Below are 72,089 nucleotides of genomic sequence, written 5' to 3' on the forward strand. Positions count from 1 at the left end.
TCATTTTAGGGGGAGATTTTAATGTATCCCTAGATCCTAGCTTAGACTCCTCCTCCGGGAAATCGGCTATTACACACGTACGTCTAAGGCGTTTGAAACTAGCCTTGAAAAAATTAGGTGTGTTTGACACATGGCGCACTCTAAACCCCTCTGGTAGGGATTATACCTTCTTCTCCCATGCCAAGTCCTCATACCATAGACTAGACCACTTCTTCTTATCCTCAAATCATGCCCAACTGCTCCTGCGTGCTAAAATAGGTAATATTACTCTGTCGGATCACTCCCCAATTTTTATACATTTCACCTTGACTACTCTTCCAAAAAGGGAATGGAATTGGCGCCTCAATGACACCCTCATTTTAGACCAAGCCAACTCCCAGAAACTAGCTTCCTCACTGACCGAGTTCTTCCAGCGGAATAATGCAGGCCTCACACCTCCCTCACCACCGATTGTATGGGAAACCCATAAAGCGGTGATCCGTGGTGAACTTATCGCCCTCGGCTCTCATGTTAAAAAACAGCGCTCTCAAGCCATTGCCACCCTTATGTCCCAAATTCAGTCGCTCGAACTTACGCACAAACAATCACAGGCACTTAGTTGTGCCACTGAACTTAGTGATGCAAGAACTAAGCTTAAGAACTTACTAAATGTAACATCGGCCAAACTGCTCCTACGCTCCAGATTTAAATCGTACGCTCATGGCGATAAAGGGAACAAACTTATGGCAGCGCTAGTTAAAAAACAACACTCTGACTCTTTTATCTCTGCTATCAAAGATGCTAAAGAAACCCACCTGAAGTCCACTCTTGACATTGCGAAGGCCTTTAGTACCTTTTATACGGAGCTCTATAATCTTCCACCCCCCTCGAATCAGTCGTCTAATACCCTCACGGACGCCACGGAAAAATTCCTCTCTTCCCTACATCTCCCTAATATCACCCAGTCCCAGGCAACCCAGCTAGTAGCCCCAATAACAGATTCTGAAGCGCGGAAAGTACTGGCCTCTATTCCCTCAGGGAAGAGCCCTGGACCTGACGGCTTCTCCATTACGTACTATAAAAATTTTCAAGATATCCTAGTCCCCCACTTCCGCTCCATGTGTAATCACCTTCTGAACGGAGGTCAACTTCCCCCCCAATCGCTTTCGGCCCACATTACGATTATTCATAAAGAGAACAAAGATCCCCTAAATTGTGGTAGTTATCGCCCAATCTCCCTCCTTAATACGGACGTAAAATGGTGGGCTAAGATCTTGGCTCAGCGGATCCAGCAGATTCTCCCCGATATCATCCATAGGGAGCAGGTTGGGTTTGTCTCTGGCAGACAGGGGAACGAAAATACCGTCCGCCTCCTCCACCTCATGAATTGGGCGCGGAGCACTTCAACTCCACTAGCCTTGCTCAGCACAGACGCGGAAAAGGCCTTCGACAGGGTCAGTTGGCAGTATATGTCTGCGGCACTGTCGAAATTCGGCTTCCCAGATCAGTTTATCGCGGCTATTTTCTCTTTATACTCGTCCCCTTCTGCCAGAGTCAAGGTCAACGGCACTCTTTCACCAGCCTTTGCCATATCCAATGGCACTAGGCAGGGATGCCCCCTCTCCCCGTCTCTTTTTGTCATAGTAATGGAAACCCTGCTATGCAAGATCAGACAAGACCCTGACATCGAGGGTATCAAGATGGGTTCTTGTATACATACCACCGCAGCATTTGCCGATGATCTGCTAATTATGACCACCAACCCCACGATTTCTTTCCCACGGCTCCATTCTCTGTTCGAAGAGTTCGGATGGATCTCTAATTTCAAAATTAATTATAGCAAATCCATGGCCCTGAATGTTTCATGCAAATCCTATATAGTCAAGAACCTCAAACGCACCACCTCCTTTGCTTGGGCCCCCCGTGATATTACATTCTTAGGGATACGAATCTCAGCTAACCAAGATGACCTATTTAATCTTAACTACGGCCCCCTACTCAAAGATATTAGAACACATCTACAGTCCCTTAAACTCCCCTTCATCTCTTGGATAGGCAGGAAGAACTTCCTTAAAGCCTTCATTGTACCCAAACTTCTATATTTAATACAAACACTACCAATTTGGCTCCCTCGCTCCTTTTTTGTGGAGATACGCCGTATGTTCTCTTTGTTCATGTGGGCGGGCAAATCCTCTAGGATAGCTTACTCAATATTGACAAGAGAAAAGAGATTTGGGGGCTTTGGTATGCCCGACATCCAAACTTATTATACAGCGTCGCTCCTGAACAGGTGCTTTTCTCTCCTCTCCCGCCAACCCCCGAATCTTTGCGTACAACTTGAGCGTGCTCTTATCACCTACAAAGAAGGACTTATCCTATGGGGAATCCGCACATGCACCCCGAATAACGCATATGCCTCTCCCATTTGGAAAGGCATGTTGGTGGAATGGGCCAAACTATATAAATCCCAAGACCTTAGGTTCCCTAATATCCACCTTCCCCTGCATCTACTACAGAACTATATTCACCCCGATATACTCAGACCCTCCGGAGTCTGGAGCATACTTTCTGACCTCACCTTACAAGATATTGCTTCTACATCTGGGGACTTGGCATGGGACAAGATCCACGATCTGCCGAAGGTTAAAGCCCTCTCCTTCCTTTCTATTGGGGCATTTGGTCGTGATATTAAAGCCCTTAAGCTACCTCCCCTTACTAATGATACACCTACTTGGCTTGAGAAGAAGCTTTGTGTTCCCGAGTTACCGAAAAAGCCCTTCTCGACACTCTACAGGGAGCTGCTCTCTTCTGCTCCTCCAGCACTGCACTTTGTGTCTGCCTGGGAAAAGGAACTCAAAATCCAATTGACTGAGCCAGAGAAGGCCTTTATCTTAGCTCATTCACATGGCTTCAACCGATGCATCAAAATACAAGAGAATTCTTACAAACTATTGACCCGCTGGTACAAAACACCAGAATTCCTACATAGGCTCAACCCGGATGTTCCGGAGCAGTGCTGGAGGTGTGGAACAGAAGTCGGCTCCTTGTCACACATATGGTGGTCCTGCAGTAAAATACGCCCCTTCTGGTCTCAAATAGAGAACAAAATTAACCAGATATGCGCCTCTGAGGTGCGTTTGGATGCAAAACTAGTTCTCCTCTGGTGTCCCAATGATTCCCTTACTCCTGCTAAGGCTGACCTCCCGACCATGCTTCTTACTGCAGCACGTATGTTGATACCCTTCCTCTGGAAGAATGATTCGCCACCCTCAATGTTGATGTGGACCGAGAAAACAGACCAACTGTTTAGATTTGAGGAGTTAGCCCACTGGGAAACGCGCACACGTTCCAAATTTCTCAAACTGTGGCGACCTTGGGAGAAGTATCGCAACCCCGAGTGAATTGGAAGAACTTCCTCTCCTCCTCTACCCACCCCACTCTACCCCTCCTCCCAATTCCCCACTCTTGTCCGTGTCTTTTTCTTTTGTTTTGTGTTAACTAAATTTGTTCATACTCACTATGTTAGTTGATATGATATGGTCTGTAAGAATATTTGTATCCATTCTACTGCTGCCATTTGCACATGGCTATATACTGATACGTATTTTTTGAACAGACCTTTTGCACTCTCAATAAAAAGAGTTTTGGTTAAGAATATAACTGCTATAATACTGCTCCTATGTACAAGAATATAACTACTATAATACTGCTCCTATGTACAAGAATATAACTACTATAATACTGCTCCTATGTATGTAGAAGAATAGAACTACTATAATACTGCCTCCTATGTATTGTTGTGGAAATTTTATTATGCGGACATTTTACTTTAGGATGTGTGTGTGTTTTTATAGTTTGTCATCTGTCTCCCTGTGTCTGATTTAGCCAGGGAGCGCTCTAGCAGAGGGTACTTTGGCTGAATCGGGACCAGTGGCAAAACCGTCAGTATGAAAACCTTCTCATTGGCTTGGAGAATTATCTGCTTTTAAGACATGCATATCTGCCTTGTCGGTATACTAGTACCGCATACTGACAATAGCTGTAGCAATGTCTCGAAGATAATTTCAAACCTATGGGAACTAGTCTTTATTAGATACTGATCACCTTTGAGCAGTATTGAATGAGGTCCATGCTGACAGTGATGGGGGGTGGGTGGCCACCTGGCTGATCAGACAATGGACATGACTCATCCTTCCTTATACAGGGATGGGGCGTGCGCATTGTCTGCCTGGCCACATTGATTGCCCCGCCCTGTGCTTTGACATCACTTCCTGCATGTTATAACTTCCTGTTCCCTTGTCTTGGGCCAGCCCCTTTTACACCTTTTGTTAGTAAATAAAGGTGAGCAGACTGAGAAGGGCGGGAGGAGTCTCTCAGAATTTTCAACCAAGATGGTAACAGATGTGTCTCTCTCTGACTGGGGCTGAGAAGAGGGACTTACCTTTTTCCTTACACAAACCTTGATGCCAGCGGATTACAACTATTAATATTTACCACAACAGTATGTAGAAGAATAGAACTACTATAATACTACTCCTATGTAGAGATGTCCTAAACTATTCGCCGGCGAACAGTTCCCGGCGAACATCGCTTGTTCGCGTTCGCCGCGGCGGGCGAACATATGCGATGTTCGGTCCGCCCCCTATATGTCATCATTGAGCAAACTTTGACCCTGTACCTCACAGTCAGCAGACACATTCCAGCCAATCAGCATACCCTAACCCTCCCAGACCCTCCCACCTCCTATCAAAAAGCAAGGACAGCATCCATCTTAGATTCATTCTGAAGCTGCAGTGTTAGTGAGAGCAGGGAGAGTGCTGCTGCTGCTGAATTAATAGGGAAATCGTTAGCTAGGCCAGTGTTCTGTGTCCACTCCAATCCTCAAAGACTCATCTGCTGTAAGGACAGCGTCCTGACAGCACCCCAAAAAGCCCTTTTTAGGGCTGGTAAATCAGTCTGCTTTTATTTTATTTTTTCTATATATATGTTGCAGTTGCCTGCCCGTGTGTGAGAGGCCACAGGCCCACAGACTGTACTGTGTGCCCATCACTCATATCGGGTGGCACAGTACCTTGCAGATAAAAAAAGACATTACATTTTTTCTCTGTAATATAATTGCAGTTGCCTGCCAGTGTGTGTCAGGCCCACTGACTGTACTGTGCCCACTGCCAGTGCCCACCACTCATATCGGATGGCACAGTACCTTGCAGATAAAAAAGTCATTACATTTTTCCTCTGTAATATAATTGCAGTTGCCTGCCAGTGAGTGTCAGGCCCACAGACTGTACTGTGCCCACTGCCCACCACTCATATAGGGTGGCACAGCACCTTGCAGATAAAAAAGTAATTTAATTTTTTCTCTGTAATATACACTGCGTGCAGAATTATTAGGCAAATGAGTATTTTGACCACATCATCCTCTTTATGCATGTTGTCTTACTCCAAGCTGTATAGGCTCGAAAGCCTACTACCAATTAAGCATATTAGGTGATGTGCATCTCTGTAATGAGAAGGGGTGTGGTCTAATGACATCAACACCCTATATTAGGTGTGCATAATTATTAGGCAACTTCCTTTCCTTTGGCAAAATGGGTCAAAAGAAGGACTTGACAGGCTCAGAAAAGTCAAAAATAGTGAGATATCTTGCAGAGGGATGCAGCACTCTTAAAATTGCAAAGCTTCTGAAGCGTGATCATCGAACAATCAAGCGTTTCATTCAAAATAGTCAACAGGGTCGCAAGAAGCGTGTGGAAAAACCAAGGCGCAAAATAACTGCCCATGAACTGAGAAAAGTCAAGCGTGCAGCTGCCAAGATGCCACTTGCCACCAGTTTGGCCATATTTCAGAGCTGCAACATCACTGGAGTGCATAAAAGCACAAGGTGTGCAATACTCAGAGACATGGCCAAGGTAAGAAAGGCTGAAAGACGACCACCACTGAACAAGACACACAAGCTGAAACGTCAAGACTGGGCCAAGAAATATCTCAAGACTGATTTTTCTAAGGTTTTATGGACTGATGAAATGAGAGTGAGTCTTGATGGGCCAGATGGATGGGCCCGTGGCTGGATTGGTAAAGGGCAGAGAGCTCCAGTCCGACTCAGACGCCAGCAAGGTGGAGGTGGAGTACTGGTTTGGGCTGGTATCATCAAAGATGAGCTTGTGGGGCCTTTTCGGGTTGAGGATGGAGTCAAGCTCAACTCCCAGTCCTACTGCCAGTTTCTGGAAGACACCTTCTTCAAGCAGTGGTACAGGAAGAAGTCTGCATCCTTCAAGAAAAACATGATTTTCATGCAGGACAATGCTCCATCACACGCGTCTAAGTTCTCCACAGCGTGGCTGGCAAGAAAGGGTATAAAAGAAGAAAATCTAATGACATGGCCTCCTTGTTCACCTGATCTGAACCCCATTGAGAACCTGTGGTCCATCATCAAATGTGAGATTTACAAGGAGGGAAAACAGTACACCTCTCTGAACAGTGTCTGGGAGGCTGTGGTTGCTGCTGCACGCAATGTTGATGGTGAACAGATCAAAACACTGACAGAATCCATGGATGGCAGGCTTTTGAGTGTCCTTGCAAAGAAAGGTGGCTATATTGGTCACTGATTTGTTTTTGTTTTGTTTTTGAATGTCAGAAATGTATATTTGTGAATGTTGAGATGTTATATTGGTTTCACTGGTAAAAATAAATAATTGAAATGGGTATATATTTGTTTTTTGTTAAGTTGCGTAATAATTATGCACAGTAATAGTCACCTGCACACACAGATATCCCCCTAAAATAGCTAAAACTAAAAACAAACTAAAAACTACTTCCAAAAATATTCAGCTTTGATATTAATGAGTTTTTTGGGTTCATTGAGAACATGGTTGTTATTCAATAATAAAATTAATCCTCAAAAATACAACTTGCCTAATAATTCTGCACTCCTTGTAATTGCAGTTGCCTGCCAGTGTGTGTCAGGCCCACAGACTGTACTGTGCCCACTGCCCACCACTCATATAGGGTGGCACAGCACCTTACAGATAAAAAAATTCATTAAATTTTTCCTCTGTAATATAATTGCAGTTGCCTGCCAGTGTGTGTCAGGCCCACAGACTGTACTGTGCCCACTGCCCACCACTCATATAGGGTGGCACAGTACCTTGCACGCATAGTACCACTAATCTAAAAAAAAATGACAGGCAGAGGCAGGCCACCCCGCAGGGGCCGTCGTGGTCGTGGTGCTGTGATTTCCTTTGGCCCCAGAATAATGCCCAGTGTTCAGAGGCCACGTACCCTGAACTCAAAAAATTCTGAGGACATAGTTGACTGGCTTACACAGGACACCCAATCTTCTACAGCTTCCGCTCGGAACCTTGACGCACCATCCTCCTCCAGCTCAGCTTCGGGCACCTCTCAAGTTACCACTCGCCCGCCCGCTGCCACCACCAGCACTAGCACCACAGCCGCTTCACTTGATCTGTCAGAGGAGTTATTTACACATCAGTTGGAAGAAATGAGTGATGCGCAACCATTATTGCCAGAGGATGTAGATAACATGGATATGTCTCAGTCAGGCAGCATTACACACACGGTGTGATGATGATGATGATGTTTTACCCGCTGCTGCTTCCTTTGCTGAGTTGTCAGATACAAGTGAAGCGGTTGATGATGACGATGTGTCCGCGGATGTCACGTGGGTGCCCGCTCGAAGAGAAGAAGAATAGGGGGAAAGTTCAGATGGGGAGACAGAGAGGAGGAGGAGACGAGTTGGAAGCAGGGGGAGGTCGTCGCAAGGAGCTAGTGGCACAGTCAGACAGCATGTATCAGCACCCGGGGTCAGCCAGACAGCACGCCAATCAACGCATGCTGTTGCCACCACCAGAATGCCGTCATTGCAAAGCTCAGCAGTGTGGCATTTTTTTTGTGTGTCTGCCTCTGATAACAGCGATGCCAATTGCAACCTGTGCCAAAAGAAACTGAGTCATGGGAAGTCCAACACCCACCTAGGTACAACTGCTTTGCGAAGGCACATGATCTCACATCACAAACGCCTATGGGATCAACACATGATGAGTACAAGCAGCACACAAACTCAAAGCCACCATCCTCCTCCTGGTCCAGCATCTTCAGTCACGTCAACCACTGCTGTCCTCCTTGCCCCCTCTCAACCACCCGCCACTCCGCCTCTCACCATCAGCAGTTCCTGCTCATCTGCCCACAGTCAGGTGTCTGTCAAGGAAATGTTTGAGCGTAAGAAGCCAATGTCACAGAGTCACCTCCTTGCCCGGCGTCTGACAGCTGGCTTGTCGGAACTCTTAGCCCACCAGCTTTTACCATACAAGCTGGTGGAGTCTGAGGCCTTAAAAAAAATTGTAGCTATTAGGACACCGCAGTGGAAGGTACCCGGCCCCAACCTGTACTCTATTGTGGAAAAGGAAGTCATGGCATGTCTGGCACAAAGTGTTGGGGCAAGGGTCCATCTGACCACTGATACCTAGTCTGCAAAGCACGGTCAGGGCAGGTATATCAGGTACACTGCGCATTGGGTAAACCTGCTGACGGCTGCCAAGCATGGAATGCGTGGCTCTGCAGAGGAGTTGGTGACACCGCCACGACTTGCAGGCATGCCTTCTGCCACCTCCTCTACTCCTCCTACTCCATCCTCTTCGCTAACCTCCTCGGCTGAGTCCTCTTCTGCTGCTGCGTCTTGCTCCACATCAACGGCACCCCCCCAGATCCCCAGGGGCTATTCCACATCCCGGATACGACAGTGTCACGCCGTCTTGGGGTTGACTTGCCTGAAAGCAGAGAGTCACACCACACCAGCACTCCTGTCTGCCCTGAACACACAGGTGGATCAGTGGCTGACCCCGCACCAACTGGAGATTAGAAAAGTGGTGTGTGACAACAGAAGCAATTTGTTGGCGGCATTGAATTTGGCCAAGTTGACACATGTGCCGTGCATGGCACATGTGTTGAATCTGATCGTACAACGCTTTGTGCATAAGTACCCAGGCTTACAGGACGTCCTCAAGCAGGCCAGGAAGGTTTGTGGCCATTTCAGGCGTTCCTACACGGCCATGGCGCACTTTTCCGATATTCAGCGGCGAAACAACATGCCAGTGAGGCGCTTGATTTACGACAGCCTGAGACATTGGAATTCAACACTCCTAATGTTCGACCGCCTGCTCCAACAAGAAAAAGCCGTCAATGAGTATTTGTATGCGGAGCTGGGTATTTTTTTGCCACGTTACTGGACGCTCATGCGCAATGCCTGTAGGCTTATGCGTCCTTTTGAGGAGGTGACATGTATTACATAACAGCAGAGGAGGACTCTGCAGTGTGCCAGGACAGGGAAGAGGAGCAGAGTTGGGGGGGGGGGGGTGAGCACTGGGGAGGCTTCTGATGGCAGCAGCATATCCTGCCGTATCTTCTGAAAAACGGACCTCTCCTCAGCAGTGCAGCCCCTGAGGACATGTGCAGGCTGCTGCTAGAGGCATCTCCTCATGGTAGGATCGGGGCCTTGCTGGGGGAGGGGGGAAGCCAGAGCACAGCCTGCTGAGGAGAAGCAGTGAGGAGAGCTGGAAGGCGGAGCCAGATCCTCTGGCAAGTACTCTAGACCAGAGCTGTTGTACTAATGGTAATAAGGAGGCGGGGCATTTCATCCACAGCTGGGCCCCCTTCCCCTACGGGCCCCATAGCAGCTGCGTGGTCTGCCTCTATTAGAGGTATGCCACTGCAGACAATGTAAGGACTGTTCTATTAGGGGCCGGCCGTTCTGTTCCGCATAATATGGCATGCACACACCTGGTATCCATGTTTTGCAGATCCGCAATTTGCTGACTGCAAAACATCCAACAGTCGTGTTCATGAGCCCTTACAGTGATAAAATGCACAAACGTACATGTGGCAGAATTTGGGCTAATTTTACATTTGCAGTAACAGGGTCCGACAGGATGTTCCAGCGGGGGAACAGCCTGCTGGATCCGTGCTAACGCTAGCCCACCGTGCTGCCGGAAGTAGAGCAACGGAGCGGGGCGCAGACAGTAGCGGAGTGTATCTTGACTTAGGGGGAAGTATGTAGGCAGGAAAGGGTTAAGTGGATTTTCAGGATAGGTGTATGTAGGGTTAAGAAAGGGGGCGGGGATTATAATTCGCGGGCTGTTTATAACCAAGGTGGGGGTGGGATCTGCAGCAGTGTCTGGGGATATTCGGTGAGTTACCCACCCTCCCGCCCATGGTTTGGTTATTAATTTTGTTTCCGTGGAAGTAAGGGTTGGTTAATGGGGCAGGTTAATGGATCCTGGAAGGCAATACAATGTTTAGGAGGTGCATGACACCTTGGAGCGTGCAACTCATGAGGTTCATTAAGCTGATGGCTGGGACTCCTGTTTGGGCTAAAATGCCCACAAGGGTGGATGGAGATATAATGTTGGAGGATTTGGTACCTTTGGGTCGGTGACTGCGGCCAAGGGTAAGGTGGAGAGTCAAGTGGAGATGGGATTGAAGAACGCAGCTTGCTTGGGTTGCCTTCTAGGATCCTTTCGCAATGTGTTGGAAGTTATTGCATTTTATTTATGTGTGTTCATCATTATGATCGTTAAAAGAAAGTTGATGAAGAATTTGTTGTTTAATAAACGGGCTGCTACGACCATTTATACCAAGACGTTTGTGTCAGAGTGTTATTTGGGAGTTAGGGTATTTGGTGGTAGGTCTGGCAGCTGACAGAATGTGATCTTCCATCCTAGTAAGTCAGTGCACTGTAGTTTTTGTCCAGCCGCCTTTCGGCAGGTTTGCCATGCTGCGACCGGACCTCCGGCCTGCCCCCATTATAGCGAATAGGACTGGAGCGGACCTCCGGCGGCACGGTGGGCTAGCGTAAGCACGGATGCGGCAGGCTGTCCCCCCACCAGAACAGCCTTTCTGACCCTGCTAGCGCAAGTGTGAAAGTAACCTTACATATATATGGATATCCTGCACTTACGGTAAGTCAGTCAGAAACACCAATCACTCATTGGGCACATGTGGCACACAAGACACTTACACATGGGTCACATGCCACTGATGCATATGTCACATACTGCATATACACCACTGATACATAGAACATATATAGCACACACCAATCACACATAGGAAACACGCAATGCACACACCAAGACATTTATGCCTAACCCTAGTAAGTGTAGCGGGGTTAAAGGGGTTAAAGGGGTTGTCTCACTTCAGCAATTGCCATTTATCATGTATAGAAAGTTAATACAAGGCACTTACTAATGTATTGTGATTCTCCAATTTGGCTCTTTTCGATCACATGATACACTGCTCATATCCATGGTTTTGACAACTCTGCAATCCAGCAGTGGTGGCTGTGCTTGCACACTATAGGTAAGGCTACTTTCACACTTGCGGCAGAGTGATCCGGCAAGCAGTTCCATCGCCGGAACTGCCTGCCGGACCCGGCAAAACGTATGCCAACTGATGCCATTAGTAAGACTGATAAGGATCCTGATCAGTCTTAAAAATGCCTGATCAGTCAGAAAAATGCATTGAAATGCCGGATCCGTCTTTCCAGTGTCATCCGGCAAAAGGATCCGGCATTTATTATTTTTACCTTTTTTTCGGTCTGCGCATGTGCAGACCGGAAGGATGGATCTTGCATTCCGGTATTTTGAATGCTGGATCCGGCACTAATACATTCCTATGGAAAAAAATGCCGGCATTCAGGCAAGTCTTCATTTTTTTGGGCTGGAGATAAAACCGTAGCATGCTGCCGTTTTATCTTTTGCCTGATCAGTCAAAATGACTGAACTGAAGACATCCTGATGTATCCTGAACGGATTACTCTCCATTCAGAATGCATGGGGATTAAACTGATCAGTTATTTTCCGGCATTGAGCCCTTTTGACGGAACTCAGTGCCGGAAAACAGAAACTCTAGTGTGAAAGTACCCTTACATGGTGGTCGTAACCACTGATACGTGCTGTGTATACTCTGATGGAAAGGAGGCAATATGGAGAATCCCAATACATTAGTAAGCGCCTTGTATTAACTGCATGATGAATGCCATTTACTGAAGTGAGAAAACCCCTTTAAGCCCTTTATGTCATGGTGGGTTGGGGGCGCCCAGTGCTAGGTATGGCATAGTCAGGCAGCAGGGGTGCTGTTTGGCTGCTGGGTCCTGCCGCCTGCCGGATTGGCACTGCGGTGTCGGTGGTCAACGTGCAGCGCCGTGCCAATTTTAGAGTAGGACCCACTTATAGAGGCAAACTTGGTGACTGGGTTTATGCCTTTTGATCAAAATGTACACTAATGCCCCATTTAGCATGAAGCATAGGAGGCGGTACACATGCGCTATTTAGCGCTGTTTTCTAAGTAGCAGGGATGAGATCAAAGCATAGCAGCTGGATGTGCGATCCATTTCTTTTTTTTTTTGTATATGTATAGAGAAAACCCCTTTAACCCCTTTATGCATAAATTTCTGGCATTAAATTTATCAAATTAATCTACAGTATATTTAAAAGGGTTGTCCTACTATAATGACCTATCACCTATCTACAGGATAGGTAATAAATAGAGATGAGCGAATTTAAAAAAAATTTGATTCACCGGTTCGCCAAATTTTTGGGGAAAAATTTGCTTCGATCCAAATTTTTTTACGGCGAATTATGTTAAAAAACGGCTATTTCCTGTCTGCAAAGAGCCTTTGAGGGGTGTAGAACACTGTGCCTTGCAGTAACACTGTGCCTTGCAGTAACAAGCATAGGGAGTCTGCTTTGGTAGTGAAATAATACTGCGAGTCGGTATGACATGCAGATGACAGGCGTCGCTCTAAGGGTACATGCACACGTTCAGGATTCATGTGCGGAGAATCCGCACTGAAATCCGCAGGTGTTCGCAGGCAAATCTGTGCGGTCAATCCGCATTAATTGGTGCGGATTTGGTGCGGATTCGGTGCGGATTTTCCGCATGCGGATTTCACTAAGTGAATGAAGAAAATCCGGTCAGGAAAAAAAAAATTTTGTGACATGTCGCGGATTTTTAAATCCGCACCGCAGGTCAAAATCCGCGCGGAAAAAATCTGCATCGTGTGCATTGAGAATTTCAAATTCTCATAGAATACAATGGACATGACCTACGGTGCGGATTTTCCGCACGCAAATCCGCGCGGAAAATCCGCACGCAATCCTGATCGTGTGCAGGGGGCCTTAGAATCACTGCACACTTCACTTATTTGGACAGTAACATGGCCAAAACTGACCAAATAAATGAAGTATCAACTCAGCCTTATAGGTCGATGTTAGTGTCAAGAAGAAGCACACTCCTTTTACACCCTCATCAGCTGATTCCACATAGATGTCTACACAACCTGTTCTATTAAACGCGTATACAAGAAGAGCCCCCCCGACAGAGTGGAGAGGGTGTCAGCAGTAAGTTTGTGTTGACATCACTGATTATTTTGCCCTTCCTCTCATCCGTCAGAACAATAACCCACAAAAAACGGATCCTGTCTATGGAGCATATGCCTTCACGCGGTCAGCATTTGCTCAATAATTCATCAGTATTGATAATGCCAAAAAAACAGGAGTGGATCCAAAAGAGAGATGACACGTGAATGGAATATTTGCATGTCTTCTGTGTTTTGTACGCACTCCGGCTTTTGGCTACCAAATCATAAACCAATTCTGATGGGACCATACAGGTCTTACAGCTGCTACACAGACAGGATCTGTTGTGCTTCTAATTTTTCCTTCCTTCTGACAGATCAGAAGAAGGGTCAAACAAATGATGATGTCAGCCAGGCCGAAAGGCAAAATAGTGGCCCAGTCATGAAGTGGGGAGGGTGAGAACCGTATGAGGAGACCACAGAGTGGCACAATAACAGGGTCTGGAGGTGGCGGCAGCATCAGGAGGCCACAGGGTGGCACAATGACAGATTCTGGAGGTGGTGGCAGCATGAGGAGACCACAGAGTGGCACAATGACAGTGTGTAGGTGGTGGCAGCATCAGGAGGCCACAGAGCGGCACAAAGACAGAGTCTGGAGGTGGCGGCAGCAGCGGTAGCAGCATCAGGAGAAAGCCACCGAGTGGCACAATGACAGAGTGTGGAGGTGGCAGCAGTATGAGGAGGCCACTGAGTGGCACAATGACCGAGTGTGGAGGTGGCAGCAGCAGTAGCAGCATCAGGAGAAGGCCACCGAGTAGCACAATGACAGAGTCTGGATGTGACGGCAGCAGCAGTAGCAGCATCAGGAGAAGACCACCGAGTGGCACAATGACAGAGTCTGGAGGTGGTGGCAGCAGCAGTAGCAGCATCAGGAGAAGGCCACCGAGTGGCACAATGACAGAGTCTGGAGTTGGCAGCAGTATGAGGAGGCCACTGAGTGGCACAATAACCGAGCCTGGAGTTGGCGACAGCATCAGCATCAGGAGGATACCACAGGGTGCCAAGGTGACATAGTGTGGATATGGCAGCAGCAGCATCAGGATACCACAGAGTGGCAAGGTGATATAGTGTGGAGATGGCAGCAGCATCAGGATAACACAGAGTGGCAAGATGACATAGTGTGAACATGGCAGCAGCATCAGGATACCGCAGAGTGACAAGGTGACATAGTGTGGATATGGCAGCAGCAGCAGCATCAGTAGACCACAGAGTGCGAAGGTGACATAGTGTGGAGATGGCAGCATCAGCATCTGGAGATCACAAAGTGACCCGGTGAAAGAGTGGGGCGGTGGGTGGCAATAATAGTACCCACTGACAAAGGTGGGTGAAAGAAGTAGCACTTGGCATCAGATTTGTGTGGCATCAGGCGGGTGGCAGCATCAGAGTAGTAGCTGAGGCTGGTAGCCAGAAGAAACCGGTCTCTTTTTTCAAGGTTTAGTTGAGGCGGCATGGATGATCTAATAAGATGTATCAGGCATTGGTTGGTAGAAATCCTGGCTGATCCACGCCTGATTCATCTTAACAAAGGTCAGTCTCTCCACATTTTGGGTGAACAGGCGAGTTCTCCTTGGGTTAACTATGGCCCCCGCCGCACTAAACACCCGCTCTGATGCCACACTACTGGCTGGCCAGGACAGCTTTTCCAGGGCAAACTCTGCCAGTTGCGGCCACAAATCCAGTTTGGCTGCCCAGTAGTCCAGCGGATCTTCAATGTGCATTGGCAGGGTGCTGTACAAGTATGCCACCACCTGCTGGTTCAGGTCCATCTTCAGGTCTACCTCAATTGGTGGTAAATATTTCTTCTGTTGAGCTTACCTTTGACCAAATTAAGGTATTGAGCCATGGTTTGACTTTTTTCCCTACAACGACATGTGACTGGTTTGACATTGAATTGAACCTACAGAGGTTTTATAGACGATTGAGACTGAAGGGTTTATTTGCATCCAAAATTGAAGGAGGAGTTAAGGCTAGTTTGGATGTGAATGAGAAGCCTATCAGCCTGAAAGATCTGTATTTAAGGAAAAAGAGTACGTTTTCTCCACCACAAAGTAATCATTAGTGTTGAGCGCGAATATTCGAAAAGCGAATTTTTATCTCTAATATCGCAACTTCGAGAATTCGCGAATATTTAGAATATAGTGCTATATATTTGTTTTTCGAATATTCATCATTTTTTCTATCTGAACACATGATTCCATCCTGCTTAAATTGCTTTTGGGCCAATGACTTATTGGCCCACAAGCAAGAAGCAGGGAGGAATCATGTGTTCATATGGAAAAAATGACGAATATTCGAAAAACAAATATATAGCACTATATTCTATATTTTCGTTTTTGACCCACGCCTGTATTAATCGCGTAATATTCGCATATTAAGCAATCATTACCTTACCAATTTTCGAGTAAAAAAAAAAAGAATGTAGAATATAACGAATATTCGAATTCACGAATATTCAACGAATATTCTACAAAGTATTTGTAAAATATCGCAAATTCGAATATTGCCCCTGCCGCTCATCTCTGGTAATCATGTGATTGAGACATATATTGATATAGTGTCCAAACAAATTGGAAATTTAAAAGACCATAAATTGGGCTATCAACCACATAATCTATCACCACAGGAAAAAGAGGCATTGAAGTCCCTTGAAACCAACAAAGATATAACAGTGAAGCTGGACGATAAAGGAGGGGCGGTGGTCATAATGGACACGAATAAGTATATAAATGAGATATTGAGACAATTGAATGATGTGGCAGTTTATGTAAAATTAGCCGGTGACCCTAAGTTTGAAATAATGCATGAATTGGGGGAGATTATGGATGGAGCGGTTGATGGAGGAAATATAGATAGTGATCTGGAGGAGTATTTGAAAATAACACATCCGATCACTCCGCTACTCTATATACTCCCTAAAATTCACAAAAGCTTAGTGGACCCCTCTGGGAGACCTATCGTCTCAGGGAGGGGATCAATATTTAGCAACATTGTCATTTTTGTAGATTGGATACTTCGTGTACTTGCTGTGAACGCCCCCTCATACATTCGGGATACTGGCCATTTCTTATTGAAGTTGCAAGATATATTGTTGCCAAGTTATTATCTTTTGGTTTCATTTGATGTCGTTTCGCTGTATACTTTAATTGAGCATGAGGGTGGTCTTAAAGCAGTTGATGTGGCGCTTGCCAGCACAGGCCTCTCTCCAGATGGTGCACAGTTTGTCCTTCAATTGTTAGAGGTAGTCCTGAGGAGGTATTATTTCCTCTTTGGTAACACCTCTTACCAACAACAACGAGGTACGGGGGTCAAACGTGGCCCCGACATATGCTAACATCTACATGGCTGATGTGGAGGACAGACTTGTGTACCGATCAACACATATGGAGAGGGTCCTGTGCTGGTGGCGCTACATCAATGGAAAAATTGGAGGACTTCATTGCCATTTAAACATGGGGGTGCCTAGTTTACTAAAACTGTGTCTGAAAATGAATTACAATTCCTAGATGTGAGGATATATGTGGAGGATGGTCTTATTAAAACCGATCTGTATCAGAAACACACAGATAGGAACAATTTGCTTGAGTATAACAGTAATCACCCACACAAGATGGTTGAATCACTCCCATGGAGTCAATTACTCAGAGTCAGACGAGTAGTTTTAGATGAACAGAAGTTTGACACACGGATTGAGGAAATGTGTAGGAGATTTACTACCAGAGGTTATCCTCAGAAACTACTACAGAGGGCATGTAATAAGGTTAAGGTGGTTGATAGGATGAGTACATTACAATCATCATCGAGAACTAGTGAAATACGGAGAGTCTCATTTGTGTCTACATTTGGTGGCTATAGTGGTAGAATAGCAGACATTTTGAAAAAAGAATGGCATATTTTACACAAAGGGTTACCTACATTGAAAGAATTTGAGGTACCCTCTTTGATGGCCAATAAGAAGAAGGCCAATTTGAGAGATCGTCTGGTAAAAGCCGACATTGGGGGTGCACAGATGGATAGACAGCGGCGTCTGGCTCCACGAAAAAATGGCAACTTTCCCTGTTTGGGTTGTTGCAATTGTGGAAACATGATTAAAGGGGACACTTTTGTGCACCCTTATACGGGCCACAGATATAAGAATAAGGGATACTATACATGCCGGTCAAAAGAAGTGATCTATATGATACAATGTCCATGTAGTTTGATATATACTGTATTGGGGAAACGACTATGGAAATTAGAGAAAGAATTGATAAACATAAGAGTACGATCAGAAAAGGTGCTGTATGTTGGACAAACCAGTAGCTAAACACTTTATTCCATTAACCAATTAAGATTCAGAGTAATTGATTTCATGGGATTTTTGAGAAGAGGAGGCGATAGGGAAATGATCTTGAGAAAGAAGGAATTGAAATGGATATATACACTAAGATCGGTACAACCCTTTGGGTTGAACATTGAATTTAATGTAAGTGGGATAGAATAGTATGCTCTATGTCAGTATTTAAGGCAAATAGTATTATGATGTTTTTATTTGATTTTAACTTAAAATAATTATTTTTGTTCACAGAGGTGTAAAGCGAATGACCGTGGACCTCTACCATGCATATTTCTGCACAGCGGGCGATCAGACAGCCAAGTCCCCCTAGTTTAACTCGGTTTAAATTGTGCGAGCTCCTGGTAATAATAATGACCCCTTTGATTGGATCCTACGAGTGAGCGATGTTGTGGTTGCTGGCGTAACATGATGCCATTATTGTCAGATGCCGGCTGCACTGACCGCTAGTGGAGGATGCCAGCATGTGATCTTATATAGATCACGTGACCTGCAGACTCGAGCAGAGCAATGAAGATGTGACTACTAGTGCGCCTGTATAGGTACAGCTGACTGGGATAGGTGGCCGGATCTATGGGGGTCTATGCGAACTGGGAACAGTGACCATGTGATCGATGGGAAATAGGTCACATTGGGGGTGGGATCCACATAAAGACATGCGCAGTAAGGAGTATGAGACGCCAAGCTGCAGCAGGAGGCATGAGGTAGGAGTCCATTGGTGGATATTTTAAAAGCACATAGTCTGGTACAGGTGTTTAGTATTGTAATTATATGATGGTATGAATCTATTAGTGGCTTTTCAAGCCAGGTATTTGTGAATGTTAATCGCTCACTGTGATTGGTTTAGAAGAGCTTTGGGTGTCACTATATGCCTTATAAATATGTTTGATAGAACACTATATACTATGCTTGACTACTGCGTAGTCGAAACGTTGCTACTTTTATGGGCCTGTTTGTACATATTTTTTTATGGAGTAACTACAAATAAAGATTTTTGGGGAAGAATATGCTGCCGTCATCTACTATTTGAACCTTCTATTACACAGGGGAGTACTCCTGTCCGCTTGCATCATCAAGAAATCGTTGATGGCCTTCCTCTGTGCGTATAATCGGTCCAACATATGGAGGGTGGAATTCCAACGGGTGGAAACGTCGCATATCAGCCTATGTTGAGGGATGCCGTTCTGCTGCTGCAGCTCAAGGAGGGTGTGCTTTGCAGTGTACGAGTGAAGTGCATGCAAAGTTTCCTGGGCATTTTTTTAGGATGTCTTGCAGATGGGTGGAAGACTTCAGGAACCGCTTGACAACCAGATTGAACACTTTAGCCATGCAGGGCGCATGGCTCAGCCTTCCCTGATGCAGCGCCAACACCATGTTCTTCCTGTTGTAGGTCACCATGGTTCTAATTTTCAGTTGTCGCGGAGAAAGCCAGGATTTGATTTTTTGATGGATCACAAGGAGCAGTTCCTCCCAAGGCAAACCAGGTGCAGAACAGCTTGACACCGCCGAGCCCTGCACATGTGGTATTCTGGAAGGCACTGTGACTTGTCCCTGCAGTGGAGGCTGAGGACATGGTGGAGGATGAGGAGGCAGAGGTAGTCATTGTCTCTGGACCAACGACGTGAGAACGTGGAGGCGGAAGCGGCGTGACCTGGCCAAGTTGCTGTTGTGGCTGTGCAGGAACCACATTCACCCAGTGGGACGTAAAGCACATGTATTGACCCTGACCATAGTTACAGCTCCACACGTCGGCGCTGCCGTGCATATTGGCAGACACTGACAGGCTCAAGTACTGGCCCGCCTTCTGTTCTACATGTTTGTGCAGGGCTGGAACTGCCTTTTTGGCAAATAAATGACAGCTTGGGACTCTCCACCTTGGCTCGGCACAAGCTATCAGTTCTCTGAAAGGTGCAGAGTCCACCACTTGGAAAGGGAGGGACTGAAGCATCAGCAACTTGGACAAGAGCACATTCAGCTTCTGCGCCGTTGGATGCATACATACTGTTGTCTCTTGGCAATCACTTTGGTGATCGATTGCTGATGGAATTCCTGACAAGGAGTAGGAGAAGCAGGAGCATCAGGAACAGAAGACGATGGCAATGACAGACAGCTCCTTCGGCTGAGGTGGCGGAGCCTTGACTGCCTGAAATTGGGTGCTGCATGCAACTGGGTGATGCAGAAGTTGCCGCGGCAGGTTGGACCACCACATCGGACCCACGGTTCTCCCAGGCCACTTTATGGTGACGCTCCAGATGTTGACGCAGGACCGTGGTGCCAACATTGGCACCCTGGCCACACTTCATCTTCTGTCCAAATATTCTACATATGGCCATGTTGACCTCCTCCGGCTGCTTCACAAAAAACTGCCACACCGCTGAGTACCTGATTTTCCCCCCAACCCTACTCACTGGCTGACTGCTACCACCGCTGATTCCGTGAACCCGTGCAACACTCCTTTCTGGGCATGTAGGCTGGTGCAAAGTGGGTGGTTTAGCCCGTGCCCGTGCTGGCTCAGCCGCTGCCTCACGGGCAAGCTGCCACCCTCTTCTCCTGATGATAGCGAAGCCTCTTCTTCACCCGGCTCCCAAATGAGATTGGCTTCATCATCATTGAGTAGTGGCTGCACATCACTGATGTCCTCCTCAATGGTCTCTGGGTCAGGAGCCTGACCACTTGCAACACCAGCTCCCACGCCACTCTCCTAATCACTACTTGCCCACCTAGGGGCGGGTCTCTCCTCCAGATCTTGGCTGGGCAGTAGCTGCTGACTGTCCTCTAGTAGTTCTTCCTCGCTGAAAAGTAAAGCTGAGCCCACAGCATACAATACTTCTGTAGCTGAGGGAACAGCAAAGGACAGAGGCAGGTTGAGGACGGGTGAGGGCGGCACAGGGCCTGCTCCCAGGCCATGCCAACTAAGGGTCACTCTGGGCGAAATTATGGATTAGGTGCTGCTGAACCCAAGATGGAGGGACACCCACCCTCTAATAGTAATTATTTAGAAAAACCAAATTAATGGGTGAGCACTCTGCATTTTGTCTTGGTGATAAAAGTTTAATTAAACTACGATTAAAATACTTATATAACATAAAGTAGACACGTGTATGACATAAATGGTATAAAATATAAGTAAAATACAATTAGCATATAATCACATAAATCCACATAAATAAAGATTCACAGGTAGGGATGGTCCCTTGTATCCACAATAATTCGCTGAAGATTCTGTATTACTGCAAAGTAATTCGCTGAAGATTCTGTATTACTGCAAAGTGATAAAGTGCTCTGCAGTTATTCAAGCTCAAATGAATGTGTATGGATATACACGCATATAGAAATACAGTTGCAAGAAAAAGTATGTGAACCCTTTGGAATGATATGGATTTCTGCACAAATTGGTCATAAAATGTGATCTGATCTTTATCTAAGTCACAACAATAGACAATAACAGTCTGCTTAAACTAATAACACACAAAGAATTAAATGTTACCATGTTTTTATTGAACACACCATGTAAATATTCACAGTGCAGATGGAAAAAGTATGTGAACCGCTAGACTAATGACATCTTCAGGAGCTAATTGGATTGAGGTATCAGCCAACTGGAGTCCAATCAATGAGATGAGATTGGAGGTGTTGGTTACAGCTGCCCTGCCCTATAAAAAACACACACCAGTTCTGGGTTTGCTTTTCACAAGAAGCATTGCCTGACGTGAATGATGCCTCGCACAAAAGAGCTCTCAGAAGACCTACGATTAAGAACTGTTGACTTGCATAAAGCTGGAAAGGGTTCTAAAAGTATCTCCAAAAGCCTTGCTGTTCATCAGTCCATGGTAAGACAAATTGTCTATAAATGGAGAAAGTTCAGCACTGCTGCTACTCTCCCTAGGAGTGGCCGTCCTGTAAAGATGACTGCAAGAGCACAGCACAGACTGCTCAATGAGGTAAAGATGAATCCTAGAGTGTCAGCTAAAGACTTACAAAAGTCTCTGGCCTATGCTAACATCCCTGTTAGCAAATCTACGATACGTAAAACACTAAACAAGAATGGATTTTATGGGAGGATACCACAGAGGAAGCCACTGCTTTCCAAAAAAAAACATTGCTGCACGTTTACATTTTGCACAAGAGCACCTGGATGTTCCACAGCAGTACTGGCAAAATATTCTGTGGACAGATGAAACCAAAGTGGAGTTGTTTGGAAGAAACACACAACACTATGTGTGGAGAAAAAGAGGCACAGCACACCAACATCAAAACCTCATCCCAACTGTGAAGTATGGTGGTGGGGGCATCATGGTTTGGGGCTGCTTTGCTGCGTCAGGGTCTGGATGGATTGCTATCATCGAAGGAAAAATGAATTCCCAAGTTTATCAAGACATTTTGCAGGAGAACTTAAGGCCATCTGTCCACCAGCTGAAGCTCAACAGAAGATGGGTGTTGCAACAGGACAACGACCCAAAGCTTAGAAGTAAATCAACAACAGAATGGCTTAAACAGAAGAAAATACGCCTTCTGGAGTGGCCCAGTCAGAGTCCTGACCTCAACCCGAGATGCTGTGGCATGACCTCAAGAAAGCGATTCACACTAGACATCCCAAAAATATTGCTGAACTGAAACTGTTCTGTAAAGAGGAATGGTCAAGAATTACTCCTGACCGTTGTGCACGTCTGATCTGCAACTACAGGAAACGTTTGGTTGAAGTTATTGCTGCCAAAGGAGGTTCAACCAGTTATTAATACCAAGGGTTTACATACTTTTTCCACCTGCACTGTGAATGTTTACATGGGGTGTTCAATAAAAACATGGTAAAATTTATTTCTTTGTGTGTTATTACAGGGAGTGCAGAATTATTAGGCAAGTTGTATTTTTGAGGATTAATTTTATTATTGAACAACAACCATGTTCTCAATGAACCCAAAAAACTCATTAATATCAAAGCTGAATATTTTTGGAAGTAGTTTTTAGTTTGTTTTTAGTTTTAGCTATTTTAGGGGGATATCTGTGTGTGCAGGTGACTATTACTGTGCATAATTATTAGGCAACTTAACAAAAAACAAATATATACCCATTTCAATTATTTATTTTTACCAGTGAAACCAATATAACATCTCAACATTCACAAATATACATTTCTGACATTCAAAAACAAAACAAAAACAAATCAGTGACCAATATAGCCACCTTTCTTTGCAAGGACACTCAAAAGCCTGCCATCCATGGATTCTGTCAGTGTTTTGATCTGTTCACCATCAACATTGCGTGCAGCAGCAACCACAGCCTCCCAGACACTGTTCAGAGAGGTGTACTGTTTTCCCTCCTTGTAAATCTCACATTTGATGATGGACCACAGGTTCTCAATGGGGTTCAGATCAGGTGAACAAGGAGGCCATGTCATTAGATTTTCTTCTTTTATACCCTTTCTTGCCAGCCACGCTGTGGAGTACTTGGACGCGTGTGATGGAGCATTGTCCTGCATGAAAATCATGTTTTTCTTGAAGGATGCAGACTTCTTCCTGTACCACTGCTTGAAGAAGGTGTCTTCCAGAAACTGGCAGTAGGACTGGGAGTTGAGCTTGACTCCATCCTCAACCCGAAAAGGCCCCACAAGCTCATCTTTGATGATACCAGCCCAAACCAGTACTCCACCTCCACCTTGCTGGCGTCTGAGTCAGACTGGAGCTCTCTGCCCTTTACCAATCCAGCCACGGGCCCATCCATCTGGCCCATCAAGACTCACTCTCATTTCATCAGTCCATAAAACCTTAGAAAAATCAGTCTTGAGATATTTCTTGGCCCAGTCTTGACGTTTCAGCTTGTGTGTCTTGTTCAGTGGTGGTCGTCTTTCAGCCTTTCTTACCTTGGCCATGTCTCTGAGTATTGCACACCTTGTGCTTTTGGGCACTCCAGTGATGTTGCAGCTCTGAAATAAGGCCAAACTGGTTGCAAGTGGCATCTTGGCAGCTGCACGCTTGACTTTTCTCAGTTCATGGGCAGTTATTTTGCGCCTTGGTTTTTCCACACGCTTCTTGCGACCCTGTTGACTATTTTGAATGAAACGCTTGATTGTTCGATGATCACGCTTCAGAAGCTTTGCAATTTTAAGAGTGCTGCATCCCTCTGCAAGATATCTCACTATTTTTGACTTTTCTGAGCCTGTCAAGTCCTTCTTTTGACCCATTTTGCCAAAGGAAGTTGACTAATAATTATGCACACCTAATATAGGGTGTTGATGTCATTAGACCACACCCCTTCTCATTACAGAGATGCACATCACCTAATATGCTTAATTGGTAGTAGGCTTTCGAGCCTATACAGCTTGGAGTAAGACAACATGCATAAAGAGGATGATGTGGTCAAAATACTCATTTGCCTAATAATTCTGCACGCAGTGTAGTTTAAGCAGACTGTGACTGTCTATTGTTGTGATTTAGAGTAAGATCAGATCACATTTTATGACCAATTTGTGCAAAAATCCATATCATTCCAAAGGGTTCACATACTCTTTCTTGCAACTGTATATAGTCTGATCTCTGGTTTGCAGACTGTCTTAGATAGTAGCCTTACTCCACATGGAATTGTGCATATGTTTAAGTTCCTTATATCTTCGTAAGGAGACTATTAGTAGATAATACGATAAAACAGATATTGCGTTCGTTTCAGTCTCATGCCAGTAATTTGCAGGTTTTTATAAGTAAGATCTTCTTACCTTCCTTTCTGTTCCTATCGTTCTTTTATGCCTTTATTAAGTTTGGTGAGGGTCAGGCGGAGCGGGACAATGCCGGCGTCTCGCTGCGCACTCCTCAAGCCAACTTACCCGGTATCTCGCGGGAGTTGAGGCGATGTTTCGGCTTTACCTGGCCCACGTGACTTCCGTCCAGCGCAGTAAGGAAGAGAATGTCTATCTCGATTTTTTTATGTCAGTTATGATCATTTAGGCATTCATATGTTTCAATTATTCAGCATGGCCATGCTAGTTGTTGCGGAGGTGCTTCTTCTCAAGTGTGCGATCCAGCCCAGAAGCGTTTCGGGAACTCTCCTTCCCTTCATCAAAGCCGAAACATCGCCTCGAGCCCAAGCAAAGGTGCTAGAGGAGCAATGTGCGCAAAGGGCACAAACGGAGGGTCATAACTGAAGCATATGCATTAGGGTAATCTGAGCAGGGTAAAAGTGGGGATCCTGGAGCAGGGGTATTAGGGGGCACCTGGAAAATAGGCAATATTAGGGGTGCATTTAGAATTGGGGCATTAGGAGGCATCTGGAGCTGGGGAATTTATGGGGGGAGCCTAAAGCAGAGGCATTGGGGGGGACCTAGGGCAGAGTCCCCCCAATGCCACTCTGAATTCTGCAGAAAGCAGCACACATTCATAGATCTGTGACTGCTATAAAAAAAATCCCCTATTTCCCCCTTACAGTCTCCTACAGCTCACTACTGTCACACACCTGAGAACTCAGCCCAGCACCGCAGAGGAGTCCTTCTCTCCAGCAGCCACAGTTTTATGACAGCAGGGCCAGTCCGAGCCTGAATATAAACTACTATAATACTGCTCCTATTTACAAGAATATAACTAATATAATACTGGTCCTATGTACAAGAATATAACTACTATAATACTGTTACTATGTACAAGAATAAAACTACTATAATACTGCCTCCTATGTATAATAATATCCCTACTGTAATACTGCCCCTATGTACAAGAATATAAGTACTATAATACTGCTCCTACGTACAAGAATATATAGGTCCTTCTCAAAAAATTAGCATATTGTGATAAAGTTCATTATTTCCTGTAATGTACCGATAAACATTAGACTTTCATATATTTTAGATTCATTACACACAACTGAAGTAGTTCAAGCCTTTTCTTGTTTTAATATTGATGATTTTGGCATACAGCTCATGAAAACCCAAAATTCCTATCTCAAAAAATTAGCATATCATGAAAAGGTTCTCTAAACGAGCTATTAAACTAATCATCTGAATCAACTAATTACCTCTAAACACCTGCAAAAGATTCCTGAGGCTTTTAAAAACTCCCAGCCTGGTTCATTACTCAAAACCGCAATCATGGGTAAGACTGCCGACCTGACTGCTGTCCAGAAGGCCATCATTGACACCCTCAAGCAAGAGGGTAAGACACAGAAAGAAATTTCTGAACAAATAGGCTGTTCCCAGAGTGCTGTATCAAGGTACCTCAGTGGGAAGTCTGTGGGAAGGAAAAAGTGTGGCAGAAAACGCTGCACAACGAGAAGAGGTGACCGGACCCTGAGGAAGATTGTGGAGAAGGACCGATTCCAGACCTTGGGGGACCTGCGGAAGCAGTGGACTGAGTCTGGAGTAGAAACATCCAGAGCCACCGTGTACAGGCGTGTGCAGGAAATGGGCTACAGGTGCCGCATTCCCCAGGTCAAGCCACTTTTGAACCAGAAACAGCGATAGAAGCGCCTGACCTGGGCTACAGAGAAGCAGCACTGGACTGTTGCTCAGTGGTCCAAAGTACTTTTTTCGGATGAAAGCAAATTTTGCATGTCATTCGGAAATCAAGGTGTCAGAGTCTGGAGGAAGACTGGGGAGAGGGAAATGCCTCAAGTCCAGTGTCAAGTACCCACAGTCAGTGATGGTCTGGGGTGCCATGTCAGCTGCTGGTGTTGGTCCACTGTGTTTTATCAAGGGCAGGGTCAATTCAGCTAGCTATCAGGAGATTTTGAAGCACTTCATGCTTCTATCTGCTGAAAAGCTTTATGGAGATGAAGATTTCATTTTTCAGCACGACCTGGCACCTGCTCACAGTGCCAAAACCACTGGTAAATGGTTTACTGACCATGGTATTACTGTGCTCAATTGGCCTGCCAACTCTCCTGACCTGAACCCCATAGAGAATCTGTGGGATATTGGGAAGAGAAAGTTGAGAGACGCAAGACCCAACACTCTGGATGAGCTTAAGGCCGCTATCGAAGCATCCTGGGCCTCCATAACACCTCAGCAGTGCCACAGGCTGATTGCCTCCATGCCACGCCGCATTGAAGCAGTCATTTCTGCAAAAGGATTCCCGACCAAGTATTGAGTGCATAACTGAACTTAATTATTTGAAGGTTGACTTTTTTCGTATTGAAAACACTTTTCTTTTATTGGTCGGATGAAATATGCTAATTTTTTGAGATAGGAATTTTGGGTTTTCATGAGCTGTATGCCAAAATCATCAATATTAAAACAAGAAAAGGCTTGAACTACTTCAGTTGTGTGTAATGAATCTAAAATATATGAAAGTCTAATGTTTATCAGTACATTACAGAAAATAATGAACTTTATCACAATATGCTAATTTTTTTAAAAAAGGACCTTTACTGTAACTACTATAATAATGCCTCCTATCTACAAGAATATAACTACTATAATACTGCTCCTGTGTACAAGAATATACCTACTATAATACTGCGCCTGTGTACAAGAATATACCTACTATAATACTACCTCCTATGTACAGTGCAAGAATATAACTACTATAATACTGTCTCCTATGTACAAAAATATAACTATAATACTGTCTCATATGTACAAGAATATAACTACTATAATACTGCCTCCTATGTACAAGAATATAACTACTATAATACTATCTCCTATGTACAAGAATATAACTACTATAATACTATCTCCAATGTACAAGAATATAACTACTATAATACTGCTCCTATGTACAAAAATATACCTACTATAATACTACATCCTATGTACAGTACAAGAATATAACTACTATAATACTACCTCCTATGTACAAGAATATAACTACTATAATACTACCTCCTACGTATGTACAAGAATATAACTACTATAATACTGCCTCCTATGTACAAGAATATAACTACTATAATACTGCTCCTATGTACAGTACAAGAATATAACTACTATAATACTGCCTCCTATGTACAAGAATATAACTACTATAATACTGCTCCTATGTACAAGAATATAACTACTATAATACTGCTCCTATGTACAAGAATATAACTACTATAATACTGTCCCCTATGTACAAGAATATAACTACTATAAAACTGCTCCTATGTATACAGGATTGTAAGGTGATTATATGATTATGCTCACAAAAGTTCAGCCAAGAACAGATAAATGTCACAGTATATTATCAGTGACCTCAGTGACAACATACAGCCCTACAGTGTAACAACTGCAGCTACCACCCATTGTTTGACTTCATGCCATTGTTTTTATGATACCGAAAACACGTCTGGTGAATCTTTTTGTGAGATAGCAGTAACATACCGTACAATAAATAAGTCAGTGAAACATGTGTTAATTAAGTCAAGGATAACGTCTTATGGACTGTAGATCTTGTAATAATGGCTCAATGTCCCATTTCTGCCATAAATATTTGGTCAGTTGCCTCAGTTGGTGCTGAAGATTAGCAGCTGTCTAAAGGAATGTGAGGACGAAATGAGTGCAATTTCCTATGAGACGTTTAATCTCCTATTTTATGAGCTCTGCTGAGCACAGAGCGGCCATATTGCAAGGAACAAATTCTCTCCTTTGTAGATAAAATGTGAAAAAAAAACTATAAATGGCAGGATTCAAAAATATTCAAATAAAAAATATTCAGGAATAATTCAAAAATAATTCATGGAAAATAAAAAATTTTGGTATTTTTGGGAAAACAGACTTATCTTAGCAAAACATAGCAGAATTCCGTACCGGTCTTCAGTCGGCGCAGACGCACTGATAGGAGGACGCTCGCTCGGCCGCTCCTTCCTCAGTGCGCCTGCGCCGGGTGTAGATGTGACGTCATCGGCGCAGGCGCACTGAGGAAGGAGTGGCCGAGCGAGCGTCCTCCTATCAGTGCGCCTGCGCCGACTGAAGACCGGTACGGCGCAGGCGCGGGATTTAGAACGCAGACAGGGCCAGCCAGAGGAGGAGAGCGCTCGCTGGCCCTGTCAATCAACAAGAGGAGGGGGCGTTTTTTTGAAAGGAGGATGCGGCGGCTACCAGCAAGTAACCGCCCTACTTGCTGGTAGCCAGGTAATTAACATATTATAAAAGTGCGGTTTTTAAAGAAACTAGACAACAGATAAGGGTAAGAGCACTATATATTGAATAATCGCACTATATATACTAGGATTTTAATTAGCCCAAAAATGAAAAATGACTTTTGGGGGGGTGACAGAAGCCCTTTAAGACCCAGTAAAGAAGTCTAAGTCCCACCCCCAATTGAAGCCCTACCCCTGCGTAACTATCCGCCAGATAAAAATTGACATTTTCTGTTAGAAAAAAACTACTTTTTATTTATTTATACTCACCACCCGGAGCCAAACCGATTCAAACTAAACATAACGAATATCTTGTAAAATAATTTCCCTAAGACCCCGTGAAGAAGTCTGAGTCTCACCCCCTAATGAAGACCCACCCCTGCTTAACCATCCGCCAGCGGAAAAATAGACATTTTCTATAGGAGACTATGCAGAAAATCGTTAATTTCTAACGATAATTTGTTTTCCCTTAGTCCCAACAGCAGCACAGATGGGGTTAACTGCCCCCCGTGGACTGGTAGGACCGTGGAATTTTTAATGAGCCCAAAGAATAACCAATAGAAGAACTCCAGCTCCCTTAAAGGGAGGGGTTCGCCCCCCAGCCCAGCGTGTTTATACCAAGAAAAGGTACTTAGGGCGGGAAAATTTGTGTGCTGCTGTTGGGACTAAGGGAAAACAAATTATCGTTAGAAATTAACGATTCCCTTACATCCCACCAGCAGCACAGATGGGGAGATAGCAAGAAGAATCCCCTAGGGAGGGTCCTCATGCCCGGCAGAAGTAAGCCGAAAACTCTGCTACCTTAGCATCTATTCTATAATGAGAGATGAAGGTTGATTCAGAGCTCCAGGAAGCCGCCTTACAGTTCAACTCTAGGGGGAGAAGACTTCTGTGACAAACTGCCATTTGCCACTGGGCATTGTAGAGGACTGATGGCTAGCCTCCTGCCCTACGACTATGGCCCCGGGACATATTACCCTTCAAGAACAGAACTATGCCGCATGTCTGGACTGTTCTTAGGACCGAACGCGGTCAGCGGTGTATACTAAAGAATCTATGGAACTGTTTTGGGCAGGAAATTGTCCTTGCGGTCGGTCATAAAGGACTTCCACTAAACTTTTAATCCACTGGAGGGATTTGTGTGATTTTTGGAAGTGTTTATGTTTGATGTAAGCTGAGTTTAAATATGTAATTTTTATGGAGATGGAATGTATGGTTTTAAAGTTACAGTGTATGTTTAAAAACTGTATTTTTACTGTCTGTGATAGTTATGTTAATCCATAATTATATCACAGACAGAAAGGGAGGATTTTGTGTGTTTGGGTGGGGATTCCTCTCCTATTGTCTCTCTGTGTGTATTGGCGATGTCCTTTGTCCTGAGAGATAATTGAATTACTTCTCGGTTGTCTCCAGGACAGAGGATATTATGTATTCGTCTGTCTGTGGTGATTGCATCAACCCAGTGTGAGGTAATTCTATCACGGACAGAGGGGAGGATTTTGTGGGGATGTGTTGTAAAATATTGATTGGTTGTATTTCAAACCCCTGTGGGCAGTACTATGTTTTTGGTTTGTGAATAAAAGAGGCTGTACGTTCAGTTCAGCTCAGTTCATGTTCAGTTCATGTTTTACTAACCCTTCAAAACGCAGCCTCGTCTCGTTATTGGAGGGAATTGCTGTGTCACGCTGGGGATTGCTATGCTCTGCATATTCCCTGGAGGAGAGATCTTTCCCACACGGTCCTGAATGCTGGAGGTTCGTTCAGGGTGGAAGGAAGACGGAGCGGCTCCAGTTAAGCTACGGCGGTTGTGGAGTCTGCGGAGGTTGTGGTGTCCAGTGCGGTGCTTGTGGTCCTCGGCGCAAGCTAGGAAGCGTCCATTAACGGAAGCGGATCCGTTACAACTTCTCTCCGCGACAGAGGTAGCTACGGCCCTAGTAGAATGGGCCCTCACAAACTCCGGAGGATCTAAGGATTGGGAGGTAAAAGCTTCCCTAATGGCTTCCTTGATCCAGCGACTAATAGTAGTTTTAGACGCCTTGCGGCCTTTAGACTTACCAGCAAACAGGATGAAGAGGTTCTCATCTATCCTGAATTCTCCGGATCTATCCACATAGATCTGGAGGCATCTCGATATGTCCAGTGGATGTCGGACTGGAACATCAGAGGAGGAGGCGGAGAATAATACAGGTAGAGAAATTAACTGATTGATATTTTGAAAAGTTGGAACTTTAGGTCTAAAATAAGGTAGAAATTTTAAAAGGACTCTGTCCTGTAAGAAAATGATGTATGGGTGTAAAGCGGAGAAAGCTTGTAGCTCCGAAATTCTTTTGGCTGAGGTAATAGCCAGAAGAAAGACCACCTTGAGTGTTAGAAATTTAAAGCTTGCCTCCTCCAAAGGTTCAAAAGGGGGAGATGCTAACCCCTTGAGAACTACTGATAAGTCCCATTGGAGAACGGGTTTCAGTATCGTAGGCTTCAATCTTTCTGCTCCCTTAAGGAAGCGTTTGATGAGCGGGTCCCGAGAATATGGCCTGTTGAGACAGGCCGAGATGGCAAAAACTTGGACCTTCAGGGTAGAAGGGGAGAGACCTCTTTCCAACCCATCCTGGAGGAATTGTAAGATCGCAGAGAGGGGCGGATCTGCAGACGCCACCTGGTTGGAACTACACCATGAGGTTAAGATCCTCATGATCCGGGAGTAGGCCTTTTTGGTAGACTCTGCTCTAGAATGCGACAAAGTTCTCAGGACCGACTCAGAGAGCCCATCCACTCTGGGAAGGGACTGATCAACCTCCAGGCTGTCAGGTTGAATCTATGCAGATCTGGGCAGAGATGCGTGTCCCACGACACCAGGGTCTGCTCCGGGGGGAGTTTCTAATATTGTCCCCGACTCATCTGAAAGAGCTGGGTAAACCAGGATCTCCTGGGCCAAAATGGTATGATGGCTATTACTGAGGCCTGATCCTGACGGATTTTCAACAATACCCTCAGAATCATGGAAAAGGGAGGGAAGATGTAAGCCAGCCTGAACCTCCACGGTATTGTCAGAGCATCTATCGCCAGGGGGTTGTCCTCCCTGTATAGGGAACAGAACCTCTGTACCTTGGCATTGAACCTGGTTGCCATAAGATCCACTTCTGGCATACCCCATTTGAGGACTAGCTGCTTGAAGATCTCCGGGTGCAGTGACCACTCCATGGTCGGTAAGCCGCGACTTAGGCGATCCGCAATGAAGTTGAGGGAGCCTCGAATATGAGTGGCAGATAGATTGGATAGGTTCAGCTCTGCCCACCGTAGAATTACCCCAATTTCTGAAAGAAGGGGTAAGGATCTTGTGCCTCCCTGCTTGTTTATGTAAAGCACGGCAGTCATGTTGTCTGACTGGACTTTCACAGCTTTCCCCCGAATCTGAGGGGCGAAGTGAAGGAGGGCTAGCCGGATAGCACGCATCTCGCGGAGATTTGAGGAAAGATGCCGCTCCTGAGGAGACCAAGATCCCCGAACTGGGGATCCGTCTAAATGGACGCCCCAGCCTACAAGGGACGCGTCCGTAGTCAATATGAGCCAAACTGGTTGGGTCATAGACTTCCCTGCTGGTAGATGGAACCACCATCTGAGGGAATTCCGGGTTTGGTTGGATAGGGAGCACAGGGAATCTAGCCCCGCCGGGCTGCCATTCCATTTGTTTAAGACCTTCGACTGAAGAGGTCGGAGGTGCCATAAAGCCCAAGGGACTGCATCCGCAGCCGCTGACATGAGCCCCAACATCTTCATGAGGGTCCGTATGGAGACTCGTCGTGGTACGTAAAGGAACCTTGCCAGGTCCTGAATCCACGCTCCTCTTTCTGGCGTCAACTGGAGGGACATCTCCAGAGAGTCGACTACGAATCCTAGATAATGGATAGAAGTTGAAGGGCTCACGTTCGACTTCTGCCAGTTGATAATCCAGCCTAAGCGGAGCAGAAAGGAAATTGCGACACGAAGATGATGGGAAAGTAAAGGGACTGAAGAGGCTAGAAGGAGCCAATCATCCAGGTAAGGGACAATGGTCAGTCCCTGGAGTCTCAGAGCTGCTACCACCGATACTACCACCTTGGTGAAGATAAGGGGGGCAGATGAGATTCCGAAGGGGAGGGCGGCAAATTGATAGTGCCTGCGCACTCCTGAAATCTGGACCGCGATCCTGAGAAATTTCCGTGAGGAAGGATGGATCGGGATGTGGAGGTAAGCATCCTTGAGGTCCAGAGTAGCCATCACGTCCCCAGGACTGAGGAGGTGGCTGACTGACCTTATGGTTTCCATACGGAACCTGGTTCTCCTTACGAAACGATTGAGGAATCTCAAATCTATGATCATCCGGAGATCTCCTGTCTTTTTGGGTACCAGGAATACTGGAGAATAAATCCCTAGACCCCTCTCCCCTGCCGGTACCTCCTCCAGGGCTCCCTTGGAAATGTACTCCTGGATATAGGACTCTAGGATCCTTTGTCTGGCCGGCAAAAAACTGCGCGTGGCGATAAATTTTTCTGGGGGGAGAGAAACGAGGTCTATGGAATAACCCGTAGCTACTATGCTTTGGACCCAGAGATCTGAGACTTCCTGGGCCCATACGTATTTGAAAAAGGAAAGATTCCCCCCTACAGGGAGGTGAGGGAGGGGTACGGGAAAATCTAGAGGCATAACAACAGGGGTAGCAGGGTTTATCCAAGAGCCTCTGAGAGGCCCATAGTCAGGAGGGCTTTGCCTCCCTGGTGGGTTTACGGGAGCGTCTAGAGAACTTTCTAGACGCCCCCCCCCAGTCTCTACGTCCAGCCTGCTGTCCTGGTCGGCCCCCGCGAGCTTGTCTACCCCTGCCCCGAAAGGGCTGTTGGGGGAGACTTTTTCCCTTTTTATCCGAGAGACCCTCCATAATGGAGTCTAATTCTGAACCGAATAAGCGGTTTGGTTCGAAAGGAAGCCCACAGAGGTTATATTTGGAAGCATTGTCGGCATTCCAGGGCTTTAGCCACAGAGGTCTCCTAGCAGCTGACACCAGAGCCATTGTTTTGGCTGCCAATTTCAGCTGTAGCTGGGACGTGTCGCACAGGAAATCCATGGCCAGATTGACGGATTTGAAAGCGGCCAGGATGTCGTCTCGGGAGACACTCTGGTTGACATCCGTTTGGATTTGGTTCAGCCTGGCTCTAAGGAAAGAAGAGACCTCTGTGGCCGCAATGGAGGTTGAGGCCGAAGCTGCGGCCGCTGAGTAACCCCTTCTTAGGGTGCACTCTGCCCTCCTATCTAGAGGGTCCTGCAGACTAGACCCATCGTCTGCAGGAACCAGAGTGCGCCTGGACAGTTTGGCTATCGCCATGTCCACCTTAGGTATGGAACTCCATGATTCTACTAAGGGTTTAGCCATTGGAAACATTAACTTAAATTTCCGGGTGAGGACTGGGCCTTTTTCTGGCTTTTTCCATTCTGTGCGCATCACAGAAAGAAGGGTCTCATCTGCCTTAAAGACCCGCTGAGTCCGGCAGGCGGGATCGGAAGACTCCCCTATGTCGACATCATGGTCCCCCGACCTGATTGACTTTAGTAGCTTCTGTGTCTTTTCCGGTGGAAAGAAACATGAAGTTGATTCCTCCTCATCCGAGGAAGATGACCCCACAGAAAGGGGCATAGGTCTGTCAGTGGGGGCGACAACTTCCATTGGAGTCTGAGAGGGAACCGGTAACCTCTCATTTAGAAGGCGTACGACACCCTTGATGGAGTCGTCCACGTACGTCTTAGCCCACTGGTACATATCCTGCATAGACGGTTCTGTAGCGGTGCCAGAACGGCAGCTGTCGCACCTGGAATAGGGGCAACTCTCGTCAAGAGGCGTGTTGCAATCATAACAGGCAAGGTGTTTCCTCTTGGCTGCAGACTTCCGTTGCTGGTCTGACTCTCTAGGAGAAGCCATAGCTGAAACGAAAGAAGAAAATTAAAACATCCCTGAATTAAAAAACTAAGCGAGTAAAAGACATTGATTAGCGGCACGAACCAGAGGAGAAAAGTCAAGCACTTTGAAAAATAGAGGCTGAATGGAATTCAGATATTAGACAACTCTCACTGAACACCGGAGACTCTGGAGCTAGCTTGTTAAAGCAGCGCAGCCAGAGACAGACTGAAGCTGTCAGGGAGCTTAAGAAGGGGACAGCTCCACCCAGGGGAGGGGCCCAGCCACTAGCACTCCCCCAGGAGTCAGAGTAACAGCTGTACCTCTTTAAACATTAGTGTGGTAAAGGAATACATCTTAACTGCCTTTACGACGCCCATCCCTCCTGAAAAACAACCCCCCGGCTGGCAGGAATTAGTTTGCTTTAAGCAGAAAGAAAAAACGACATCAGCCGAAAGACCGGAAGTGACGCCGCAGCAGGCAGCGCGTCACTTCCGGTCATGGCGGCGCCCATGCCACGCCGAAGTCTGAGCGAGCCGAGGCATCCAGGAGGGGAAAACTCAGTAAGTAGAGAACACATCGCCCCCAAAAATCGCTAAGTTCAGCAGCTGAATGGGGGAATGAAAGAATAAGCGCAGGTTAGAAAGAGCGCTAGATGTAATGGACAAAAAAAGGAGACCAATCTGGAACATTGGAATAATGGTCTCCAAACTCCCAGAGAGGGAGAGCTTCGCCAGTCCACCTGTCCAAAGGACAGAAAAAAACACGCTGGGCTGGGGGGCGAACCCCTCCCTTTAAGGGAGCTGGAGTTCTTCTATTGGTTATTCTTTGGGCTCATTAAAAATTCCGCCGGTCCTACCAGTCCACGGGGGGCAGTTAACCCCATCTGTGCTGCTGGTGGGACGTAAGGGAATCTTAAATTTAACAAAAATGTTCACTTCTTATTTACAATCACCACCCCGCAGCCAGGAGCGTGGCTATAGGTGAAGCAGGGAAAGTGGCTGTTTTGTGGCCCAAACTCAGAAGGGGTCCACCCAGGGGGAGGAATAAAAGATTTTATTGTCAGGGCCCCCTTAACAGTATTATAAATAAAACATTATAAACAGTGATACTGCAGAAAACGGACAGAGCGGCTGCTGGCCTCGTCTGAGAGAGCGATCTTGACTAGTCACAGGAGTGGGGGTTGCACGGGAGGAGGGGGATGTGAAGACATTGCTGGGGAAGGGGGGGCTTTCAAAAATTTGCTGTGAGGCCCAGTTATTTCTAGTTACGCCACTGCCCGCAGCCAAACCGATTCAAACTAAACATAACGCATATCTTGTGAAATGATTTCCCTAAGACCCGGTGAAGAAGGAAAATAAGTGACACGCTGTATCTGTGTTCTTCTTCTGGTACATGAAGTCCCATTCCCTCACACATAATTGTTCATCAGGCTTGGGGTGAATCTCCGGTTAATATGCACTTTGGAAGCTGGCATGTAACTGAGCCCAGTGCCGAGAATGTAGAGAAATACATAAATATATGTAAAGAAGATAAAGCCGCTCGTTTTCTGATATTGTAGCCATTCACTGAGAGTTCCCTCCATCCATAAAACAGACATGTCATGAGCGATCTGGCACGTCACGGGAACACACAGTTGAAAGGGGAAAGCCAAAAAGTCCAAAATAAATGTTACTTTCCTCATAAGAAAGCAGCGAAATGAAAATGTGAACATTTAATCATAAATATATGGGTTCTTTTATCCATAGGAGGCAGTGTTATATTAGTTTTATACTATATATTCTTATATAGTGTAGGAGCAGTATTATAGTAGTTATATTCTTGTACATAGGAGCAGTATTATAGTAGTTATATTCTTGTACATAGGAGCAGTATTATAGTAGTTATATTCTTGTACATAGGAGCAGTATTATTGTAGTTATATTCTTGTACATAAGAGCAGTATTATAGTAGTTATATTCTTGTACATAGGAGGCAGTATTATAGTAGTTATATTCTTGTACATAGGAGGCAGTATTATAGTAGTTATATTCTTGTATATAGGAGCAGTATTATAGTAGTTATAGTCTTGTACATAGGAGCAGTATTATAGTAGTTATATTCTTGTACATAGGAGGCAGTATTATAGTAGTTATATTCTTGTATATAGGAGCAGTATTATAGTAGTTATATTCTTGTACATAGGAGCAGTATTATAGTAGTTATATTCTTGTACATAGGAGGCAGTATTATAGTAGTTATATTCTTGTATATAGGAGCAGTATTATAGTAGTTATAGTCTTGTACATAGGAGCAGTATTATAGTAGTTATATTCTTGTACATAGGAGCAGTATTATAGTAGTTATATTCTTGTACATCGGAGCAGTATTATAGCAGTTATATACTATTACATAGGATGCAGTATTATAGTAGTTATATTCTTGTACATAGGAGGCAGTATTATAGCAGTTATATTCTTGTACATAGAAGGCAGTAATATAATAGTTATATTCTTGTACATAGGCGCAGTATTATAGTACTTATATTCATATTCATCCTGCACATTTCTTTGTAGGTGTTAGGCCTCCTGTACATGACCGTTATTTTTCCGTTTATGGGCCGTTTTTTGCGTACCGTATACGGTCCATATACGGAACCATTCATTTCAATGGTTCCTCAAAAAAAACTGAATGTACTCCGTATGCATTCCGTTTCTGTATTACTGTTTTTCCGTTCCTATTATTGCCCGTAAATCGCATTCCGCGGCTTCATTCAAGTCCATGGGTCCGCAAAAAAAATTAAACACATAATATACTCCGTATGTCTTCCGTATTCGTTCCTTTTTTGAGGAACCATGTTTTGAAAATGTTATGCCCAGCCTAATATTTTCGATGTAATTACTGTATACTGCATATGGCATACGGAAAAACGGAACGGAAACGGAAGCACAACAGAAACAAAAAACGGAACAACGGATCCGTGAAACACGGACCGCAAAACACTGAAAAAGCCATACGGTCGTGTGCAGGAAGCCTTGAAGGGTGACTACCACTGGACTGCCAGGAAAATGCCCTTAGGTTTATCTCAAAGTTAAAACAGTTGGTTGACACAGGGGTTCCACACCTACTGATCATTACAACTGCAATGCCAGAAATAACCTGTAGACAGGTGTGGCACTATCCTGGAATAGCAAGCAGCCATGTTTTTCTGATCGGGTACTACCGCTTTAAAGTTAAACCAAATAAATGCAAGAAAATCCCCAAAAATCTGCGATATACTCAAGGCTTTTATCCAAAAAACATCATGTTTTATAAGCTTGAATATGAGATACAATTTTTACCTTCATGAAAGGGAATTTTGGACAGTTCTTAAATAAACAGCATATACATCAAAGTAAAATGAACTTGAAATGCTTGACATCGTGCTTCTAGTTTCCACGCTCCAGAAATATGAGCTATGTTTTTTTTTAGGTTACTACATTTTGATATCAAAATCAATCAAGAGACTCATTTTAAGGGCTTATACACATGACCTTGTGCCGGCCGGGCCCGTGCGGCGGACCGTAAATTGCGGTCCGCAATGCACAGGCACCGATCGTAGGGCCACTGCATGCAGATCGCGGACCCATTCACTTGAATGGGGTCCGCAATCCACATCTGACGGTCCGTACCGCAAAAAGGTAGTACATGCACTACTTTTTTGTGGTGCGTTGGCACGGACAGATACCCTGCGGAAGCACTCCTTAGTGCTTCCGTGGGGGTTCCGCGCCTCCGTTCTGCACCGACCTGTGCATGAGCTCTAACTGCAAGAAACCTCCTTGAAAGGCGGCTCTCATCTGCCGTTTGGTGGTTGTTTAAGGGTGTAGATAAAAAAATCTGCATGTGCTAATGTTAGAAGTGAGCGAATTTCTCAAAAATTTTATTCGGCCGGTTCGCCGAATTTGGCCAAAACTGACCAAATAATTCAAGTGTGAGCTCAGCCTTACAGGTCAATGTTAGCGTCAAGAAGAAGCGCACTCCTTTTACACCGTCGTCAGCTAATTCCACATAGATGTGTACAGAACCTGTTCTATTAAACGCTTATACAAGTAGAGCCCCCCGCAGTAAGTTTGTGTTGACATCACTGATTATTTTACCCTTCCTCTGATCCATCAGGAGACCACAGAGTGGCAAGGTGACATAGTGTGGAGGTGGCAGAAGCATCAGAAGATCACAGAGTGGCAAGGTGACATAGTGTGGAGGTGGCAGCAGCATCAGGAGACTACAGAGTGGCAAGGTGACATAGTGTGGAAGTGGCAGCAGCATCAGGAGACCACAGAGTGACCTGATGACAGAGTGGGGAGGTGGGTGGCAATACCAGTACCAGCTGAAGATGGTGGGTGAAAGAAGGAGCACTTGGCATCAGATGTGTGGCATCAGGCGGGTAGCAGAATCAGAATAGTAGCTGAGGCGTGTAGCCAGAAGAAACCGGTCTCTTTTGTCAAAGTGTTGGTGTGGCACCATGGATGATCTAGTCTGATGCCTCAGGCATTGGTTGGTGGAAATCCTGGCTGATCCACGCCTGATTCATCTTGACAAAGGCGAGTTCTTCTTGGGGTAACTATGGCCCCCGCCGCACTAAACACCCGCTCTGATGCCACACTACTGGCTGGGCAGGACAGCTTTTTTAGGGCAAACTCTGCCAGTTGCGGCCACATATCCAGTTTGGCTGCCCGGTAGTCCAGAAGATCTTCAATGTGGGTTGGCAGGGTGCTGTCCAAGTATGCCACCACTTGCTGGTTCAGGTCCTGCTCCAGGTCTAGCTGCTGCTGGTGAGTAATTTCTTCACTAGGCGGGTGGAGAAAGCTGCTCATCAGTGACTCTAGACTCAAGTTGCTGCTGATGGAGCTGGAACTGCTCCTTCCCCCACCCATCCCGCTACAGCAGCCATGGCAGAGGAACGTGAGCACAGAGAGCCCCCTCAGTAAGACCTGCGAGAGGATGGATGATGGCACACATAGTCAGCGGCCAACTGACTACATAGGATGTCTCTATAGTAGTTCAGTTTGTCCTCCCTCTCAGCGGGTGAAAAAAAGGCCCCCATTTTGTACCGGTAGCGAGGGTCAAACAAGGTGGAGAGCCAGAAGTCACCCCTCGGCTGTCACTACGCAAGCTAGTGAGCATACATCGGGCCATTTGTGCAAGTGACTCGGAGGGACTCCCTGTCTCCATCTCCACTGCATACTGCCACGGTGTGTCTAGGTCCTCTGCCTCCTCTTCCTCATTGCCCTGCAGCTCCTCTGGCTGTTCCTGCTCCTCCTCTCCTGTCACCTGTGTAGAAAAAGCACCCATTTCGCTACACATTGCTTTGTGCTCCAATGTCCTTTTTCTCCTCCAGTTCAGCCCCCACAGGGCTCATGTGGCAGTGAGATCTAGGCGCCACGTCTCCAGTCCCCTGACCAGCCAGATTTACTAGTATCTGATCCAGGACATTAAGCAGTGGAATGACGTTGTTCATCCAGTAGTCCTGGTGACTGAAAAATAACGTGGCCTCCTCAAAGGGCCTGAGCAAACGGCGAGTGACACGCATGAGCGGCCACTGGCTGACATCGAAGTTACACAGGGGAGTACTCCTATCTGCTTGCATCATCAAGAAATCGTTTATGACCTTTCTCTGTTCGTATAGTCAGTCCAACATATAGAGGGTGGAATTCTGCTGCAGCTCAAAGAGGGTGTGCGAGTGGCTGAAGTGCATGCAAAGTTTCCTGCCCATTTTTAGGATGTCTTGCAGATGGGTGGAAGACCTCAGGAACTGCTTAACAACCAGATTGAACATCTGTACCATGCAGGGTGCATTGCTCAGCCTTCCTTGATGCAGCGCCGACACCATGTTCTTCCCCTTGTCGGTCACCATGGTTCCGATTTTGAGTTTTCACAGAGAAAGCCAGGATTCTGTTTCTTGATGAAGGACATGGAGAGGTTCCTCCCATGTGTGACTCTGTTCGCCCAGGAAAACGAGGTGCAGAACAGCGTGACACCGCCGTGCCCTGCACATGTGGTATGCTGGAGGGGCTCTGTGACTTGTCCCTGCAGTGGAGGCTGAGGACAATGTGGAGGATGGGGAGGCAGAGGCGGACATTGTCGCAGGACCAATGGCATGAGAACGTGGAGGCAGAAGCGGCGTGACATGGCCAAGTTGCTGGTGTGGCTGTGCAGGAACCACATTCACCCAGTGAGCCATAAAGGACATGTATTGTCCCTGACCATAGTTACAGCTCCACACGTTGGCACTGCCGTGCACTTTGGCAGACACCGACAGACTCAAGGAATGGCCCACCTTCTGTTCTACATGTATGTGCAGGGCTACCTTTTTGGCAAAGAAATGACGGCTTGGGACTCCCCTCCTCAGCTCGGCACAAGTCATCAGTTCTCTGAAAGGTGCAGAGTCCACCACTTGGAAAGGGAGGGACTGCAGCACCAGCAACGTGTCCAGGCGCACATTCAGCTTCTGCGCCGTTGGAGGAGTGCATACATACTGTTGTCTTTTGGCAATCGCTTCTGTAATCGATTGCTGACGGAATGACTGACGAGGAGTAGGAGGAGGAGCAGGAGCATCAGGACCAGCAGATGATGGGAAGGACAGACAGCTCCCTTCGGCTGAAGTGGTGGAGCCTTTACTGCCTGAAACCGGGTGCGTGCCACTGGGTGATGCAGCGGTTGCTGCGGCAGGCTGGACCACCAAATCGGAGCTACAGTTCTCCCAGGCCACTTTATGGTGACGCTGCATATGTTGATGCAGGGCCGTGGTGCCAACATTGGCACACTGGCCACGCTTCACGTTCTGCCCACAGATTCTACAAATGGCCATGTGTAGTGTCCCACTAGGTGAAGGTGGGCGCTACACAAGGTTAACTTTGTCTTTTGCATTACTGTAATGTTGAATTATGCATTTCCCTGTGTTATCTGGGTGTCAGGCCTGTTAGGGTGTAGTTTAGCCTCCTAGACGTTAGAGGGAGCTAGAGAGCCCTAAGTATATATAGGTAGGCCCACGCATCTCGCGAGATCTGGAGCGAGCATCACCGGAGTAAGTACAGACTTTAAACTTTTGCCGGCCCTTCCGAATACCTTACCGGAACATTCCCGACCCCTGCCAGGGCACCGGAGAGGATCCCTTTAGTGCTCAAAGACTTTACTTTAAAAAAAGTTATTACATTGCCACTCCGGTCCGCTCCGCTACATTTAAAGGGCCATACCCGCCTATTAACGCCATGTCCGCACCTGAGGAAATCGGGCAGGTAGCCCCAGTCGTGCCTTCCGAAGTACCTACAGCCGACTCTAGGGCCCCTGCCGCTGCGGCACTGCCAAGCCTGATGCCGTTAGCCATGCCGTATTATTTTGGGGCCCCCTGGTTCCCACGTTATTCAGGGGAAGCCCACAAGTTAAAGGACTTTAGGGAGCAGATACTGGCCGTGTTCCAGCTTTATCCCATAACTGCCGAACAACAAATGGAGATCCTCCTAGCTCAGTTGGAAGGGGCCGCCCGCAGGGAAGTCATGTCATGGCCCCGCTCTGAGAAGAGTAGCCTGGAACAGATTTTTGATCGCTTGGGCACCACATTTGAGGCCAGAACGGTGTCAGAAGTTAAAATGCGTTTCTTCAGCAGAAAGCAGCAGCCTGGAGAGTCGCTCCGCGATTTTGCCCTGTCCTTACAAGAGACACTGAGAGCTGTAGTCCAAGTGGATCCCAAAGAAGCTGAGGATCAGGACAAGACTCTTAGAGAGCAGTTCATTGCGGGGCATAAGTACTGAGCATTTAAAGGGCCAGCTACGGATGTTGTCAGCTCAACACCCCCACTGTACATTTTTGGATTTTAAGGAATTGGCCATCAGTATACTAGGCCAGAACCCTGCTCCAGGGCCAGCAGCCTTCCCTGAACCTCAGGCTTGTCAGCCAAAGACTGGTAATGTGGGGCTTGCAGGAGTCAGTCAGGCCACCCAGGCTCCAGTCACAGATGTAGTGGCAGCACTAATGGAGCAAGTGAACCATCTTACTCTAAGCTTAGAAAAGGTGTGTAAGAAAATCGAGGAGTTGGAGAGACCATTATTGCTGAAGATGAAGGCCCTTTTCCTTCAAGGTTCCCACCTGCCTATAGGGATGTATATCCAAAAGAACCTGATGGGCGACTGAGTTACCGGCCCAGAAGTAGAAAACAGCCTGTCTACCACCATTGTAAGAAATATGGACATACCGAATATATGTGCTGGCAGTTAAACGGGCAACCCCTGAGGCAGAGGACCGCCCCTCGGGAGGTAGAACAGTAGGTCCAAAGGATCCAAGCTGGATGCCTAAGTATGTAGGATCCCGTCCAAAAATGGGAATGGGGTCCATGGCTCCAGAGGATCGAGAAAAGACTGCTTTCACTACACCTATGGGCCTGTTTGAATTCAATTATATGCCGTTTTGACTATGTAACGCTCCGGGAACGTTCCATAGGCTGATGGAACGTTGTTTAGGCCATAGGAATTTTAAGACTGTGCTATTATACTTGGATGACGTCATCATATACTCCAAGACGTATGAGGACCATTTAAAGCACCTGGGTGAGGTGTTTCAAGTTCTTACTAAATATGGCCTCAAAATCAAGCCATCCAAGTGCCACCTGCTGAAACCAGCGGTCAAATACCTCGGGCACGTTGTCAGTGCCGAAGGAGTACAGCCTGATCCTGATAAACTTGCTGCTGTCCGCAACTGGCCTACTCCTACGACCGTGAAAGAGGTGAGAAGCTTTCTCAGTTTTGCAGGGTATTACAGGCGTTTCATCCCACATTTCGCACAAATTGCGGATCCCATCCAGGAACTCCTGAGGGGGCATCCAAAGAAGAGCCCAAAAACTCCTATTCCTGTGGAGTGGAACGAAGAACAGGAAATTGCCTTTCAACTCCTAAAGAAGAAGTTGACCGAACCCCCTGTTCTGGGTTACCCAGATTATCAGAAGCCGTTCCACCTCTATACAGATGCCAGTAAAAGAGGCCTGGGGGCCGTGTTGGCTCAAGTGCAAGATAACAAAGAGAGGGTAATTGCCTATGCCAGCAGATCCCTGAAGGGAGCTGAGAAGAAGGACCAGAACTACAGTTCTTTCAAGCTGGAATTTCTGGCCTTAGTGTGGGCTGTGACCGAAAATTTTAAAGACTATCTCGCTGCCACGCCATTCGTTGCCTTCACGGACAATAATCCCCTGGCGCATCTGAATACAGCCAAATTAGGGGCACTGGAGCAAAGATGGGCCTCCCGCCTTGCCAACTATGACTTTACTGTGAAATACCGGGCAGGCCGCTCCAACGATAACGCTGATGCTCTGTCGCGGCTTCCCACTACAGAGGCCCCAGATGAACCAAAAGATGCCTGGGAAGAAGTGGAAATGCCAGCATTCTACAATAAATTTGCCCAGCAGGATAATATCCGTACTGAAGATCTCCCTGCTGTTGATCCTCCCTCATCAGATAGTCCTGAGTCCAGAGGCGATCAAGAAAGGTGGATTAAGCTCCAGTCCGAAAGTAGACTCCTCGGTGAACTGCTCGACTTCCTTACCAGTGGGAAAATCCCTGAGAGAATCCGCAGGAAGAGTGCAGACCCAGAACTAGCGAGACTGTGGAGACATCGCCACCAACTATTCCTTCAAAGAGGCCTGTTGCTCAGAAGGAGTCTGGATCCAGTGTCCTGTGATAGAGTGTACCAAATTCTCCTACCACGTCGGGATGCCAGCCTGGTGCTGGATATGTATCACAACCAGTCCGGACACTTCGGTGTGCAGAAGACTGAGGCCGCCATTCGCAGAAGATTCTATTGGATTGGGATGCGAGAAGATATTGAGAAATGGTGCCGAGAATGCACTGCCTGTGCTGTGGGGCGAACTGAACGCCATGACCAGAGGGCGCCTCTCCATCCTATCGTAAGTAAAACTCCTTTAGAACTTGTTGCTATTGACCATGTGAAGTTGGAGCCGAGTCGCTCAGGGTATACTTATGCCATGACTATTATTGATCACTTCACCAAGTTTGTCGTAGCAGTGCCTGTGAAAGACCTGACAGCCAAGACTACAGCGGAGGCGTTCTGGAAGCATTTCCTGCTGCCCTACGGCTGCCCAGAAAGGATCCTCACCGACCAAGGGTCTGCGTTTGAGTCACAGCTGTTTCATGAGATGTGCCTGCTGCATAACTGCCAGAAAGTCCGGACCACCGCCTATCATCCGCAAGGTAACGGACTCTGTGAAAAAATGAATAAAACTCTCATTGAAATGCTGAGAGCAGTACCCCCTGAGACGAGGGGTGATTGGCCTACTCTGTTGCCGCAGATCATGTATACCATTCATTGTTACACCCCGTTCTATTTGATGTTTGGCCGACAAGGGAGATTGCCTGCGGATCACTCCCTGGGTGTGCAAGTGCCGGATGTGATTAACCCACTGCCAAGGACTGATTGGGTAGTGGAGCACCAAAGACGTCTCCTCAATGCTAAGGAGATCGTTCAGGAACGCATGGAGACTGTTCGGGAACGGCAACAAAAAGACTATGACCAGGCTGCCCATGCGGAACCCCTGGCTCTTGGAGACAAGGTATGGTTGAAAAACAACCACCGGACCAGCAAGTTGGACAGTAAATGGGAAAGGATTCCCTATATTATTTCTGCCATCCCCAGTGCTGAAGCACATATTTACCAAGTCTCCAGAGAAGGTAAAGGTTCTCAAATTGTTCATAGGAATCGTCTCAAGCTTTGTATGGAAGGAGAACCAGCGGCAGAGGATATGGAGCCTGAGTCTTCTGAGACGGAATTGCCAGCTCCCCCTATGGACCCTATGCAGGCTGTGGAGAACTTAATCCATGACAAAGAGCCGCTCCACTGGTTTCTCACACCCTGGTTGAACTTAATGGTTCCAGCTCCCGTTCCTGTTAGCCCTCAGCCTCAGGACACCTTGCCCCAGAGAGCTCCTGAAGTAGTTCCAGAGGCGGTGAGCTCCTCTGATCTTCCCGAGTTCAGGCAGGAAGAACCCCTGCCAGTAAGGAGGTCCACCCGTTCTACCAGGGGGCACCCACCTGTGAGGTTTGGAGACTACATTATGGGCCCAGGTAGCCCCTCACAGGAAACCCCTGTTTAACCCTTTGCAAACCTGGGTACGGACTCATTCATATCCTTTGAGCCTCCAAGAACTTATAATTGGTTTTATATTTTTCTATGGACAATTTGCACTTAAAATATTATTATGGACTAACCTGGTATTATTGATACGCTGCACCAGGTCAGCGCCCCTGTTCCCTTACATTATCCTGAGAGAAGAGAACGACGCCCCTTGTCACCGCACTTTCAGTGAAACTGTTTATTTCAATTGCTAAAGTGGTGATTGCTGTGTATGCCTGTTCTCTATTTTGTCTTTCAGGCTGCAGTATCCAGCCGGGCAGGGCCCCTCCATGTTGCGCCGAGGACGGGCAACGTCATAGCGTGGGGGTATGTAGTGTCCCACTAGGTGAAGGTGGGCGCTACACAAGGTTAACTTTGTCTTTTGCATTACTGTAATGTTGAATTATGCATTTCCCTGTGTTATCTGGGTGTCAGGCCTGTTAGGGTGTAGTTTAGCCTCCTAGACATTAGAGGGAGCTAGAGATCCCTAAGTATATATAGGTAGGCCCAGACAGGGGAGTGTTAGTGTATGCCAGGGAACTAGAAGTGAAGCCTAGTTAACCTAAAGCTCCTGAGGCTAAGGATAGCTCAGTTGAGATACCCCAGTAGTAGGACAGGACCTCCTGGGAGAAACCTGCAGCCACCTTTCAAATGCAGCAGTGAAGACAGCTAGGAAAAGAAGGTATTGTAACCTTAAGCAAGTGCCAATACTGGAGGAAGGATTTTATACCAAGGATTTAAGCCAGCAATTAGGCATCCAGGCCTTGGGATCCAGCCAGCTAGAATAGCTGTGGGGATAGAGCAGCATTGCACTGCAAAGTATTAACTGTTTGCCCTCCAAATATCTTGCAAGATTGAAACCTGCTGTGAAGTAAACCTGCTGTGCATTTTGTATTGTAAAGGACTGCATTATATACCGCTGCAACTGATTGTAAAAAGTTGGACTGTTTCACCAAGTAAAGCAACGTTTGGTTTACCAACTGCATACTCTATTAATCCTCCTACAAATCGGTGTGCCACCGTTACAGGCACTGGCGTCACAAATCTTAAAGGGACCTTACCTAAGGCACTCAAAACACCTACAACATCCAGGGCACCTCACACACCATCAGGCCTGGTCCCTATCTACAGAGTGTGCCCCAGAGGAACTAGTGTCTGCCTCTCCTTTCACTGTTGCATGCCTGCCCAGGGTTCTCCTCAGAAAAGTGAGTAACCCTCGATTGCCTGTACCGTGACCTCACTGTCGCTATACCCTGCAGGTCTGGCTTGCTGCACATGTTCACCTCCTCCGGTGGCTTAACACAAAACTGCCACACCGCCGAGTAGGTGATTTTACCCCCAACAGTCCGCGCTGACTGACTGCTATCGCTGCGGCTTCCGTGAACTCCTACACCACTACTTATAGGGCAGGTAGGCTCCTAAAAAGCGGGTGGTCAACCCCGGGCACATTTGGCTCCCGACTTCCCACTGCTGCCACCCTGCTGACACCCGGCCACGCTAGCGACTGGCTGGCTCAGCCGCAGTCTCACGGGCAAGCTGCCACCCTCTTCTCCCGATGATGATGAAGCCCCTAATTCTCCCGGCTCCCAAGTGCGATCAGCTACATCATCATCACCGAGTACTGTCTACACGTCACTGATGCCCTCCTTAACAGTCTCTGGGTCAGTAGCCTGACCACTCGCAACACCAGCTCCCATGCCTCTCTCCTCATCACTACTTGCCCGCCTACCGGAGGAAGCGGCACATGTTTCATCCACATCTTGGGTGGCCAGTAGCTGCTGACTGTCCTCTAGTAGCTCATCCTCGCTGTATAGTGCAGCTGAGCCCACAGCATATGCAATGGCCAGGGTTGTTAATGTTCTGTATTTGTTGTGATGCCAATTGCAGCATGCGCAGGGTACTATCCCAGGGCCTTTCCAAGGTCTTATGACGCACGTTCCAGATTAGAAATGCCAGAGTAGTGTAATGGCCTATAATGTCTCTGTAGGTGATAATTGCGTCACGGTGTCTCCTACCTGGGTACGGCCGGACTCCTGGCTCCTGGCTAACTTACAATGAATTTGAGTGTAGTGATAGTAGAAGTAATAGAGGAATTTTGCAGAAAAAATGATGTCCAGACCTTTAGATGAAGTTCAAACGTTGCTTTACTTGAAATAACTTGCATCCAAGCAGTATACAGCTTTGGTCTCTTGGTCCCAGCAGGTTTTGGCAATCATTGGCAGCAATAAGTACTTCTGCTTTAAATGTGGAGCTTGCAGGATAAAACGTCTGCTTAGTAGCTCTGTAACTATGGCAGGGTTAGCTTCTGCACTTATCTGGTAACTTCTGTTTGGTGGGGACAGACTAGCTGAGGAGGAATTCGCTTCTCCTAGGACTCTGGACTCTCAGGGGATGCTTTCTTCCTGGAACTCTGGAGGTTGTCTGTAGTTTCTGCTTTCCACGACCAGCAGAGCTGAAGGTGTTCAGACTTGGTATATGGCCAAGTCTCAGCCGAGACTCGGTCCTTGCTGTCTTCCCTATGCAGGGGAACTCCTCATACACACACACACACACACACACACACACACCCTACCCCTAGCAGGGGGTGGGCTACACTCACTCTAACTTCCTTCTCCACCCATGCTGTAGGATATGGGAACAGCCCACTTCGCTCACAGAGGGGGAGCTAAGCTGGAATAATCCATTCTACAAACGGAAAATGCAAATGTGATCGCACACTACATCCAGCACTCTGCCCTCCATGCTGGACGAGACATTGGTTTATATTTTGGCCAAAGCATAGTAAGCCACTCACCGCGTCAAGGTTGTCTCATGAGTGGTCCCTAACTCTTGTTCCTACCTGTTCATGGGCCATGACAGCCACATAAAATCCAGGGAATGCAGGTCAGCATGCAAGCCAAGTACACTTTGCTTGTAACCCCGTCCGGTGCCATTACAGCTTTCATCGGATCCAGGGATGCAAGTACCAACATGCATGCTGAACCCACCATATACTTCTCCTGGAGCCAGATGGCTAGTGGTAGGTTCTATACAAGCAGACTCAGTTTTATACTGACTTTAAAACCAGCCTCAAGGACAGATTAACTGGTCAGGTGTGCAATGACTCCAAGGAGATCGCCACGCCTCCAATATATGCTACAAAGAAAAAAATAAGGGGTTGGGTCAGCACAACCTGCCTGTAGGTGCACATCACTATGGCGAAATACATATACAAACGGAAAATGCAAATGTGATCGCACACTACATCCAGCACTCTGCCCTCCATGCTGGACGAGACATTGGTTTATATTTTGGCCAAAGCATAGTAAGCCACTCACCGCGTCAAGGTTGTCTCATGAGTGGTCCCTAACTCTTGTTCCTACCTGTTCATGGGCCATGACAGCCACATAAAATCCAGGGAATGCAGGTCAGCATGCAAGCCAAGTACACTTTGCTTGTAACCCCGTCCGGTGCCATTACAGCTTTCATCGGATCCAGGGATGCAAGTACCAACATGCATGCTGAACCCACCATATACTTCTCCTGGAGCCAGATGGCTAGTGGTAGGTTCTATACAAGCAGACTCAGTTTTATACTGACTTTAAAACCAGCCTCAAGGACAGATTAACTGGTCAGGTGTGCAATGACTCCAAGGAGATCGCCACGCCTCCAATATATGCTACAAAGAAAAAAATAAGGGGTTGGGTCAGCACAACCTGCCTGTAGGTGCACATCACTATGGCGAAATACATATACAAACGGAAAATGCAAATGTGATCGCACACTACATCCAGCACTCTGCCCTCCATGCTGGACGAGACATTGGTTTATATTTTGGCCAAAGCATAGTAAGCCACTCACCGCGTCAAGGTTGTCTCATGAGTGGTCCCTAACTCTTGTTCCTACCTGTTCATGGGCCATGACAGCCACATAAAATCCAGGGAATGCAGGTCAGCATGCAAGCCAAGTACACTTTGCTTGTAACCCCGTCCGGTGCCATTACAGCTTTCATCGGATCCAGGGATGCAAGTACCAACATGCATGCTGAACCCACCATATACTTCTCCTGGAGCCAGATGGCTAGTGGTAGGTTCTATACAAGCAGACTCAGTTTTATACTGACTTTAAAACCAGCCTCAAGGACAGATTAACTGGTCAGGTGTGCAATGACTCCAAGGAGATCGCCACGCCTCCAATATATGCTACAAAGAAAAAAATAAGGGGTTGGGTCAGCACAACCTGCCTGTAGGTGCACATCACTATGGCGAAATACATATACAAACGGAAAATGCAAATGTGATCGCACACTACATCCAGCACTCTGCCCTCCATGCTGGACGAGACATTGGTTTATATTTTGGCCAAAGCATAGTAAGCCACTCACCGCGTCAAGGTTGTCTCATGAGTGGTCCCTAACTCTTGTTCCTACCTGTTCATGGGCCATGACAGCCACATAAAATCCAGGGAATGCAGGTCAGCATGCAAGCCAAGTACACTTTGCTTGTAACCCCGTCCGGTGCCATTACAGCTTTCATCGGATCCAGGGATGCAAGTACCAACATGCATGCTGAACCCACCATATACTTCTCCTGGAGCCAGATGGCTAGTGGTAGGTTCTATACAAGCAGACTCAGTTTTATACTGACTTTAAAACCAGCCTCAAGGACAGATTAACTGGTCAGGTGTGCAATGACTCCAAGGAGATCGCCACGCCTCCAATATATACTACAAAGAAAAAAATAAGGGGTTGGGTCAGCACAACCTGCCTGTAGGTGCACATCACTATGGCGAAATACATATACAAACGGAAAATGCAAATGTGATCGCACACTACATCCAGCACTCTGCCCTCCATGCTGGACGAGACATTGGTTTATATTTTGGCCAAAGCATAGTAAGCCACTCACCGCGTCAAGGTTGTCTCATGAGTGGTCCCTAACTCTTGTTCCTACCTGTTCATGGGCCATGACAGCCACATAAAATCCAGGGAATGCAGGTCAGCATGCAAGCCAAGTACACTTTGCTTGTAACCCCGTCCGGTGCCATTACAGCTTTCATCGGATCCAGGCATGCATGTTGGTACTTGCATCCCTGGATCCGATGAAAGCTGTAATGGCACCGGACGGGGTTACAAGCAAAGTGTACTTGGCTTGCATGCTGACCTGCATTCCCTGGATTTTATGTGGCTGTCATGGCCCATGAACAGGTAGGAACAAGAGTTAGGGACCACTCATGAGACAACCTTGACGCGGTGAGTGGCTTACTATGCTTTGGCCAAAATATAAACCAATGTCTCGTCCAGCATGGAGGGCAGAGTGCTGGATGTAGTGTGCGATCACATGTGCATTTTCCGTTTGTATATGTATTTCGCCATAGTGATGTGCACCTACAGGCAGGTTGTGCTGACCCAACCTCTTATTCTTTGTAGCATATATTGGAGGCGTGGCGATCTCCTTGGAGTCATTGCACACCTGACCAGTTAATCTGTCCTTGAGGCTGGTTTTAAAGTCAGTATAAAACTGAGTCTGCTTGTATAGAACCTACCACTAGCCATCTGGCTCCAGGAGAAGTATATGGTGGGTTCAGCATGCATGTTGGTACTTGCATCCCTGGATCCGATGAAAGCTGTAATGGCACCGGACGGGGTTACAAGCAAAGTGTACTTGGCTTGCATGCTGACCTGCATTCCCTGGATTTTATGTGGCTGTCATGGCCCATGAACAGGTAGGAACAAGAGTTAGGGACCACTCATGAGACAACCTTGACGCGGTGAGTGGCTTACTATGCTTTGGCCAAAATATAAACCAATGTCTCGTCCAGCATGGAGGGCAGAGTGCTGGATGTAGTGTGCGATCACATTTGCATTTTCCGTTTGTATATGTATTTCGCCATAGTGATGTGCACCTACAGGCAGGTTGTGCTGACCCAACCCCTTATTTTTTTCTTTGTAGCATATATTGGAGGCGTGGCGATCTCCTTGGAGTCATTGCACACCTGACCAGTTAATCTGTCCTTGAGGCTGGTTTTAAAGTCAGTATAAAACTGAGTCTGCTTGTATAGAACCTACCATTAGCCATCTGGCTCCAGGAGAAGTATATGGTGGGTTCAGCATGCATGTTGGTACTTGCATCCCTGGATCCGATGAAAGCTGTAATGGCACCGGACGGGGTTACAAGCAAAGTGTACTTGGCTTGCATGCTGACCTGCATTCCCTGGATTTTATGTGGCTGTCATGGCCCATGAACAGGTAGGAACAAGAGTTAGGGACCACTCATGAGACAACCTTGACGCGGTGAGTGGCTTACTATGCTTTGGCCAAAATATAAACCAATGTCTCGTCCAGCATGGAGGGCAGAGTGCTGGATGTAGTGTGCGATCACATTTGCATTTTCCGTTTGTATATGTATTTCGCCATAGTGATGTGCACCTACAGGCAGGTTGTGCTGACCCAACCCTTATTTTTTCTTTGTAGCATATATTGGAGGCGTGGCGATCTCCTTGGAGTCATTGCACACCTGACCAGTTAATCTGTCCTTGAGGCTGGTTTTAAAGTCAGTATAAAACTGAGTCTGCTTGTATAGAACCTACCACTAGCCATCTGGCTCCAGGAGAAGTATATGGTGGGTTCAGCATGCATGTTGGTACTTGCATCCCTGGATCCGATGAAAGCTGTAATGGCACCGGACGGGGTTACAAGCAAAGTGTACTTGGCTTGCATGCTGACCTGCATTCCCTGGATTTTATGTGGCTGTCATGGCCCATGAACAGGTAGGAACAAGAGTTAGGGACCACTCATGAGACAACCTTGACGCGGTGAGTGGCTTACTATGCTTTGGCCAAAATATAAACCAATGTCTCGTCCAGCATGGAGGGCAGAGTGCTGGATGTAGTGTGCGATCACATTTGCATTTTCCGTTTGTATATGTATTTCGCCATAGTGATGTGCACCTACAGGCAGGTTGTGCTGACCCAACCCCTTATTTTTTTCTTTGTACAATAATCCATTCTAGCCTAGATTCACTAAACACTAAGCTGTACTTGTCAAAGAGTTGCTGCCACCTACTGGTAACCAGGCAAATTACATGATCAATTGCATTTAACATAGGTTTATATGCACATTTGTGGAGGACATAATATAAATTACTTCAGATGACAGTATAAAGGCTCTTAGAAGATAAAGGCGGGGTAAAGGCGTGTAGTAACACAACTCTGGGGTGTTACACATATAATACTTCTCTGGCTGAGGGAACAGAAAAGGACAAAGACAGGTTGAGGACAGGTTAGGGCTCAGGGCCTGCTCCCGGGCCATGCCAACTAAGGGTTGTGTCTGACGAACTCACCGACTCTTGGCTGGGGGTGTCTGATGTCACTTGGAACAAAGTGGATGACCGAGTCAACCATTCAAGAATCACTGGGTTGCTGGTTAAGACAAGATGCTAGATGACACTGGGAGCTCAGGCCTCTCGCTGCGAATCCTGCTGCCACACCCCCTTACTCTGCTGCGACCTGTGCCTGCTCCAGAAACATTTAGGCTTCTGCCACTCCCCTGTGCAGGGCCTGGTACTTCTCTGTCTGACATACTGTTAGATCCAATATATAAATAAAAAGGAAATTAGAACACCCCAAAAAAGTCTGTAATTTTCTCACTTCACCACACAACAGCTAATAATCCCTTTTTTTCCACTTATACACGCAAAAGAAGGCTTTAGAACATATATATCTGCACCTCTGAACGGCAAATAGGCCCTTACTTTTTCCCACTTATACACACCACAAAAGGCTTTAGAAGATATAACTGCACCGTTCAACAGCTAATAATATACTGTATATTTTTTTGCCACTAATACATGTCAAAAAGGGCTTTAGAACATATAACTGCACCGCTGAACAACAAATATATATTTTTTTTGCCACTAAATACACACCAAAAAGGGTTTTAGAACATATAACTGCACCGCTGAATGGCATATATTTTTTTGCCACTAATACACGCCAAAATGGGCTTTAGAACATATAACTGCACCGCTGAATGGCAAATATATATTTTTTTGCCACTAATACATGCCAAAAAGGGCTGTAATTTTCTCACTTCACCACACAATGGCAAATACTTTTTTTTGTGCCACTAATACAAAGCAAAATATAAGTTTTAAAGTCTTTCCTACCACTGTCCCTAGCGCCTGCTGACGTCTCTCCCTGCACTAAGTACACTGGAAAATGTCTGAATCCCTCGTTCCCAGAGTTCCTTGCTCCATGTCCAAACACGTGCAGCAGCCATTTTAGGGAAAAATATGATTCGTTACCAAAAAGCATGAGGAAATTTGGATTCGGTGCGAATCAAATTTTTCCTGAAATTCGGATCAAATTCCACTTCGTCAACTTCGATTCGCTCATCTCTATATATTTAGGGAGAGACTGGAGTCAGCGGGCATGACCAATTGTATATATCATGTGACTGGCTGCAAACAATGACATAGACGCACAGTGAAACACTCTGGCTCTGACGACCTTTGCAAAAAGGCATTGTAACACTCGCAACCCAAATCTGCCACTGTCCCGCTATCTCGGGCGGGTGCGGGCGTTTCTCCACTCACCCTGTGTGTATTGAGTCTAGTATTCAGTGAACCTTCTCTGTGTTACTGCAAAGGTTAACCTCTTGCTTTCTGTTCAGCTGCTGATTAAGGTGCTGATGATGATCAACCCTCCTATTTATTTTGGGCAGTTTCATCCACGCCTTTGCCTGAGCGTTAAGTTTCTAGTTTACTAGTTTAACCAGCGAAGGTGTGATTTTTTTCAGTTTTTTTGTGTGTGTACAAACACTGATCCGCTGCTGCCTGCCCTGACCTTGGACTTGCTTGACGGATATGCTTGAACTCTGGCTGCCCTGACCTCTGATTTCTATCAACAACTCTCAGTCTACCAGAACCTGCAGTAACCCGTCTTCTATTTATAGGGGGCCTCTGTGGCAATGGCATTGCAATGTTCTCAGCCTGAATTTGTTTAATGGTTAATTTACAAATCTTAGATTTCAAAAATGCTATTTCCTGCTGCATTACGGAGAGCTGTCTACAGATCAGACAGCATCCAAACCTCCGAAGAGTGGAACCTGAAATAAAAGCACAACAATTCCTGCACAGAACCAGGTCTGCCATTTTAAAGAGGGGAAAGATTATAAACAAACAAATCTTACTTTTTTAGATTGTATCCACCTCCAGATTACCTCCTGAGTATCTCCAATACACTTATAAAAATCATCACTTGGAAAAATCAGCAAGCTATAATTAGGCAATCTAATACTATGTGGCTATATATACACACACTCCCAAAAAAGCTCCTCCCCCAACAGCAAATTAAATTTAACACCTTAATCACCTATGCTCATTTGCAATCAGACAATAGTGATAACCTGTCTAACAAATTCCTCACCTGTTTTGAAACACAGTGTCTGAGTATCCACCAGAAACACCGCTGAAGTTCTGCTACAGTGGAAAAGCTCTGAGTTAGGGCTCATTCAGACGGCCGTATGCTATCCGCAAAAATGCGGATCCGTTTTTTTGCGGATTAGATGCTGACCCATTCACTTCTATGGGGCCCTTTTCTATTCCACAGTTCCGCAAAAAAAATGAAACATGTCCTATACTTGTCCGTGAAAATCAGGACATGGCCCCATTGAAGTCTATGGGTCCGCAAAAATACTGAATGCTATCCGTTTTTTTGCAGATCCGTTTTTTTGCGGATCCGCAAAAAAACGGATAGCATTCAGTATTTTTGCGGACAGCATACGGCCGTCTGAATGAGCCCCAAGTCTAAGTTAGTCTCCTGAATATCTCCAATGCACTTATAAAAATCAGCACTTTGAAAAATCAGCATGCTATAGGGGAAAGCTTGGGATCTAGTGATCACCAGTCAGTGTGGTTTACTATGAGTACAGTGACTGAGTTACACCACACAAAAACAAAAGTTTTAGATTTTAGAAAAACTGACTTTTCTAAAATTAGATTAGTGGTATATGAGTCCCTATCAGATTGGAACAGTTTCAATGGAGTCCAGGAGAAATGGGACTACTTAAAAGTGGCACTATTGAAGGCAACAGAAAATTGCATTAGGCTTGTCAGTAAAAGCAAAAAAAGGAAGAGACTCAGCAGAAGTGGCCAAAATCATTAAAAACAAAAAGATAGCATTTAGTAATTATAAAAAAAACAAAAAACGAGGATGACAGGCAAATTTATAAGAATAGGCAGAGAGCGGCCAAACAAGTTATAAGAGCTTCTAAAGCATAGGCAGAAGAGAAATTAGCTCAGTCCGTGAAAAAAGGCGATAAGGCATTCTTCAGATACATAAATGAAAAAAGGAAACTAAAACAAGGAATTACCAAATAAAAAACAAAAGAAGGAAGGTATATGGAAGAAGATAAAGAACTAGCTGACTGCCTCAATGAATACTTCTGTTCAGTTTTTACAAAGGAAAATGAAGGAAAGAAGACTAATGAATCTTTTGATGCATGTGTCATTACAGAGGAAGAGGTTCTAAGTCAGCTGTCTAAAATTAATACAAATAAGTCACAGGGGCCTCATGGGATACACCCAAAGCTATTAAAAGAGCTCAGCGGCGAACTAGCAAAACCATTAACAGATTTATTTAACCAATCACTGGCAACAGGAGTCATCCCAGAAGATTGGAAATTAGCAAATGTTGTGCCCATTCACAAGAAAGGTAGTAGGGAGGAATCAGACAACTATAGGCCAGTAAGTCTGACATCAATAGTGGGGAAATTAATGGAAAACATACTTAAGTAGAGGATTGTGGAACATCTAAAATCCCATGGATAGAAAGATGAAAAACAGCATGGGTTTACTTCAGGGAGATTATGTCAAACTAATCTTATTGATTTTTTTGATTGGGTGACTAAAATAATAGATGGCGGAGGTGCAGTAGACATCGCTTATCTAGACTTTAGTAAGGCTTTTGATACTGCTCCACATAGAAGGCTTATCAATAAATTGCAGTCTTTGTGCTTGGACTCCCATATTGTTGAATGGATTAGACAGTGGCTGAGGGACAGACAACAGAGGGTTTTAGTCAATGGAGTATATTCAGACCATGGTCTTGTTACCAGTGGGGTACCTCAGGGATCTGTTCTGGGACCCATATTGTTTAATATCTTTATCAGCGAAATTGCAGAAGGCCTCGATGGTAAGGTGTGTCTTTTTGCTGATGACACAAAGATTTGCAACAGGGTTGATGTTCCTGGAGGGATACACCAAATGGAATAGGATTTAGGAAAACTAGAGGAATGGTCAAAAATCTGGCAACTAAAATGTAATGTTGATAAGTGCAAGATAATGCACCTGGGGCGTAAAAACCCAAGAGCAGAATATAAAATCAGTGATACAGTCCTAACATCAGTATCTTAGGAAAGGGATTTAGAGGTCATTATTTCAGAAGACTTAAAGGTAGGCAGACAATGTCATAGAGCAGCAGGAAATGCTAGCAGAATGCTTGGGTGTATAGGGAGAGGCATTACCAGTAGAAAGAGGGAGGTGCTCATGCCGCTCTACAGAGCACTAGTGAGACCTCATTTGGAGTATTGTGCGCAGTACTGGAGACCATATTGTAGTGTACGGGAACTGTAATACCCGTCACTACCAAAGTGTCACTTGGTGTGCTGTCGTCCCTCCTTAGTTATGGAGAAGTTGGTATATGTCAGTTTTATAAAATGTCATGTAATGTATGTATTTTTCTGTTACTGAAACTTGCATGTACAGGCCTGCAGGGGTGTCATTCCAGCTTCTAGTCGCTAGAGGGAGCTAGAGAGCCCTAGTTTATATAAGGCCCAGTCAGGGAAGTGCAAGGCAGACGGAGTCTAGTGTCTGTAATCTACAGTTGGAGATTAGACAATGTCTGAGACAAGTCCAGGTCTGAAGCCTGCCGTTCAGGAGAAGATTCCCTCCTGAATTCCCATATGCAGAAACAGGAATATGTTAGCTCAAGAGCCTGAGGAAGTTTCCAGCAGCTGAGAGAGACAGAGTCAAAGATCAGGAAAGCCAGAGGTACTCAGAAAGACAGAGGAGGTATTTATAAAAGCCATAGCCAAGGATATAAAGCCAGAATTAGGTTAATGGGCCTTGGTGAAGAATTTCTGTATTCCAGGATCAGACAGAATTAGAGTGCAAGCTCCTGTGCTGCAAGTCCTGTGTTCAACACTCTGTAATTACCCTGCTATAACTGAATTGCCTGCATCGACCGAATTGCAAAATCGACTGTATGCTAAGGAACTGCGTTTCCATTATTGTCTCTGCTTGAAAAACTACTAAAGTTGGAGTTCTGTTTGAATACTACGTTTCCTCAATTTATTCCTGCATCCGCAAACGGCGTGCCACCGTTTACTTGGCACTGGCGTCACGAACTATTTCTACCTATACCTGCCCTTGCAGAGAGTCAGCTGTACCAGGTTAGTGTCTATTGCACTACATCACCCAGAAACACCTACTACACACAACTTGAGTACGCTGCACCTCTCTTTTGGCGTCACGAACAGGATACGCACGCTTTCCAGTGCAAGAAGCGTGAACTTTGTGCCTTATACAGTTGCCCTGTGACCAAAGTGACAATTTGCCTGTTTATTCAAGTGGACTTTGTGGACTGAAAATCGTACCCAAAGTGTACCCAAAAACTCTAAAAAGCGCTGTGCAGTGTTGCGCTGCACAGAGGAAGAAAACCGCCGCATTGGAGTGTGATTTTGTGGACTTTTTACATTCCTGCTTGCTGTCAGTGAATAGGCAGCGTTTATATCCAAAGATGGCTGCCGGGCTTGCTGAATTTACTGCTGCGTCACCTTCGTCCCGAAAAGGCGGGAAAAACTGGCGCCTTTCTGAGGAAAAAGCGGGAAGAAGGTCAAGGGCAGGCGCCACGGCTTATCTGGACATTTGCATGCCTGCCAGCATGGACACCGCCTTCCATATACTGGAATACCTGGGGGGCGGCTCCCCAGTGCAGTGGGAGGAGCTGGCTACTCTAATTGACGCGACCCTATCGCTCTCCTCAGAAGGATCGAGCATGTTGGAAAGTGAACAGAGCGTTGCTGCAATGTCCGCACCTGAAATTGCAAAGATGTCCAGTGTTGGTGTAGAGCCAGAGGAGGCTCCACCGGCCTACGCTCCGGGACCGGAGCAACCCGCCTGCCGCCCAAGGGAGAAAGAACCCGAGCCCTGCTATGGCTCGTGGAGGGACTTTTTCCAACCATCTTTTAAATGGTCCTCCCTGATGGCGGAGATCCGAGAGGCCGCTATCAAGCGGAATACCAAGACCAAAATCGTCTATGAGGAACTAACCAAGACCATACATGAGAAGCATACGCACACCCAACCCCGCCTGGAAAGGAGAAAGGGAGTGGTGCTGTCATTTGACAAACCCCGTGGCTACGGGTTTATTCAGGACTATTTAACTGGCAGAGACCTCTATGTTAATCGAAGGTCTGTCAAAAGAGACTACCTCCCTTCGTACCAGCACAGCCTCCGCGAGGGAGAGGAAGTGGAGTACACCCCTGCCGAGAGCCTACGAGGCCCTTATGCAACTGCCGTGACCCGTCCCAAGCGAGCACCTGAGGACTGGGAGGCAGAAGAAGGAGAAGACTACTCTGGCTGCGAGCGGGAACCTGAACGCTCTCCAGAGCCGGCCCATCACGCCTTTCAGGAGCGGAGCTCCTTCATTGGGCCTAATGTCTTCTGGCAGCCAACCGTGTTGGAGAAATGGGTGAGCCCCTATCCTTCCCCCGAGCTGCCTCGTCGGGAGAAGACAATATCGGAGCTGGAGCAGTTAAAAGGACTTAGTGCTACCTTTCAGAACATCCGGATGGGACGGAGACCAGACATATCGCCAGAACCTGCAGAGGCCGAGTCCGCACCATCGGTGACTGTACCTGCGCCGGCGGCACCAGCAGATGACAGCGACTCCGACACAGAGAGCATCGGTGAGCAGATCGTCCGGCTGGAGGAGAAGTTGCGGGAGTTGCGCAAGACATACACCGCCAGGATCCGGACACCGCCAAGGAAGGATGAGGTAAGGGTGCCTGTCACCACCCGTAGACCACCTTCTGTTGCCACCGCTCCGTCAGTGCCCCAGACCGGACCCGCGATTGCCGTAAACTGCTGCACCGCGAGCACCGGACCGCTTGCGGCGGCGGTGCCAAGCACGTTACACCCTGCAGTGATCAGGTCAGGACCGGCAAGGTCCACCAGAGGGTTCACCCCTAGGCCTATGGGGCCAATACCTATTAGGGGCCCCTTTACTCTACAGCTGCCCCCTGACACTGTTATGTGGGCCCATCCTCCTGTAGAGGACTACTACAGACGATACTTGCCAGCGGAGCCGGGTGGTTATGAGATGCCACTGTAATCAGCCTGCTAGGCCTTTGATTTATTTCCTCAATGAATGAGGGTATTAACCCTTCCAGGACAGGAGTCCTACGTTTCTGGTCCTTTGTTGCGGCTGCCAGTTTGTCCACGGCTCAGTGGTAGGTGTTGACCACTGAAATCACAAAGTCAGCAAGGCCACGTTTGTTTCCAGGATCTCCTGCCTGCTTTTGTACCCCACACCAAGTTGTGCCTGTTCCTTTAGTTGCACCTTTTACCCTTCACCCCCTTTTCAGGTTGATCAGGGGTATTACAGCACTTGTCTTTGCTGTCCTTTTATTGTGCAACTTCATACTAAGGAACCGTGCCCGGAGACAGACTCAAAAGTACCTGAGCCTCTGAGATTCTTATTCTTTTAAAAGTAATGTGCCCAGAGATGGACTCCACCGCATGAGAGCCTCTGTGATTTATTAGGAAAATAACCTGGGTACGGACTCATGTTTGTTCTTTGAGCCTCCAAGAACTTTTATACTGTTTTATCCATTTTGCTGTTCTATCATGGACTTATTCATTGTCATGGACTATCCTGGTTATAATGTTACGCTGTGCCAGGTCAGCGCCCCCGTTCCATTCATTATCCTGAGAGAAGAGAACGACGCCCCTTGTCACTACCCTTCACCTTTGCCAATTGGACCTGATGTAAATGTAAATGCAGATGAATTACATGTATGTATGCCTGCATGTCTCTATTTTCTATTTCAGGTAGAGATTCCAGTTGGGCGACCCATGATGGAGTACGAGGTCGTACTCAGCTTAAAGCAGTGGGGTATGTAGTGTACGGGAACTGTAATACCCGTCACTACCAAAGTGTCACTTGGTGTGCTGTCGTCCCTCCTTAGTTATGGAGAAGTTGGTATATGTCAGTTTTATAAAATGTCATGTAATGTATGTATTTTTCTGTTACTGAAACTTGCATGTACAGGCCTGCAGGGGTGTCATTCCAGCTTCTAGTCGCTAGAGGGAGCTAGAGAGCCCTAGTTTATATAAGGCCCAGTCAGGGAAGTGCAAGGCAGAGGGAGTCTAGTGTCTGTAATCTACAGTTGGAGATTAGAGAATGTCTGAGACAAGTCCAGGCCTGAAGCCTGCCGTTCAGGAGAAGATTCCCTCCTGAATTCCCATATGCAGAAACAGGAATATGTTAGCTCAAGAGCCTGAGGAAGTTTCCAGCAGCTGAGAGAGACAGAGTCAAAGATCAGGAAAGCCAGAGGTACTCAGAAAGACAGAGGAGGTATTTATAAAAGCCATAGCCAAGGATATAAAGCCAGAATTAGGTTAATGGGCCTTGGTGAAGAATTTCTGTATTCCAGGATCAGACAGAATTAGAGTGCAAGCTCCTGTGCTGCAAGTCCTGTGTTCAACACTCTGTAATTACCCTGCTATAACTGAATTGCCTGCATCGACCGAATTGCAAAATCGACTGTATGCTAAGGAACTGCGTTTCCATTATTGTCTCTGCTTGAAAAACTACTAAAGTTGGAGTTCTGTTTGAATACTACGTTTCCTCAATTTATTCCTGCATCCGCAAACGGCGTGCCACCGTTTACTTGGCACTGGCGTCACGAACTATTTCTACCTATACCTGCACTTGCAGAGAGTCAGCTGTACCAGGTTAGTGTCTATTGCACTACATCACCCAGAAACACCTATTGCACACAACTAGAGTACGCTGCAATATCTCCCGAAGGATATTGATACTTTGGAGAGAGTTCAGAGAAGAGCTACTAAACTAGTACATGGATAGCAGGACAAAACTTACCAGGAAAGATTAAAGGACCTTAACATGTATAGCTTGGAAGAAAGACGAGACAGAGGGGATATGATAGAAACGGCTAAATACATAAAGGGAATCAACAAGGTAAAAGAGGAGAGAATATTTAAAAGAAGAAAAACTGCTACAAGAGGACATAGCTTTAAATTAGAGGGGCAAAGGTTTAAAAGTAATATCAGGAAGTATTACTTAACTGAGAGAGTAGTGGATGCATGGAATAGCCTTCCTGCAGAAGTGGTAGCTGCAAATGCAGTGAAGGAGTTTAAGCATGCATGGGATAGGCATAAGGCCATCCTTCATATAAGATAGGGCCAGGGGCTATTCATAGTATTCAGTATATTGGGCAGACTAGATGGGCCAAATGGTTCTTATCTGCCGACACATTCTATGTTTCTATAATTTGTTTTACGGATATGCACAAAAACTCTACTTGACCAGCTGCCAACTACACGAGCACTACCTCTTCCACTACCTCTTGGAAGAGGTAGTGGCCTGGTGGGTCCCCTGCAGTGAAGGCCAGGTCCCTGTATAGGGGTAAAAGGGTGAAAACCAGGGGGCTGCCAGGATAATACCTTTAGGTCAAGCTCAAAGTCAAACCGTTAGTTGGTACAGTGTGCTCACATCCACTATCCATTACAGGCATGAGTCTGTACAGAGTATCTGGGATTATTAACTGTTAGCCTTAAAGTGTCACAGAGTTTTCGTAAAACGTTTGACATGCCATATCAAAAATTTTGATGTATTAGGTGCATGAGATGGGCTTCATAGAAGTCTATGGGCCCATCTTGATTCCATCTTCAGCAGTGTGGAGAGAGAAAGCGACAGAGACGTACTTATAGGGGAAGCACAGGAAGCTGCTGCTTTGGGGCCCAAATTCAGAAGGGGCCCACCTGGGAGGAGGACTAAAAGATTTTATTGTCAGGGCCCCCTAAATAGTATTATGAAATAACACTGTAGAAAACGGATGGAGGAGCTGCCTAGCTTGGTCTGAGAGAGCGATCTTGACTAGCTGCAGGAGTAGGGTTTGCACTGGAGGAGGGGGTTGTGAAAAAGTTGCTGGGGAGGGGAAGCCCTGTTAGAAAATTTTCTGTGGGGCCCAGTCATTTGTAGTTACACCACTGGAGCGAGATATATGCAAACTTTTCTATTGATTGGTGGGGTCTCAGGGCTCAGACACCTATGATCTAAATTTTGATATCTCTATAACATATCAAAAGTATTTTGAAAAGTTAGTGACCCTTTAACTCACGGTGTCATGTGCTTTTGTGGAAACTATTCTACCTTCTCCATTGGTTAATACTTACACTAGGGTGAACATTGAAATGCATAATTGCACTAAAGTCTAATCAACAAGGTCCCTATTTGTGTCCAAGGTAGCTGCAGGACACTAGAACAGCTGGGCACAGATGTGCATCTCTTTCTTTAGTGCAATATCTAAAAGTAAAGATAACAGCATTAAGCCTGTCATATTTTATTTGACCTCTCTACTCCACTGCTGGAATGGTGTTTTAAAAATGGGCAGTTGTCTAAATTTTATACTGGGCCAGATGAAGCACTGAGGTGCGAAACGGCCGTCGCCTAACTCAGCTGGAGCACGCATACATGTTGTCCGCTTCCTACCAAAAATAAAAGAAATTGTTACAGAGCATAGCGGTGAGTGCCGTCCTTTTGTCTCTTAACTGTGCAAAACTATTGAAGCCGTAACTGCCTGGTTACATGTGGGACAGAGCACCGCCGGCAGCGCACACAATGCAAGTATACCTGCGAAGTACCCAGGTGACGGGGTTTTGATACAAGAAAAGGGGTCTCTCTTGTCTTATGCAGTGCCACTCTGACTTTTTCTACAACCATGATTGAAATTTTTATACTGATCCGGAGTTACATTCTATATTATACTGCAGAGCTGCACTCACTATTCTGCTGGTGCAGTCTCTGTGTACATATATCACATTACTTATCCTGTACTGAGCCTGAGTTATATCCTGTATTATACTCCAGAGCTGCACTCACTATTCTGTTGATGGAGTCACTGTGTACATACATTACTTATCCTGTACTGATCCTGAGTTACATCCTGTATTATACTCCAGAGCTGCACTCCCTATTCTGCTGGTGCAGTCACTGTGTATATACATTACTTATCCTGTACTGATCCTGAGTTACATTCTGTATTATACTCAAGAGCTGCACTCACTATTCTGCTGGTGCAGTCACTGTGTACATACATTACTTATCCTGTATTGATCCTGAGTTACATCCTGTATTATACTCCAGAGCTGCACTCACTGTTCTGCTGATGCAGTCACTGTGTACATACATCACATTACTTATTCTGTACTGATCCTGAGTTATATTGTGTATTTTACTTTTTTTTAAACTTTTACTATTTACTATTCTTACTACTATATTTGCTATTTTTCTTTTACTATTTTAAGAGCTGTACTCACTATTCTGCTGGTTGAATCACTGTAGTATAGTACAGGATGTAACAGGATCAGTTAGCATAAGAAATGTAATTTATGTACACAGTGACTCCACCAGCAGAATAGTGAATGCAGCTCTGGAGTATAATACAGGATGTAACTCAGGATCAGTCAGAATAAGTAATGTAATTTATGTACATAGTGACTCCACCAGCAGAACAGTGAGCGCAGCTCTGGAGTATAATAACATAGGATGTAACTGCCTGTTTAAGCAATGCAACGTGTAAGTCACCCATGTGGCATATTGCTAGCTACATCTAGAAGTTCATTTGGATATTTATTGCATGAGATGATACCAAACCTTGGTTTTTCTTTCCCAGTACCTGCACTTACACTCCGTTCTCAGCCTCCATTTCTGTAGGAGATATATCGGTGCCATTGCACACCTTCCTCAATACAATGTTATGACACTCGGTAAATTTATGTAACTCTTACACAATCTGATTGTGTCTGCTAAATAAACATAAATTTGAAGTGATATTCTGTTTAAACAGGGCCGAAACAAAGATGGCACGATAGAAAGTCAATGTAATGGAGCAGGGAGTGCCGAGCATCATGTACAGCTGTACAGCTACATGGTGACTGCTAGAGCTCAATGCCAAGTGGAAGCTGGACCGTCAAATATCAACCGATCTGAGTATACCCCTACAGGACCACACCACTTTATTTCCCCTTACTGCTGTTTCAGGCCTGTCTTTTTTGAGATGAAATGTATTTTTATGCCATTTAGAAGCACACATACATAGAGGGATTTTCAGGGAGCTAGCCCTATTTTACCTGGTAAGTATAGTACCTTATAATTATACTCACCCATCCTCTGCTGCTCTGTTTCGGCAGCCTGACTCCATTCGGCAATCTTCCAGTCCCTGGACTGTTTACTTACAGCCGGGGTATGGTTGAGGTCAAGTGTCCCTAAGTATTCAATGACCCATCTTAGTGGTAATGTAACCCCGACGGGTGTGGCCCGACGGACGAAAGGATGCACCCTCCATTCCATGGAGTGAAGACAACTACCGTGAAGCACCACCACTCCGATTAGTGTAGCAACTGCCACTCTCTTCCTCCCGGCTCTCCCCCTACGGGCTCGCTGCCCCTCTACTAGTTATGTTTCTGTATTGAAAAATTATTCACAAAAAGTAATGGTGCATTCCATAAGTAGGGTTTTCTTTAGAACCCTTATTATTTAGGTTTGTAATTTTGGTCAATGAACCTGATCGGACCAGCTCTACTTTAGCCCTCTAGGTCATTAATCTTACCAGTAAGTTATAACCTCCCCTCTGATCCTCAGCTATGTCATGTGACCAGCACTCTGATCTCCAACTGACACAGGACAGGAAGTCAGTTACTTCTCTATTCATTCCTATGAGACTGACATTGAGGCTCCCATAGGAATACATAGAGAAACTGACTTCGGGTCCACACATAAGATGCTGTTGTGCTATTTGGAAAGTCAGAGGGCTGGGACACATGTCACAGCTGAAGGTCAGAAGGGAGGTTATAAATCACAGTCACTGGTAAGAAAATGACCTTCATTACAGTTTACTTCATGCACCTTTTCAACAGGTCAGAGAATACATTTTTTGTGGGAGTGTTTCTTTAACCTTCAGAGCGCAAGCTCATATGGCCAAGGTGTCCTCCTATTGCAGCCTCTGGCATTTGATTTTTGGGGTTCATTGGTTTGTTTTTGCCTTGTATTATACTCTTATGAATTATAGTTTTTATATCAACATTGAAATTAATATTATATTAGCTAAATTAATACTAAAACCCTCAGATCAGGAACAAGATGGTGCCCTCTAGCGGATGTGATGCTTATCATTAACCCCTCCTCACCCATCCATTATCATATTTCACTTTAATGCTATGAGAAACTCTTTAAAAATGCAAAGTTTTTGTTAGGGGGACCCTACACAAACATTATATTTCACCCTCAGCAGATACATTTACTCAATACAGTATATCACAGAGAAAAGTCATGGCTGGAGATCTATTCATCACAATTAATGTTCCTGCTCCATGCGAGGAGGCACTAGGAGGTAAAGTAGCCTGATACAGGGAAAGGGGGGAGGGGGGCTTCACTGCTGATACTGAGGGAAGTGTGTATTATTTGGTGGAGAGGGCAGTACAGTATATAACTGTCAGACACAACCAGGCCTGAAGTAAATCACTCCGCTTCTTATCTTCAGGCTTTATATGTCTGGCTGATGATTGAGAGTCTTTATCTTTAAGACTTTCTCTTATTCTTATGTTAGCAATGGGATCTGTGGACTAAATAATGTGTGAATTTGAGGATTTGCGCTCTATTAAAAGGATCGTCACACAAATAAATATCAAACATTTTTTAAACCAGCGCCTGAATACTTTTGTAATTGCTTGCAATTAAAAATATAGTATAGCCGCTGAGCTATTCAATAAAATCTATCTGTACAGCGCCACCTGCTGTTTGTCCTTTGCCTTAATTTTCTGTCCACTTGAGTAACAACATTGAGGTGGACGCACATGCTTTGTTCCATCCTTTTACTGCCACTAGCCGTTTCTACTGTTAGGGTACTTTCACACTACAGGGAGTGCAGAATTATTAGGCAAGTTGTATTTTTGAGGATTAATTTTATTATTGAACAACAACCATGTTCTCAATGAACCCAAAAAACTCATTAATATCAAAGCTGAATATTTTTGGAAGTAGTTTTTAGTTTGTTTTTAGTTTTAGCTATTTTAGGGGGATATCTGTGTGTGCAGGTGACTATTACTGTGCATAATTATTAGGCAACTTAACAAAAAACAAATATATACCCATTTCAATTATTTATTTTTACCAGTGAAACCAATATAACATCTCAACATTCACAAATATACATTTCTGACATTCAAAAACAAAAACAAATCAGTGACCAATATAGCCACCTTTCTTTGCAAGGACACTCAAAAGCCTGCCATCCATGGATTCTGTCAGTGTTTTGATCTGTTCACCATCAACATTGCGTGCAGCAGCAACCACAGCCTCCCAGACACTGTTCAGAGAGGTGTACTGTTTTCCCTCCTTGTAAATCTCACATTTGATGATGGACCACAGGTTCTCAATGGGGTTCAGATCAGGTGAACAAGGAGGCCATGTCATTAGATTTTCTTCTTTTATACCCTTTCTTGCCAGCCACGCTGTGGAGTACTTGGACGCGTGTGATGGAGCATTGTCCTGCATGAAAATCATGTTTTTCTTGAAGGATGCAGACTTCTTCCTGTACCACTGCTTGAAGAAGGTGTCTTCCAGAAACTGCCAGTAGGACTGGGAGTTGAGCTTGACTCCATCCTCAACCCGAAAAGGCCCCACAAGCTCATCTTTGATGATACCAGCCCAAACCAGTACTCCACCTCCACCTTGCTGGCGTCTGAGTCGGACTGGAGCTCTCTGCCCTTTACCAATCCAGCCACAGGCCCATCCATCTGGCCCATCAAGACTCACTCTCATTTCATCAGTCCATAAAACCTTAGAAAAATCAGTCTTGAGATATTTCTTGGCCCAGTCTTGACGTTTCAGCTTGTGTGTCTTGTTCAGTGGTGGTAGTCTTTCAGCCTTTCTTACCTTGGCCATGTCTCTGAGTATTGCACACCTTGTGCTTTTGGGCACTCCAGTGATGTTGCAGCTCTGAAATATGGCCAAACTGGTGGCAAGTGGCATCTTGGCAGCTGCACGCTTGACTTTTCTCAGTTCATGGGCAGTTATTTTGCGCCTTGGTTTTTCCACACGCTTCTTGCGACCCTGTTGACTATTTTGAATGAAACGCTTGATTGTTCGATGATCACGCTTCAGAAGCTTTGCAATTTTAAGAGTGCTGCATCCCTCTGCAAGATATCTCACTATTTTTGACTTTTCTGAGCCTGTCAAGTCCTTCTTTTGACCCATTTTGCCAAAGGAAAGGAAGTTGCCTAATAATTATGCACACCTGATATAGGGTGTTGATGTCATTAGACCACACCCCTTCTCATTACAGAGATGCACATCACCTAATATGCTTAATTGGTAGTAGGCTTTCGAGCCTATACAGCTTGGAGTAAGACAACATGCATAAAGAGGATGATGTGGTCAAAATACTCATTTGCTTAATAATTCTGAACGCAGTGTAGCGTTTTGGATTTCCGTTTCTGAGATCCGTCATGGGCTCTCAAAATCTGTCCAAAATGGATCGGTAGCTATGACAGTTACAGGGAGGCAGCTGTAGCAGAAAGGACACACCTCCCCGTGTTGTGATTAAGAGAGCTGCAGCAGAAAGGATATGCATCCCGAGCTGCAGCAGAAAAGACATGCACCCTAAGCTGCAGCAGAAAGAACACACCCTTGAGCTGCAGCATAAGGGGAACACCCCCAGACTGCCATCTTGAAATAAATCTAGCAGAGCAATTGGAGCAATGAAGAGAATTAATGAGAAGATCTCTAGGTCCGTGTGAGGTACAGGGCTTGTTCTAGCTTTGTTAGGAAGAGATTGTCCTGAATCATAAAGCTGATACCTTGCTTGGTATAAGCTTATTGTATTTGGTTGTAAAGTTCAGAGCTTAGATTTCTGTTCCGGAGACATAGGCTAGTGACTGAACCATCAGGAATCGACAGCTATGTCTGCATTTGTAAAAGCAAGTTTTATTTTTGAATTTAGATTCGTCTGTCAGACTAGCTCACCAGAATACCAAAGGATCCAGCAGAAGTTAAGCCCATTTGGAGGTGACTTTGGATGAATCACTTGTCCCTAGGGTTTATTTCTCATGAGATGAGTCAAAAACCTATTAGATCTTATTGATGATACGTCCTGTACAAAGATAACTACAGATATTACATGTTCTGTATAGGTGGAGCATCTATATGATCATATCCTTTAGGATAATCTTTTCTGTTTTACCCAAAGAACATCAGCCAATTGCTGTCTGTCCTTTTCAGTCATTACTCTGTTGGTCCTGATTTACTGAATTAGTTGCCATCTTGGTCTTTTGTTCCGCCAGGTCAAACTCAAGCTTGGTGCCTCATTTTTCTCATGTTCAATGACTAGGTCCAGCACAGTCTCTGTATCTCCTGAGTCATTCTATTCATCTTTCATATGTACAGATTGCTAAAATATGTCAATTGTGTAACCCTTGTAGATAGGGACAGACACGGACACTGAGCTCTGACCTGGAACCCAGCCCACTTTCTCTACCTACTTGCAGTTTAAACCCTAGGTAGCAAAACCACAACTGGTCACGGTCCCTATACTACTAAGGTACAGAGATAAACACCAAGAGACAAAACTACACAAAGGGATAGTTGTACGAAAATGGGTCAGAACCAGGTGGACAACACAGTACAAAAATGAGAGACAGAGTAGTCAAATCGCAAGCCAAGATCAAATACCAGACAGGATGCACAGTACAAAAGACAAGTGGTCAAAAGCACAAACAAATCAAAGGAATCCAAGAACCAGGAACCTAGCTACTGAGCCCAAGCAAGACTATCACTGGCATTGATATTTGGACAGTAAGGGGTTTAGATAGAGCACCAAGTCCCAGGATCAGAACCTGATAGGTCCATGACTCGGCGCTCCATTAATCAGAACACTAGCACATAGGAGTAGAGCAGCTGAGTAATCAGCCCACTGCTAGTCTCCTCCAGCACACGCCGGCTGTGGGGAGAAGGAGCATTGCATCCTATTGCTAAGGATGCTGTTGCGTCACCAGGGGGCATGACTTAGCAGCGCAGCTCTCCTGCTGGAGATCTTGCCGCTGGAACCCGGACAGGTAAGTTTGTGACAAATTGTTTTAACATCTCATCATTCTTTATGTATGGTTTTTGCTCTATTAAAATGAATCTAGAATGGTTCCAGTTCAATGATTATAGAGATTTTGTAGAACCTCCTCTGTCGTACATCATTCATCACATTAGAGCTAAAATAACTTAAACTTTTCTAAAGATAACAAATCAGCACATGCAAATCGGGCCGACAAGAAGACAAAAACAGGAAGCAACATCGTTAGACGTGTGGTGTGGGGTAAAGTACAGGATTAGGACATAAGGATGCTAAGTCTAGTCTATATTCAGGTCTAGTACGACACATACATTTATACTCTACTATGGAAAAGACCTATTTTCAGTCACTCCCGGGTTCATGGTGCTCTGTATCTGCTTGAGAAAGGGCTACTCATAATAGGGCCTGAAACGTTGCTACGTTTTGCATCTAAATAAAGATATGCACTTTAAAAGCAAAAGATGTCTGCAAGTCTTTATGGCTGACTGCAAGAATTTAAGACAAAGTTTGGTGTGCTGTCTAAAAGCTATCTACTATTGAGGATATCCATAGGTGGAGAGGGATCCAAGAGTGACGAACACCCAATAAATGCCTGACCATCTTTGATGAGTGCTTTGGTCATAACAATTCTATAACATACATTTATGCTACACTATGGAAAAGACCTATTATCAGACTTTATCACTTACATTTGGACTATACCTGTTTCTTTCTTATTTCTCCTAATGGCCAGCTGTAATCTGTGGAATAATCCAGTAGAAGAAGTATTCAATTTCCTTGCAGCACCACCAAAGGGTGAAGTAAAGTACTACAAAGTTTTGTATTAAAATCAATGGATTGTCCAAGAATTGTATGAAGACAATGCTCTTTGTAGCTACTCTTTTTGGAGTTGGAAGTAGTACATTCCACTCTAAACCCAGGAGGTGCCCAAGAGTTTAAAGTTACACCTCTTCTGAACACTGCCAGATGAGAGCGACATAAAGTCCTCCACAAGACTACAGTTGAAGCCTCTGCTGACCAAGACATGTGCAGCAATTGCATGGGCCATCTGGCAAGCGCTTGGTAAATACTACAAACTGCAACCCCTTTACTTGATAGATGAGTTGTCCCCTGTTCTGGCCATGAGATGGCTGTCAGCTGTGGCCAAGAAAAGGACAATAACTTATTTGTAGAACTTTGGTGGGATGGTGAGCTCCATGGGGTTGGTCAAAATCTATTTTTTTTTTTTTTTTATGCCTGGAGTTTCACTTATGTGCATTTATCACCCATGATTCAGTGATCCTGGTTGTTACAGAAATAGTATTGAATTACTTTTTATTTTCTATTCTTTGGCCAACTATCTAAAATCTCATTTTACCAGATTTCTTTGTCCAAAAATATAAAATAATACAAAAATAAAACCTGATTTGTTTTTATGTATTCTGACTAATACATTGTAGATTTGGCTTCGGGGTCAATGTTTGTGTCTTAAATGTTGAAAAAACATACCTTACGAAAGCACGATAGCTTTAATAGCTTTTTCAGTAGCGCTCCGCAGAGCCCACAACCACCAGTATGACCTGCAGCCATGAAGATGATGGAAAATATAAGTGAGATTAATGCCACAGAGGATATCCCAACAAGCCGCACAATTTAGCTGTGTTGTAGATACGGCGTATACAGTTACAGATGAATTTTCCAGGACGTCTCTCGTTCCTCTATGACTTCCCTAATAGTGATAAATAAAGTCAGTATTGGGGAAGAACAAATGTTCTTTCCCCTTTTAAAATGTTGTCATCTACACTGCACTGTAGCAAGAGGCCTTGTCTCTTATGGGTCTAAACCGGATGAGATGGAAGGTTAAGACTAAATTAAT

Source organism: Bufo bufo, chromosome 4, assembly GCF_905171765.1.
Source record: "Bufo bufo chromosome 4, aBufBuf1.1, whole genome shotgun sequence".
Taxonomy (NCBI): domain Eukaryota; kingdom Metazoa; phylum Chordata; class Amphibia; order Anura; family Bufonidae; genus Bufo; species Bufo bufo.